We start from the raw sequence: 68,874 nt of genomic DNA, 5'->3' as shown, positions 1-68,874 counted from the left end.
AGTGAATTTTGAAAACATCTTTTTTTTTTTTTTGAACAGGCCTCACCGTCCTCCATGAGGACGCCCCACCCGGTGACGTAGCAGCTGGTCCCTGTTGTGAAGCTGTGCGAGGGTGCAGGGATGCATACAGGCTGCACCAAGTCGCTGAAGAAGACGGGAGCGCTGAGCTCGAGCAGGGCGATGTCACTGTCAGAGGTAAACTGGTCGTACTTCGGGTGCAGGAATATTCGTCGGATTGGTCTGGTGGTTGCTCCGTTGCTCCCAGTTGTCATGACGCCCACTCCCATGTACGCCCTCCATGCACGAGCGTCCGAGTATCTGCAGACACAACGTGCATGGGACACACAGCATGTGCACAAATCTGTGGACAATCAGGTGACTTTCGGGTATCTTTCTCACTTGATGGCGTCCGAGTCCTGGAAGCAGTGAGCTGCAGAGATAAGCCAGCGGCTGGACACCAGCGTGGCTCCACAGACGTGTCCGTAGCGATCCATCCGGAGGCTGACCTGCCACGGCCACGACCCCGCCCCGGCATCAGAGCCGCCAACTATCTTAAAGCGCTTCCTGGGTCTGGTGCCACAGCCTGACACGGACAGACGTACAAGGACAGGGAGGATCGACCGCACTCTAGTCACAACTGAGACGAGTTAACGAGTGTGAGGGATTCATGAGCGAGAGAAGCTACCGCATCGCAGCTCATCGGAGCCGTCAAAGCAGTCTTTGACGCCGTCGCACTCTGGGTTCACCTTGGCGAGACACTTCCCATTCACGCATTTGTACGAGGACGATGTGCAACCTTTAACATCTGAAGAGAACGAGAGACGAAACGAGGCAGAGTAAAATAAAACGCACCGACATTAGAGAAACGTTCCGTCGGTGTCGCCCAGCGTTGCCCGACGCCGTGAATACCCACACGCTCTGGAGCAGTTGAACTCATCGCTGCGGTCTTTACAGTCGACGACACCGTCACACACCGAGGACTTCGGCAAGCAGACCTTGTTGGGACATACGTGATGGCATTTACCTCCTGAAAAACACAAAACCATTTCATCATCGCTGCAGTCCACGCAATCGCACAGACGCGTCGCCATGGTGACCAATCTTGCTCACCGCAGGCGCCCTCCTCGCTGCTGTCTGCGCAGCTGCTCTGGCTCACACACTGACTGCTTTGAGGCCTGCACTGGCCGTTCCCACACAACACTTCGCCCGGTCTGCAGGACGCTACATGGTTTTACACAAATGTGAAAATGGATAAGAGTAGAAACTGCATGGGTTGGGATTGCACAACCCTTTCGTGTCCCTTCTAGCAGACTTACAGCATTTAGCCTCATCCCGTCCATCTGAGCAGTCTTTCACGCCATCGCATACTTTCCTTAGAGGGATACAGCGTCCGTCTCCACAACGGAACTGGCGAGGGCAGGCTGGGATTGGACATGAAGGAGACTCGCATGCTTTGTACTTGTACATGTACTCTTTTTTTTTCACATTTCAGGCAGATCTGACAGACTGGAAGCATCGGACTTCACTTACTGCCCTCCGGAGAGAAGGCTCGGTAGATCAAGTAGAAGCCCTTGTGAGTGAGGGATTCGTCTGAACGGAAGCGGAGGGAGAGCGGAGATGAGAAGACTCGCTTCTTGCTGCTGCTCGAGACGGGATTACACAGCCTAGATGCGGACGAGCACGAAACAATGAGCTTTCACTTTTGACCGACACACGCGGGCTGAATAAAACATTCGATGTGCTCGTAACGCTGACCCTTGTTTTACGGGCACCTTGGATGCAACACAAGTTCATCTTCACAACTCACTTGACCCCTCCGATGTCCAGCCAGTCTTTCTCACAGCCATCCGATGAGGAATCCTGAATGTCCATCATCACGATCGTCATGGAGATCAAGTATCCTGGCAACGGTGCCTGATGAAGTAACCACAGATGTGGAATGCAGAGTGCAAATAATAATTATTCCACTGTTTCTCTCTCTCACACACACACAGCAGTGTGAGTATATAAAGTGACTCACCCGTATTGTCCAGGTGCAGTCTATGTTCGGGGGGTAATAGGAGGGGTAGTAAGGTGAGGTAATAGAGCCGTTCCAGGAGGAAATTGACCCTCCGCAACCTGCAGGGGGTGATAGTGTCACAGGTTATTGTTCAGAATACACAAAAAAACACCAGAGCAGCATTTCTCAATGAGGAATATATAATAAAAGATTCATATAACTTGGACAAAATTGCATTTATTATTGTGTGTTTGGGAGAGCATTAAAACCTGCTTTAGGGATGGCTTGGAAGTAAGCTTTGAAGACCGCTCCATCCCGCTGCCTGCTGAAGGAGAAGGTGACCAACATCACATTCCCAGAGGAGGTCAGCTTCATGACAGGGAATGAACCGGAAACAGGCTGCCCACACCATCTGAGACAGGCCGGGTGAGAACGTTTACACGGGGACGACATTACGCCCAAAAGGGGAAAATATCAAAACATAGAACTACCTGGCGATGATCTTGTTCTGTAACGGAAGCAAGAAGTCATAGGCGGAGAGCTTGTGGGCGGCGCAGCTTCCTGGGGTGGCGCCGTGCAAGTTGAGGATGACCAGGCGGACCACGTGACCCGATGGCACGCGGAGACGCCACTGGTAGTACGGCTTCTTGGGACTCACAAGGCTCAGGGTGCGGTTGTTGCCGTGTTTGGCGTAGAGATCAAAGGACATTGCTGGACACGGAGGAGAGATGGAATAATTACTAACAACTAGTTCCCTTCAGACACTTCCTTCCGACTCGAATGTTTCTCCCCCAGATCTTCATGACTCGTGGCGTAATCTCACCTTGGAAGCCAAGCTGCCACTTCCCACCATGGATGCTGTTTGGATTCTTACTCTTGTCAGATTTTTCGTCCGATTCAAAGTCGTCAGGGTCCAAACCTGAATACGCACAGAGCTCGTGTCAAACTAGTCACACAGGAGTACATGCATTTAAAGGCGCATAACAACTACATAATAATTCAAAAGAAAAAAAGAACGTTTCATTCTACTCATTTGCAGGTCTATTCATTTGGTAGAGGCAATTTAGGAATATAAAACTATTACAGGAATACTGAAACTATTTTCTGATTGTTCAGGTTCGAGTGAAAACAGAGTGGGAGGCGGCTCTTATGATGCACATTGCTGAAATTGCAGGGGCAAACGGTGCATGTGGGTGTTAATCGTGCATGCAGACAACAGCGGGAGCCTCTACCCAGAAGGTGCAGCACGCTGTCGTCTTTCTGCATGTAATACCACTGCTCGTTGCGGCCGTGCCGCAGCACCTTGTGGCCCACAGGGAGCCCGCGCTGCAGCCTCTCCGGGCTGGACCTCTGGATGGCCCCCGCAATGTCGCCCGGGGCGGAGAATTTACTCCAGTAGAAGGCGTTGAGCCCTTCTGCTCCTTCGCTGTCGCACAAAGGGGGTTTACAGTGTTGCTATTCTGCAGGGAACGCGCACAAACTGCTGCACACGTCTATTGAGCAGCAGGCGTTTCCGTCGGCGAAGCGTACCTGAAGGCGGTTATTCCGGAGTGCAGGTGGTAAGAGCTCCACGGGGAGGACTCGTAGAGTTCTGAGAACTGTTTTTGCAAAAAAGACAACAAACAAACAAAAACAAAGCGAGGGTTGACCACACTCGACTCACGACAGCACTGCGGGTGCGACATCATAGCGGTGCTAGTGAGGTCACTCGTCTCATGCAAGTAGCACATGAACACACCTGGTTGAGCAGGTAGCCTGAGTTCAACAAAAGCATTGTTCTCGTGTGCGTGTGTGTGTGTGTGTGTGCATGTATGTGTGCGTTGAGTAGCACAGAGCTCCATTGTGCCTACCTGCTGGCTGCAGAGGTCGGACCCACGGCGGTACGGGCTGCTGACCTCCAGTTCACCCACGCTTTATCGAACAGATGGCCGCACAGATACTAACAAGCTGGTCAGCTGACTAAAGGAGCATTGCTGCTCATTTTTGCGCGCTACAATGGAGGTGACCTTTATCTCCAAAACCAAAATCCCCCCCCTGTGATATTCTCAAACTATCTTTCATCCCATGCTGCCCGGCCGCCCCGTCCCTCGCTGGCAGCCCCAGCACCAACCCGAGGCGCTCTTCCTCTCCGGCGCACAGAGCGACTGATTGTGTGAAAGCTACACACAGACAACGTTTTTATTGAAGGCCTGCTCTTCCTCTCACTCTCGCTGCCTGGGTATAGCCGGGCTCACAAATGCCGGGCTTGTCCTCAGGCTTGAAAGGGCCCTGTCCCCCGGGGGGGGGGTCTCTGGATCCTGCACACACACTGTACTCGGCTCCTGTTTCTGCTTTACATTTAACACCACCGGGAGAGACGGAGAGAAGAGGCGTGCAGGAAAAACAGTGAGAAAAAGATAAAGGAGGATAAAGGTGAAGTAAATGAAGAGAGGAGAATAGAGGGGGGGGGGGGGGGGGGCAGCTTTAAAGAGACCAGTAGCCCGCTGTGAACCGAGTTGGAGCAGCAACGTCCACTTCAGCCCCCAGCAGGAGGGCGGGGCAGCCATAAAGTACCGTTCAGAGGGGAGGCAGCGATGAGCAAGGCATCCGTCCCACTTACGTAATGGTTCAAAGCCCGAGCCTGCAGGCGGAACTGAGGGGAGGTGGAGTCAGTCAGCTCTGACGTGAAGCTCAGGTTTGGGAACTCCACACTGCCACCGAGGTAGAACACTGAGGAGGGAGGAGCTGGAGGAGGAGGAGGAGGAGGAGGTAAACACAACAGAGGAGAGAAGAAACGTTCACGACAGCCAAAACACGTCCGGACTCACGCGATAAGAAATGCAGAGTCAGCACGATGGCGACGGTGAAGGGACAGAAGGGCAGGGCACCCAGCACCCATCTCCTCCAGAAGCCGCAGGCCGGAGCTCGCCCCCCCTCTGCTGTCTGCTCCCCCTGATCCTCGGGCTGGGTGGGCTCCTTCACCTCCACCTCTCCCTTGCCGAAACAGGAACACGACTCAAATATCAAACCAGCTTTTTTATGTTTATTCTCAAGTTACTCCCAATTGGATTTGTGTGTGTGTGTGTGTGTGTGTGCGCGTGCACGTGTGACCACAGCAGATGTGCAATCAAGAGAATGCAGCCCATCTAGTAAAACCAATGAGACATAACGGGAGAACAATGAGAGCAACGGCGAACACCTTTGAGCTGAAAGGCTCTCCTTTCAACTTCGAAGTGGTTGGCAGGATCCCCCTGGGGGGGGGGGGGGGGGGGGGGCTTTCCCACGGCCCGTCTCTGCGGTTTCAGCACTCAATCAAGTGGCTCATGCCGACCCCCCCCCCACCACCCTTGAGACGGATTTCACCATTAAGATGAATCACGGATGAGTTGGTTTATGGCTCCCGATTGTCGTGCATCCGTTTCTTGTATTGCTCGAATCCCCCACTGCGTTCAATAAACAGACCTGGAGCTGAACAGAATGAATCCGACGCGTCTTTTACGCGCGGCGGCGCCTTACCTTTGGCGCGGCGCGTCCCGAGTGGCCGCGGCCGGAGACGCAGAACACCTCACAGGTGGCGTTTTTGGGGAGACTCCTCATGGCACCGTCCCGGCTCAGCTCCGGAGAGGCGATATGCACCAATGCCTCGGGCATAGAAACGATGGAGAGAGAGAGGGAGGGGGGGAACCCCCCCCTCGCGTCCTTTGAAGAAAGCGCAGCAGAAACACGAGCCGAGGAGCGCTTCGGATGCTGCGAGCATTCACCTGAACTGGACGGCAGGTGTCACACGGAAGCCCCACAATGCAGCGCGGGGGACAATGAGACCACTATGTTATGGAACAAACCGCACAAACAGCCGTCCTTTGCAGAGATAAACCTCTGCGCCGCGAAAGGAGGGACAAAAAAAAGCTGTTTGATGGAAACGCGCTCGGGATATTAGCCTCAGGAGGTCGGCTGGGATGGGGCATCTAGAATGTGGGTGTCCCTCTGCTAAAGGCCGACGCGCGCGCGCGCGCACACACACACACACACACACACACACACACACAACGTGGTTGATCTTTTATTACATGGTGCAAGAAACAGAATATTTAAACATCAGTGGAGGTGCGTCAGCTGATGTGACTGTAGATCCAGGAGGTGAACTTGTTGACCCTGCTGTAGACCCCCGGCAGGTTTGGCCTGCCACAGCCCACCCCCCAGCTTACAATGCCAATCAGGAACCAGCGACCCCCTCCTGGTGCCCGACAGGACAGGGGACCTCCTGAATCACCCTGAAAAACAAACAAACAAACGTAAAGTAAAGTAACCTGCAGCGGATCACGCTGGATCCAGTCAGATAGGAGCCCACCCTGCACGCATCCTGCTCCCCACCGGGGACCCCGGCACACAGCATGCGTGGCGAGACGGGTCCGTAGCGCTTTTTACACTCCGTCTGACTCAGCGGGGACACCTCTGCTTTCTGCAGCACTGACGGCAGCACTTTGTCTGGACAGACGTGGACATGGAAATTACAACCGACATCCCCCCCCCCCCCCCCCGGGAATCGAAGTTATATCAAAATGTCAAATTCACAGAGTATACTGCGGATTTTTGCTCACCCTCCTCAGAGCGGTATCCCCACCCGGTGACCCAGCAGCTGTGGCTGTCGGTGACGGCGTGGGACGGGGGCGGCAGGCACACCGGCTGGACCAGCGGGCGGAGGGAGGGGGGCCAGGGCTTCTTTAGCTGCAGCAGGGCGACGTCATAGTCAAACGTGTACGCGTTGTAGTACTCGTGCACCACGATCCGCTGGATATCCGCCACGTGTTTGGCACCACCCTGCGTCAGCATGCCGAGATGTGCTCTCCAGGAACGAGGGTCAGACAGCCTGGAAAGTGAGAGTGGGGGGGTCAAAGGTTAGTCACACTGATGGTGTAACGGGTTGGCAGAGCGATCAATAGCAGGGAGAGAGAGAGAGATTCACCTCTCCTTGTTGAAGCAGTGCGCTGCCGAGATGAGCCAATCAGAGGAGAGGACGGACGCACCACAGTACAGGCTACCGGAGAAGTGGAGGCTGACCTGCCATGGCCACTCCCCTTCCACAGAGTTAACTCCACCCACAACGCGTCCAGATCCGGATGCAGATGTGTCCACCTTCTTTTCAAAGGAGGGACGGCCACAGGCTGATGAGCACACGACATGACATTTGTGTGTGTGTGTGTGTGTGTGTGCATGCAGTATCAGAAAATGATCAAAGACAAGGCCGTCCCATCACCTCGAGACCCCGTCATGATTAAACAGCCATCACAGAAACATATTACAGCTGAACCACCGGATTATAAATACAAGTTTCTCATGGAGGACACATGAAGCGTTTCACAGAGAAAGCGTTGATGCAGCAATAAAATAAAAACATCTTGAGTTTGTGACGCGTTCAGCTGGTAACATCTAAAACCTTTGTTCAGAGGCAAACATTTAAGGACTGGTTCAGTGGCCGGGGGTCAAGGACAGCCCCCGGACAAAGAGGCAGCAGCAAAATGTGTTCTAGCCAGGAAAAGTAAGTCAATAGCAGTTTGACTTATAGCAGTTTGACTTCTGCTTTTTGGCAGAAACAATACATTTTACTGAGAAGGCAGGAGTTAATTTTGTCCGATAATAAGCCAAGCAAATAAAATGATGGTTTATGTCAACGCAATCAAGAAGGTTTGAGGAAAGCGAAGAGTTTCCTGTCAAAAAGGGCTTCAAAGTGTTGAAATACAAATGAACGAATAGCACAGTTACGTTTTTCTTTTCACTGTGACCTAAAAACGTAAGTACAGTAACGCAGAACGCTCACCGCAGTCCGCCTCGTCGCTGCGGTCCCGGCAGTCATGAACATCATCGCACTTTGCATTCTTTTTCAGGATACAAGAGCCACTGTTGCACCGATACCTGATCGCAGAGCAGGACGCTTCTGGCAAAGGAAGGGAGCCGATCGAATATACTGGCGGCCAACCACAATGCCTAAACACGCAGACGTGTAGACATTTGTACCCCGAGTGCAGTTCATCTCATCCCGTCCATCGGGGCAGTCCGTCTCTCCGTTGCAAATAAACAGAGGATGCAGAGGACCGTTGCCGCCGCAGTCCTTTGTGGGCCTCGCTGTGAAAATAAGACACGTGTGATTGATCCTTCCGGCATGTAAAGGCTTGAAGCAACCTGCGAGATAACTCACAGCAAAAGAATTCATCACTCTCGTCCTGGCAGTCGTCCAGTCCGTCACAGCGGCGGCTTTTCTCCACGCACAGTCCTGTGGAACACAGGAAGTGGCTCTCCGGACAGGCTGAGCACACGTTAGCAGGGGAAGGATGAGTTTTACTGCATTCCGATCGCTTTCTAACCCATAAACCGACGAAAAGTCACCACAAAAAGTGTCTTCATTGATGCTTTGAGAAGTAAATTATTATCCAGCATTTTTTCTCCCTCATCAATCACACTGAAAGACAATAATGGTGCGTCCTGGGAGCTGAAGTGCGCCGCACTCTGGGCCCAGCCTGGCTTACGCTGGCTAATGCTGTAGCTGCCGTACGACGCTTGAAAAGGCTGAGCAGAAGTCCGCGAGGTGCAGCGGAACTCCACCTCCGGGCTGCGTCCAGCGATACGAAACACTGTGGGGTGTCCCACGTAGCTGCCGCAGAAACTGTGGAAGGAGAGCAGCCACGGCAGGTCATGCATGATGCCATGCGACCTTTGGGCATACATGCATGATGCCGTGCACACGTACATGACTTCATTGACCTTCCACCAGCCGTGGTCGCAGCTCTTCATGTCCTTTAGTTTCAATTCATAGTTCCGAAACCGCAGAGCAACTCCTAATTTACTATTTGAGGTCTGGAGTTAAAAAGAGAAAAGTCAATGAATAAAAACTGCCGTTTCAAATCAAGTGTTTCTTTGTTTTTTTTTTTACCTTGAATTTCCAGGTGCATGAGGACTGTGGGGGTAGGAGACTGGGGTGGAAGGGGCTATAGATCTCAGCCATGATGTCAGGCTGTAACTGGGTCTCAATTTGAGACATGCACTCTGTGAAGGACAGAGACACACCTCAGGATCGTCACCCCAAGACAGCACTGAAAGTCACTAGCAGGTCTCGGGGGCTGGGACTCAAATCCCAAGGGTAGGAAGACTGAGGATAAAATGGGAGGGTCATGTAATGTGACCCCCCCCCCCCCCATGTGAAATCAAAGATAGATTATTCTTCCAGGCCTCTTTGTTCCCCCCAGAAGGAATAATCCCGTCAAAGACATTAAATCTTGGTGTATTTATATTCATTTTATGACATCCAGCTATAAATCCTGACATACAAAATCCTTTTAGTGCGTCATACTTTCCTCAGCAATGGCCTCAAAGTGTCCTCTGAAGCTCTTGTTGCCGTTTGTCATTTTGAAGGCGAGCAGCATGACGTTGGAGGTGGACACCAGGGAGAAGGAGTTGGACACCGGCTCACACAGCCTGCAGCAGAGATGCGTAGCACCAGTAGCGAAGTCCAGAGGAGTGGGCCGAAGCCGCAGACTCACCTGTACAGAACGCGGCCTCTCATGGGCAGCAGGGCGTCGTACACGGTCAGCGCGTCGCCAACGCAGCCGCTGGGCTCGACGAGGAAGGAGCCGACGGTCAGGCGGATCAGAGAGCCGGCGACGGCGGAGAGCTTTACGTGGCACCGCACGCCAGCCCACGATGAGAAGACCTCTAAAGGGACCCTCGCTCCGGGGAAGTTGGCGTAGAATTTATCTGCGCACTCCGACCCTGAAAGGAGAAGGGGAACAAACTCGCATCGGGAAACAAATGGCACAACTTTCATTCCAACTCACGTCAGGATTATTGCGCACCTGCTCCCGAGGTATAATCCAACCGTTGAACAGCTGCGGGAAGACAATCCAACGTCAGCGCAGATTAATTCACCTGGGATGTCGCACGCCAAGCATTCTGACGCACCATTGATGAAGATAGAGTCGATGTCCACTGGGAGGCCCAGGAGGTAGCCCACAGAGGACCGGTTCTTCAGGGTGGTGTGGACCGAGTCCCTGAACACGGCTCCTATACACTCTTCACACAACGCTGCGCTCTTCAGCCGGGGGACGACAAAAACCATCCAGAAATGCACCAGCACGCCACCTTTGCTGTTACTGCGTGACAGAAGCACATCCGGCGTGTCTGGACCGAGTTTGCTGCTTAAACGTGATCAGCTGAGGACGAACGGGCTGCACCTGAGGTCTGAGATGACAGCTTGCTGGTAGAGTTTGGCCAGGGAGGACATCTTGTAGACGTCGCTCACCTGTACCAGACAGTTTTAGACTTCCTCAGACGGCGCCGACACCAGAGTAAATGACAGGATCGCTCCGATACACACCACATGCCGTATTTTATTTGCCATGGAGACAAATTCATTGGACTCCTCCTGGCGGTACTCCGGGATAAACTCCATATTGGCAACCCGGAACATTCCGGCAAAATAAGCTCCGCTGTTGCTTTCCCTGCGAACTGAGAGAGAGAAATAAAAACAAGAAGCAGATTTATACGTTGCAGCTTTTGATTTCGTTTTTGAGTAAAGTGTGAGAGTCCTCTTACAGATGAAGACCCACAGCAGCGACCACATGACGACCACCACCACAAACACCACAGCAGCGATGATGACGGCAAGGTGAGGGGTGTCCAGCAGACGGGCCCGAAGCTTCTCGAGTCCTTTGGGCTTCCGTCTGGTCTTCCTGTACTTCCTGCAAATCTTCTGCAGGGTGTGATCGACCGTGGCCACGTTCACGGACACATCTGCAATCTACCGGGCAGGGGGAAGGCGACGCATGCAGTGGTGGTCGTATAAATACGACTCGCCCTTTTCAAGTTGTCATTTTAATCTGCATGGACTCCAACAGGGATGCGGCTAATGATGTATAAACGATGCGAGGAAGCACAGACTGTCAGCATTAGCTGGTTTGTGCAACAGACTGCATGTGCTCTGCAAAGTGGACAAACGTTTGAACTACAGCTCGGCGAAAGTGTCGCCGTGTTCCAGGCAGGAGACGAGTCTCTGCTGCCGATGATGCTCATGAAGGGATACACCAGACGGCAACGCCATCCGATGCAAGGCACTCTCATTGGGTTACCCGACGCACATGTATTATTAATCCAGAGCCATCCCATACGGTGAGAACGGCTTCAACCATCACGAGCTAACAGGATGTAGATTGCCCATAGGAAAAGCTATTCGTTAGCGCAACCAGAAAAAAACATGCAACTTAAGATATTTAAATGTCCCCAAAAATCTTCCAAGGCTCAATTTGTAGCTTGATTGAAATGGGACAAGCATTTTTTTTTAGTACCACTGTAGCCATAGCAACACCATATTGTCTGTTTTTGTACTCACACTGGCAGCATCGTCTCCGCCCGTCTGCTCGTTCTCCATGACACAGACATCCCTTCGAGCCCTTTATCGTCTAGTTCCGGATCTCAGGTTCAAATGGATCCCCCTCTCCTTCAGAACTAGAGCCACGCTGAAGGCAGCAGCAGCAGCAGATAGAACCCCGGCTGAGCCGCATGGCACACTGAGCACAGTGGACAGGTGTGTGAAACCAGATCCGTCAGAACAAGGTGAGCAGTGGCCAATCGGGGAGATCGCCGATGGAAACTTACCCTCCTGCTGCTATGGATAACGTTTCATTCACCTCAATCAAATTGATTCCGCTGCATTCAAGTGGCAACAACGACTTAAGATGCAAACACTTTATAAAGGACGGCAGTTCTTTTAGGCACGTTTGTACAAGACTTTTATTTACAGCGTTAACAGGGAAGGTGAATGTGTTGACAGACTTGCATCAATAAAAAGGGTCCATCCACTGGGAAATACTAAAACCACGTCTGCCAATGTAAAAGGACAAAAACGCATCGTCATAATATCCATAAATACGTCTTTCAGTTGGCATTAATGGGACAAAGGGGTGGGGAGGGCAGCGTCTTTAACGCATCGTCAAAAATGGACAGACAGTCTTTTCACAATGACGCTACGCCATCGGCGCCAGACTTCAGCAGGAAACGGAAATTTTAAGACACATTAAGAAGCGAGGCACAATAAAGTTGATTCATTCACAAGCAGGGGAATAAAGAACGTGTTCTTTGAGTGTTCAGGACGGACCGAGTGCTCTAAACATGCACGGGGGAAAGAAAAAAAAAAAGCAGGAAGTGAAAGCGTCATTTCCTGAAAAAGGCGCTGCGGGTGATGTTGTACAACAGGTGGTGAGGTTTTCGCTTTGGGGGCTCAGCCAGTGAAAAGACTTGCTGTTGAGGCACGCTGGTTGGAATGGTGATGTGACGCTGGTGCAGTGGGTGAAGGTTTTGGTGGTGCGGTGCGACAGATCCAGAATAACCAATGGCTAAAAAGGTGAATAAGTAAAGCAGAAAAACAAACAAACAAACATCCAAGTTAGAATTAAGCATTAAAACAAGGAACAAAATCGCCACGGAGCGAGGCTCGTTAGTAGGAAGCAACATGACGCCTTACTTTTGCTCTTGCCGTGTTTGGCTCTTCTGGCATTAATAATAGCCTGTTTTCTTTGTTCTTCACTGATGTCCATTCCTGATAAACAAAGACACCTTCAGATCAAAATATTTCCAGCCGCTCCCTTCAGGGCGGCTGAGTCATCGCAGTCTGCCCTACAGTAAAGGTTACGCAGCACAATTGAACATGACTCACCCATCTCTTGGTCTTCCTTGACTCGGCGTCTCTCCTTGGCGAACGCCTGCAGCCATCGCTGCTTGTCCTGCGCCTTCCTGCAGCACAGCACGCACACGAATTCCAGCGTGGAGGCGTTACGCAGGCGCAGAGCGTTCCTCAGGGTCAGGCCCAGGTCGAGGTCCCGCCCGTCGGGTACGTCCACCACCTCGGCCTGATCCGTATCCAGCCGCCCGCGGTAGTGGAGCAGGTCTCGGCGCAGGACGTCTTTTTTACAATCGATCAGCTGGTGGTCAAAGAGGAAGAAGCTGCGCTGCTGCATTTTGCCGTGCCGGATAATTCGAGTCAGCTCGCCGGAGTGAATGAGCTCAGAGCTGCGCTCCAGCACGTTGGATCCCTGCAAGCGACACGGTTACATGCAGATTCACACAGAATGTCATCCACGCGAGGGCGGCGAAACACCCGGCTACTTGTGTAAGTCGCGAAAATCAAAAGTAACATTTTCATCACCTCCCAGTGGAGGATGGCCACCTGCCAATGAGCAATGGTGTCGAGACTCTCCAGCCGTCTCTTCCTCTCATTTATCAGACTGGCCACATTCTTCATAGCCTCGTACGCTTTGCTTACTCCACTGTGGTCGCTGAAATAAAAACACGATCGGAACACGGCTCACCTCGGGCACAAAACTGACACGGTAATAAAAAGTGAGCAATCAAACCGCCATTGTTGTAAAGTCATACTATGAAATGCTAAAATTAGCGGCATCAGTTAAGAGTCATCATTCCCAGAAGACTACCTGTGGTCCTTGGGGGTGTACTTTAGCAGTTCTCCCAGCTGCAACGGGTATTTACAGATCTTCTGGACTGGTGTGAGCAGGAAACCTGCAATGGAAATGTCGATCATCTGCTGGAGGAGCCGGCAGGCCTCGAAGAAATGCTTGTATTTGCCCAACTTCATGAGACGCTGCAGCTCAGCACATGCCGCAGGATGAGTGTTACAGTAGTCCGAGTAGATGGAAAAGCCCTCGCCCTTAGCAAGAAAGAAACAAAGCAGACATGTAGAGCTGTGGAATCAGGGAAATAAACAGTCATCAGATTAAATGGGGAACAGTTTTGTGAGCGGCCCTACCTGCATTAGAAAGCAGGAGCCGATTTCACTGAGGTGAGGTTGGATTTTGTTGTGCTTCTTTTCCAGGTCTCTGAGAAACTGCCTCTGAAACCTGTAGATGTCTTCGATGTTGCTGAAGATGGTCGTCAGCTGCAGCTCGGCGAACATGTCCGGGTGTTTACGGCACTGACGGATGTAACCCTGAAAATCAGCGCGAAAGCAGTTCACATAGCGACCGACAGGGGGCGCTGGATGACCAAGCCACTAACTAACTGCTGCAGTGAACAGAAAGAGATGCAGCAGGCGTAGACGAGGGCCATACGTCACAGATGTCCTTCAGGTGCTTGATGTAGATGCGTTCAGTGTTCATGATCTCCTGAACCACATTGCTCCTCATCTGCTCCCTGTGCCGAGTGTTGTGCGTGTCCCGGGGGTTTGGATCCTGGTCCACCACGCTCTCCACACTATCCGTACTCGAGTCCTCCTGGTTCACTCGCACCTGAAATACGCCCATCACACACACACACACCTCCTGATCAACATTCAAATCTTCTTTGTTGATGGTGGATCTGGATCAATCATTCAAGAGGTTCGAGATTGTTCTTGGTATCTTTACACAGCAGCCGTGAAAAGTAAAAGTCAATCAGAGTTTGTGCGTATTTTTAACAGATTTTTTAATCCATAAATGGAGATTTGAATGTTAAAATGTAATCTTTTTCCCTGACCTGATTCTGGATCAGATCAAGAACGCATTTTTCATGGTGGTGCATATCAGACCTCTTTGTGACTGATTTTTGGTGAGTGAATTGAATGCATATTTTACTAGTTTTTTTTGTTTTTTTTAGTAAATAGGAAGATAAGGATTTCTTTTTGTATCCAGACGGGTATCCGAATCACTCTTAAAATTTATTCCGTAATCCTGCTAACACTCAGACAGATAACCCCCCTTGGCGGAGGTACGTGTTCTACCACCAACAAATGTAAGCTACATACGACGTTAAGCCAGCCCGTTGGGACACATCGATTCTTCACAGCAGACCTCCATCAGCCAATCAACCAACCTCCCCACGGTTACCACAGCCTGCCTAATTAAGACTCAGCTGTCAATCAGCTCCGGTCACCACAGAAACCGGCTGAACCTCTGAGGTTCGGGCCCTTCCGTGCACGCCGCCTAGAAGGCCGGTTTGGATCTAAGCCAGAGTCTTTACAGTTGCGCTGGAGAGCAAACAGGTTAGGAGTCCACTTACCCTCACAAAGCTGGAGGGGAACCAGGCCTCCCGGTCGGCCCCCCTGCCCCACCACCAGTCCTTATGCGAGGCGTCCAGGACACGGATGACGTCCCCAGCTTTGAATGCTAGCTCCTGCTCCTCCATGGTCACATGGTCCCAGAGAGCCTCCGCGTACACCGTGTGGCCAGAGCGTATCCACTGAGCAGCAGACAGAGGAGGTAGAGGTACAATTACACGCGGTCTGATCCCACGTCTAGCATCTACGGTAACGCCCGACCCCGCAGCGGCGGCCGATCCTGCTGAACCGCAGCCGAACATCACGGGGGTTTTCCACGGCGCACGTTTAGAACGCGCCGCGCCGCTAATTCCGCACACATTCTTCGACGTTTGAGTTTGTCAGTGAGGCCAGCTTCTCCTCGTCAGCCTCACCTCGTTGAGCACGGAGAGCTCCACCCCTGGCTGGAGGTAGGGCGTGGCGTCGGTGAGCTCATCGAAGCTACCCTCCTCCTCTTCCTCCTCGTCCTCGTCCTCCTCACTCACGCTGTATTCAAGTGTCACTGAACAGGCGGACATTCCGTCTGCAATACGTACAAAGAAGTGAAAACTATCAGGCAAGACTTAAACAACGCAGAGATGCACAGCCGGCTCCAACGTTTTCCTCCAACGAGCTGAATGGACGTTCTCAGCCTCTTTCCCACAGACCTTAATTATGGGATCAAAAACAATCCCGGTGCTCACCGCTAAGCACCCTGTGGAGCTTACGCCGTCCGACCCGGTCCAGTCCAATGGGGGTGCTCTGAGAGAGGGTGGTAGGGCGAAACCTGGCGGACACGCCTTTATAGGGCGGGACCCGGTGGGACGGGATGGGAGGCCGGGTAAGGGGCTGCCGAGCAAAGAGGAAATGGGTTTTAGTTGGGATTTTCTTACTCTCTCTGGCCTTCACCAGCAGACTTGCGTTTGAAACAGAGAACAGGAAATGAGTAACAGACGGACGCAACAAAAATCACCTGGCCCGACACAAAATACACAAACACACAGCGGAAGTAGCGCTGCACGAACACCGATCTGCAGCATTCAAAAGATTTAAGCTAGTGAATACCTGCAGAATAAAGCTTTGTGCGTTTACCGCCGCCCACGAGAGCAGCAATGTCACAACTATCATCTTTTTGTTTTGTTTTTATGTTGGAGTTGAGTTTGAACATCATGATCACGAAAATCAAAAGCAAACGTTTGAACCACGCACTTCCTTGTTTGGACTTCCTCCATTGGTGGACAGGTCAAGCTCAATTTAACACTTAATGACACAAAATGTTATTTCTAGATTAGCCGTTTCACTTCCGGCAGGCTCAGAGTGTAACTAAGGGCTTACACAAGGAAGGCAGTCGTCCTTCTCCTCGGCGTCGGACGAGAACACGTCCACGCCTCCAATCACCGACACCGGCCGCTGCTTCCTGCTCTGAATCTCCTCATTCACGCGTTTCTCGCCGCTCTCTCCAGTCCCATTGGCGTCATCGCCACAGCGTTCGTGATGCAATGACGCCGTCCTTTCTTCAGCACGCAGTTCTGCAACTTCCTCAGGAATGGAGCGCCTCCTAGACGCTAGCTGTCCATAGTCAGAGGTCGGCCGAGGTCTCGAGCGCCCACTCCTTCGTCTGGGCTTGATGGACGATATTTCTGTGGAAGAAGGTGGGGCTGCATCTGTGGGCGATGCGAGTGACTCCGAGAGGCGGTCCGGGGAGATCGGGGGGCTGCTGCTGGTCGTTCCCGAGACGTCTTCCGTTTCCAGAAGTGCTTCTTTCCCTTGTGGGTCTGACGTCACCTAGGGATCAGAGGAAAACGAGTTCAATAAGGACAATTGCATTTCCCTCGGTTTCACTCGCCGGCAAAGTACTGAGACGAAGAACATAATGTCTGCTGGGAAGCAACTCTCGCTAATCAGAAGCGGAGGAAAATGGTACGGCAAGTCATAAAAGCTGCCGGCGCCCGTCCTGGTTCGATCTCAAGGCAGAACCAGACGGATCAGAGGGAATTTATTTCAACGAACCTTATCGGGACCCTCCTGTGAAAATGTGAATGAGTTCAAGTTCTCAGGGTCATCGCCTGCTCATACTCAACGCAAACGCCTGCTATGCTTATCAAGTTTAAACAAGAACTGCAATAGAAACTGCCCAAACGTCCCACAATTAAATGTTATCATACTGCAAGGCACTCTACATCAGCAGGAACTGTATGCTCAACGGTCAAATATTGGCTAACAGTTACTCATTTTGACATTTCTATTTGTCAGTTAGCGAGCCAGGGATGTAAAAAACTCACCTCTTGGTTTTCTGGGTCTGGCTCCCGGCAGACACACTGGAAAGGCACACAGTGGAATAGCACCATTGTGAAATAAACAACAACAACAGACTTGCCCCCCCCCGGTCCTCGAGGACAAATCCCAAAAAACAAATTCCCCCCAGGCCAGTAAAAGGCACCTGATTTCTAAAGTAAACAAATGTAAATATTCCAGTTCGTATTCTGCTCTGAAACGACACGCATAGCGTCTACCTGGCGGCGCCGCCAGCTGTCCCAGGCCCAGTGTCCATGGCGATGGACTTTGGATCAACTGGGATTCGGACGTGAGGAGGGAGACGTACTCACCCCCCCCCCCCCGCCACAGTCACAAATCATAAATACCTAATCATTAACTATATCCCCTCCTTTCACTGAGCAGCAGTGAACAGCTGGCCTGATCATGTGACCTTGTTGCAGCAGAAGTCAGCAAATCAAACGTTGACAGGAAGAGGACAGTTACGGTGACACGTCCATCTTTACGTGAGGCTGACGGGGACACCCTCTGAATCTGTTTTTTTTTTTTTTTCTTGGCATACGAGCTTCATACTGACAAGTATAACACTATTTACCACCCTGTCTTGGAATTACGCAAAATCTAAATTAATAATAATTAAAAAAAAATCACCCCTCAGAGGAGTGATCCTTCACTTCAAGGGTCAATGTCATCTGAGAACATCGGTATCACGTCTCCTTTATCGTTCAGCACTTCCTTGTTCTTTGAGACTGAAAGGTAAGTCACAGATAAAGGCGCTACGAACGTCCCGTTTGCTTTTTGTTTTCTACGTTTCTGTGCATTTACAAATCTAAACAGGTAAAGGTCGCACCGACTACAAACAGAAGCGAGCCAGTTTCATGATTTCACATCAGACATTCTACTCCCTTACCTCGCTAGGAGGCACGGTGACCTCGGGACGCTGCTGTTCTCGGTTGAGCGGTGATGAGTCACCCTCTGCTGTACACGTCGAGGCCACAGTCAGTGAATTATAATGACCAGAGTTACTAGGCACAATCGGTTCTTTACTTTCCGGGGGCTCCAGAGAAACCGGGCTAACGAGGACCTGGTGCTGCTGCGGGACGGCATCGCACTCGGGCTGCGGATGAATCTGAGGGGTGTGCCCGACAGACAGGACCCGAGCTCTGACGGGAGACGGCCGGCGCTGGCGCTCGCCGGTTGTTAGGCAAGGCAGGCGGCGGGAGTAGTCGTCATGGAGGCGGCTCAGGGGTGACATGAGAGACGGGCAGGTGGGGCTCGGCGAGGGACTGCGCCTGTGGCGGACAGTCAGGTCATTCATGCTGCCTACTAGCTTTAGCATGGGCCCTTTGGTCGTCGCAGGGCCCTTCCTGCGGCCCCTGAGTTCCACCGAAGAGGCGCTGGACGTTCGCTGAATGCTTGGCGTCCCGTTGGACATGCCAGGCCTCTGGGGGTCTTCCTTAGGCAAAGGCGATTCCGGAGACGCCGGTTTGCGTCTGAAAGGTGCTTTAAATATATGAAGATTTTCTGCACTTTTGCTCAGTCGGCTTATTAACGTGACGTTTGTGTTGTCATTCGAGTTCTCCGTTGGTGCATTTGCCTTTGATGTCCGTTCGGTTTTCTGACCGCTCGCATCTTCATTTGTGCTTCGTTCTGGTCGCCTTCCGTTCCCCATATCGAATAAAGAAATGCGCCCCGCTCCGTATGCTCTCCTGATACTTCTGGAGAATGGGGTGTTGCGTGCGAGACCGTCTCGGTCCTCATCTCCGTCCTCATTTTCCTCATCATAGTCCTCAATGGCTGATTCACCTTGGCTCACCGGATTCCCGTTAGAAACGGCGTCCAATGCAGGCTGGAAATGATTTGTTGAATCATCGAGACCAAAGTCCACGTTGGCTGCATTGGTGCCACTAGCCGGGTCCTGATTCGATGAAGGGACACGTTCTCCGTCGCTGGGGACGGCCCCTCTGCTCTGTATACCCTGAAGCACAGAGGAGCGGAGTTTTTTGAAAGAGCCCACAACTCCCAGCCCGGGCAATCCGGACCAGGATGGCGGGCCGCCGTCGATTCCACTGCCGTGGGTCGACGCGTTGGTCACGGTGGCTGGGCTTTCAGCAGGTAGAAGGTCCTTCTTTGAGTGAGAAAAGAGTCTGATGATTCTCGAGGTGTACGGCTTGCCCTCAGGTTGGCCTATAACGGGGATGGAGGAGTTCGTTCCATTCAGTCCGTTTTCACCTGGACCTGCGGTCACCAGCTGCAGATACGAAACCGCACTTCTGTCCGCACAACTGTGGAATGGGTATATGTCGCTGAGAGGTCTGCTTTGAATCAGAGGGTCCGCTTTGGGGTTCTGGAGGTAAGGGAGCGGGTCTCCGCTGGTGGATAAGACCCCGTCCTTCTGTTCAACCTGCAAGAACAACAGAGAGCGATTCATTATATACATTTGTCCTTCGTGTCGTCCAAGGAGAGCTGAGGCCCAGGTTGGGGTGGTGCTATGTTCCCCTTTAGAGTGTGTGTGTGTGTGTGTGTGTGTAGTAGCAGCTAATGCATCTGAGCCTTTGATGTGAGGCTTTGTGAGCATGACTAAGCAATGAAATGTGCTAATCCCTTGTGATTAATGTATTAAATTGCCTTGTTTTCTCCGGATTACATAGACGACGAGGCGATAGCGATGGGAGAGTTGTGTGGTTTTCAAAGCAGTCACATTGTCCAACCCTTTATTCAAACAAACAGAGGACTTCTCTGGAAATGCATTCGTCAAATGTCATTCACCATCCAGTACGTTTGGCTTGTCGTTTGAAAATATATAGAACCAGACGTCATAATCCTTCTATAGCTGGAAACTGCTTCACAAATATTCTAGACATTTCGGGCTTGCATTGGAAGGACTTTTATAAATGAGACGCACTCATTTATAAACCTTTTGATTTGGATGTTCTTCTGGAAAAGATCAGATATCTCTGCTTTGGTCTGGACCAAGATAATTGAACTACAAGTGTGAAGGCTCCCCTTGTGGAAAAACGTTTTGGCAGGATTACCTGCTCCGAACCCAAACATACGGAATTATTTTACACTTCGGAGACAGCGTTGCTTCCGCTGACGTGCAGGGATCCTTGAACTCTCCCGTTCCTCCCTCCTTACCCCCCCCATTGACTTCATCAGCAGATGGGCTCAGTACAAAGTCGCCATGGAAACGGCTGTCGCTTCAAGCAGCCTGCTCCATCAAACCCAACACTCATGTGAACAGAGCCGTCGCTGCCCAGCACCGCTGCTGACAGACAGTAACCATCACCCGTGAACAATGCGCTGCTTTCAGTGCTGCTCCGATTTGCCTACTTGGACCTTCGGTCCTCTTCATCCACTGAACAGCGAGTTGAAGAAGAAGAAGAAAAAGAACTGGATTCACTTCTTCCATACATTTTTCAAGCATAACGACAGACAATAGGAAAGGAATGTCTATAGCTCGAGCAGCCTGTTCCTGTCGTCATGTCATTCTGCCGACCGTGCTATACTTCAACACCTTCCTGCTTTCTCTGTAAACTTGGCGCCGACTATCAGAGACCAGTTGGTGTCTGCTAATACTTGGCAGTCAGAACCGGGCTGATCCCAGCACGACACGACGGCATCCCGCAAAAAGACAGCAGGCACAAAACATTAACAGTTTAAATGTGACCTAATCTATACTTCAAGACACAAACGTGTTATTTTATGAAGGTGTAGATTCTCATTTATTGTTATATTTAGCAAGCTTTATCGTGTTTTTATTGACAAGGCAGCAATAATGCAGGTGACAGAAATGCTTGATTGATTGTGTCTGAAAACATTTAATTTGTTCAAGATAAATGGTTTCAATTTCCTTTATATTTTGGTGGAAGAATCTGATATTTATACATATATATACACACACCGGTATATATATATATCTATATATACATACACACATGCTACTCGTCCGTGAATACAGGATCGCTTTTACTATTCTGAACTTTCACATGTCATTTTTGCTCTGCTTACAACAAGATCACGGCTGTTGTTCGACTTCCCCGTGCTGAACTGAGGATGGGAGCGGCACTCTAGGGCCCCGGTCCAGGTTAATGAAGAGCTCAGGGAGGACACCCCCCCACCATACACACACACACACACACACAACCAGCTGGGCCAGCCTCAGATTAGATTCCCAGAGACAAGGATGAACATGCACCCAAATACATAAACATGTACATAAGGGCTTAAGGCACGCACTCCAAAAACACATTAGAAACGATAGAATACTCTCATAGTCCACTGAGCCAAGGCGCTTAAACACTCACATGCTTGTATGTACAGAGCTAAACGAAGCAAAAAAGCATTGAAAACATTTTCATCTCGTCCTGTTTTCCCAGGCAGTTTTGTGGCGAGGCATAAATGCATAGTGCTAAGTGACCTCCTTGTTCACTCTGCAGAGGTATGTCCTGCCCGAGGCAAGGATCAAACTCATTAGGTCAAAATAAACGCAGCATTAATTTGAGAGACCAACAGACGGGGAGTATCATGGGAGAGTAAGATTTACTGTTCATTCTCCATTCTGTGAGACAGACGCAACCACCCTGGGGCAAAATCCTCATTCCTTTGCAAGTTGTCATCTTCCTGGTTGTCTATCTGTCACAGTTAATAAGAGCTCAAAGGAACTTTTTCCAAGTCGTCCCAAAACAACACCGCACAGAGTATCAAAGAGCGTTGTTTGTTGGCTGAACTTCCACTCACTTTCTGAGCGAAGATGAAATACATCAGCAATGAAATCGACTTTGCAGGGAACCGCGTGGGAGTGTGTGTGTATAGCCATTTCTCTTCCACCTCAGTAATAATCTGATTACCGGAGCTTTACCGGTCTGTGTTTAGGACCGGTTTCATATATACACCCGACAGCCTAATCAGTCAGACAGCCAGGCTTTTCAGCACTGACAGAGAGTGACATCCAAAGCTTTTAGATAGCAGGACACAACTTTGATTGCGTTGCTTTTATTTTAAAGGGTGAAATTTAAGAGTAAAAGGTCAACTTCCACCACCATTAATCCGAAGAAATACGTCCCCCTCCTAGGCGGTTGCACGATTTTGAAAAGTAAGATTATAATTTCCCGTTTAGATTCTCATTTTGGACCGTGGCCAAGTTACTTCATGTGGCAGGGGGGGGGGATGTGGATTAGGAGAAGCTACACGCCTTTCTATAGAGTATGGGCAGTACAATAACAAGCAAAACCAAGGAGTGCCACCTCTATCTAACAGACAGCAGGAAATGTAAGCAGCAAATAAGACGCACGCCTTAGTGATAAACAACCACTGGGCCTTGCTGTCAAAGTTTAAAGTGAAAGTACTAAAATAGACAAAAGGTTGCGCCATCGAAATTCAGAAGCCACGAAAAACAGAAAACTCATCAGTAGCATGAATCAAACGATACAACACGGGGATCTGAGGCAATGGTTTGAGTTCCCGTGGGTTAGTAAGTTGTTGAAAGTCCCCCCCCCCCCCACCCCCCCACCAATAATGAACAGAATATTTCCCTGACACAAATATTCCAATCGACTGAACAGCAGTTTCAAGTTCTCTGCCACATACGCTTGAGTGCATTAAGAGGGAATGAATTCTCAATAAACTCATGCCACAAGCCATGTATCCAACTGTGAATGAAACACAGCATATTGTATAGAATGATGTTAGATTTCACACATCCTCGATAAAGCAGGGGGGGGGGGGGGGGGGGGGGGGGGCAGATTTAAATAAAAGGTTAAGCGACTACGCTGCAGTGAGAACTACAGAATGAGCGCAGCAAAGTTAGAATACGGAAAGAATGAAGCATAATCTGGAAACAAGGAGATTACTCAGAGTACTTTCCGAACCGTTTATTTATTTCTGCATTAATTAACTTTCTTTGGCATTAAGCTCCTTGTAGCTGGTGCCCCCCCCCCCCCCTGTCCCTCCTTAACCAGCGCCCTGCACAGCCTGGCATCTTCCTCCATCACCATAACAACCAGGGCTGTAATGCACCACAATAACCCCCCCCCCCCCCCCCCCCCCCCCCCACCCCCCTCTGGTCCCATTTCAACCACGAGCACGAGAATGAAAATCAATGCAGCTGTAATGTGATCCGGGACTAATATAAATTATTTATAGGTGTTATTTTATTACCTGAGCAAAGGCTGTTAAACGAGGGAGGGACCCGACACTTGTTCTTACCCGGCTCATAGTCGCTGGCGTCCTCTCGCCCTATCCGTCCTCTCATCGACGGGGCCGCTGCTTCAGATGTTCAGCCATCGCGAGGTCGCCGGAGCTCCTCGGCCTGCTGCCCCGCACAAGAACCGCAAAGCGCGTCGCTAACTCCGGACGCCACTAGCAACATGTTGACCCGAACGGCAGGCAGGGCTCCTTGGGCTAGCAGCTTCAAGCTAGCTCACGAGATCATTGGGAAAACTTAGAAACTGCGACACCTTTGCGGTTCGAAGTGTCGCTTTGGTCAAGCGGAGAAACGCACTTATCGATGAGCTCCGTCCAAAAAGAACACGGACTCAATGATTCCTTCAAAAACGATCGATTACTTCGCCGAAGGGTCCTCGTAAAGGAGGTCTTTCTTAGAGGAACGACCTGGCGAGCATCATCGATGCACTTGTTGCTGTGTGTGTGCAAGGAGGCGGGGCTTCTGCCGTCTTAGATTGCGATTACTGGTCGAGCGCATTGTGACCAACCGTCTGAGAACCAATGACAAATCGTATTGAGACTCCGTGACGACGAAGCCACGCCCACAGTGGAACGAGCCTCTTGAAGACGGAAACGCAGGACGACACTTCCTACCTTTCCTCAAACAATAAAGACTTTGTTTTCCTCCTGTCGTGAAGTAACATCAGACACAATGTCCTGCGTGAATGCCCATCCCCACATTCCAGTTCCACATTTAGTGAATAATGCAGAATTGTGTTAATGTGTGTAGCAAACATCTTACTAGTGATTAATATGCCTTTATTTTTATTGTTTTAATTTACAAACTGTTGTTCACATGCCGGTTGAATTACATATTCAAGATTTAACCACTTAATGCACATACAGGGTTTACAAAAATGTAAAATTCCACACCACAGAGAAAAGAATGCACCATTAATGTTTTAAATATATATATATATATATTATGTTAGAGGGCTATTATTATTATTTACTGTTAACCAGTAAGGATAGCTTTAAACTATTCAACATATCAAGATGAAATTACCTAGGTTTGGTGTACATCCATTATTATAACATACAATTTAAAATATTTTAGAAGCCTGTCATTTAATTAATTCACAAATTGGTGGTCAAATAAATGCAGTGGAGTAAAACTTGGGTTTCTCTCTGAAGTTTAATGGTTTATATCAAGTAGCATGTAAAGTGTGAATATATTACATGTTGTGCTTAAATAGTCGTGAATAAAATTACATAGTTACGTTTTAATAATAATAGTAATAATAATGAATTGGTTTTATATGGCACTTTTCTTTCTATACAGAAACTCAAAGGGCTCTTACATTGTACATTATTAATTCACTCCATAATTTTAGCAAAGGCACAAAGTATTACATCATCAAACTAAATTTAGATGGAACATGACCTTTCCTTACTTTTTATTCTTTTTATTTGAGAGTATTTTCACACCAGCACTTAAGGAAATCTCGCCAAATTCAAGACACAAAGATTAAGAATCCGGAGAAGGTAGTGTCATCATCATCATCAGCAAATAGCCCATTGAACAATTCTCCCCCGACTACCTGCAGCCACACCTTGTCCCCCACATCCAGGTGCAGTACAACTCCCCCTGCGGCCTGATCCTCACTACTCTGGTAGTTATCTGTGGTGTGGATCATTTTGACACCATTCTTCAGGAGAGCCACCTTCACATTTCGGGAGAAGACGGTGATGTGGTAGGTGAAGAAATAGGCTCCTGCTGTGGAGCATGTGAACCTTCCTGTCTGTGGATCGTAATGATTCTGTTGATTGTAAATGATTTTGTCAAAGCGGATTGGGGTATTGGCTGCTGGGAGTTTAGTTTGTGCAGTCAGTCCGACAGAGAAGGCACTTTTAGAGGTAACAAATGCCTCTCCCTGGTCACCCTTCTCACCGTTCGCTCCTGGAGTCCCTCTTTCACCACGATACCCAATGTTACCTTTGTGGCCTGGAACGCCAATTTCCCCCTTGGGCCCTGGTCTGCCAGGGGGTCCCAGTGGTCCTTGAATGCCTCTATCCCCTCGAAGGCCTGTTTCCCCTTTCTGACCCTTCATACCAGGAGGCCCAAAATCACCTCTCGGTCCTTGGGGTCCAGGCAGCCCAAGTTCTCCCTGATTTCCTTTTGGGCCAATCGCCCCTTGGACTCCTTGGGGCCCCATTTTTCCAGGAAGCCCCTGTTCTCCATTTTCTCCCCTTTTTCCTTTGAGCCCTGCTGGGCCAACTGCACCTGAAAATGACAAGAAGACGATAAATTCCTTGTCATTTTATGCTCAGCGTTTGCTATTTAGTATATTTATATTCCAGAAATTCAGACAAGGTGAAATGTTTGTGCAAATTAAATAAATACAAGTTCATTTTTTGAAATAAATGTTTTACTACAGGCTACTTTCCAGATGCGTCTGTTTTTCCATACCAGGTTCTCCTTTGTCCCCCCTGTGGCGGTCATTTTCTGGTCGTCCAACAGGACCCACTTCACCTTTTCAATGGTTAATTCACAAACGACTGTCATTATAATAAGTTAAAGCTTAGTAAGTTGGAGAAAAGGAAACAGAGTATTCAAATTGTCTCTTCTGAACTCACCTTGATCCCCTTTGTCACCCTTGAATCCATCTCTACCATCTCTACCAGGTGCACCGTTGTGTCCAGGGTCTCCCGGGATTCCAGGATATCCGCAAACACAGCCTTTATTTGTGTTTTCGTCCTGTGCAACACACCTCACCATCAACAGCAGGAGCACCAGAGTGGCTGCACACCTCCTAGTCAACATTGTGCTTGATGCAATTGTCAAAAATATTCTACTACACAAAAACGTTTAGACTGAAAGCCAAGACACCGACCAAAGAAAATTTAAGCTGAACAAGAACTTTGGACAAGAGCATCCTCAAAGCCGTTTCATTGGTCCGACTGACTTTTGGTTTACTTATTGAGTCCATCAGTTCCACATCACTTGTCACCCTTCAGATGATTCTCTAGTCGAGTTGAGGCTAATAAAAAGCTTGGAGTTTAACAGACTGTGTGTGAGGGCCGGACATGCGAACAGCACGTTTTTACTGAGTACCGGTAATTAAATATTATATAAGGAGTGCATGCCTTCAAGAAAGATTGCCGATTTATTTATGTTTTAAAGCACTGCCCTGTAATGAACTCAATTTCATCACTGGATGATCACAGCAAGAAAGAATGTGATGTCTAGCCCCATATGCACAACGCCACACCTCCTTTTGTCGTATGCGCTCTGTAAGATGACAACAGCCAGGAACAATCGACCCCATAAATCTCATTCATTGACATAAGATGTGATCTTTTGTGACTGGAAGTCCAACCCAGCCTCTCCAGAATGCTTTCAATGTGTCTGCTTATCTTAAAAGATAGCGAACCAATCAAAGCATCGACTACATTTAGAGTCGAGATTTGCTTGCTGGATTCCTACAGACCTTATAAAAGCCGTGCAAAGGAATAGAACCACAGCTACCCAAACAGCACTACATTATATATATACATATATATGTTTAAACATTAAATGGCCATTTGTTACACTCTTTAATAAGCACACATTCAGCCATTAAACAGCACTACTGAACCAGCTACAGGTTTAATTTTCAAGGTCACTTAGTAAGGAAGGGTTTAATGGTACGCAGGCCTGAAACGAGACTATCTGGTAGAGGATCCATCATCCTGGTGATTATGCTGCGCTGCTCCCCCTTTATTAGATTGTGTACAGTGAGGAGAGACAGGAGGGTTTGGTGCAAGGGAGTGGCTGGATCATTACACCAAGAGACGAACAAAACACAGAGCATACAGCATGTACGGCTGACGTCCCAGCTATGGCAACGCCATAACAGACTGACACAAAACACACGGTTTACTTACTTTATTTTTTCAAGAATTCTTTGCATAAGCCTCCAGGATATAAATATATTTATAAAATATAAACATGAAAGTGCACATTAAAAGCGATGTCCTTCCCTAGCACCAGACCTGGACACTTCACTGTCATACATGTTGGCTACTGCACATTTACAAAGAAATAAGAAGAACACGGCTGAGAATTAAAAAAGAACAGGAGATATTGTCAATTATGCTCCATTATGTTTGAGGCTAAACATTTACACAATAAAAGATAACTTTAAAAAAAAATGGCCAAATAATTATATACATAAATACAAATAATAATATACAATATGCTATCACAGTATTTCAGATGTTGAAATGTGTACAACACCGATGGCTTGTTTTGTGTGGCGATTTTAATGTTACATTCTTTAAAAATCTAAACTGACTTTGGGTCCCACATGAATCAGTTTGACACGATATGGAGGGAACTTGAACAATGAAAGCTCCAGAGGGGAACCCACGTGCACCAAAGGGGAGAGAGGAGCAGGAGGACAAGCTCGGAGAGGGAAATCTACAGCATCTGACATCATTTTAAGACACAGCACGCCATTTCTGAGCAGCAGCAGCAGTTCCAGGGAATTTGAGGTTAACATGGCGGGCGCTACAAAGTTTATGAGCATTACAACTTTTGTGACATTAGTAGAAAATAAAATCTGGAAGCGTGGGGGGGGGGGGGTTGCTAGTCGGTGTTCTACATGATCTGACGATGCATGCCGTAGCCCGTCATTCCGGACTGAGAAGCTCCACGGTTGCTGCCCATCTGCAGGCCAATCAGACTCTGTCCTTGGCGGAGCTGCTCTTGACTGAAGTCTCGCTGATACCCCTGGGCTTTCCTTTATATGGCCAACAGTCACAATGTTAGCGGAACGTGAGGCATCACAGGCCTGCAGTTTAGAAAATGTCACGCTTTTATGTTACAGTGAAGTTTCTCTTTACCTGTGAAACCAGTCTTGGTCACCTCTGTATTGACCATCGTCCTTAGTGAGAGCCAGACTCCCCAGAGCCATAAGAGTTCTCTGGACTGTCGCCATGTCCTTCCCTAAAGCCGGAGCAAAAAGGATATTTTCATCATGATATATAGTCTAAAAAAACAACCTTAGAATAATGAAATATATATATATATATACAAAAATAGGTAAAAGAACCTTCCCAGAGATCACAGTTTGAAATATGTCAGTGGTTGTGACTCCATAAGCTTCAGCTGCTTGCAGGAACTGAGAGATCTTCTCCATTTGTTTAAAGGCCATCTGGGTCTCCGGTATCTTCTTGATAGGCTCCTTCCCCCCGGATAAAGGCTGTTGATAAGCCTGCAGAGAAGCTGTGGCAAAGGGAGTCAGGAATTCTGGCTTGATCATGCCCGAAGGACAGTAGAGGATCCTATCTGTCATTCTCCTTTGTATATGCTAATGCTAATCTTTTTTCTTCTGATGCCGAATAATTTGGATACCAGGGACTTGGATATTGATTTATACCAAGTACTGAAAAACTAGTGTTTAATAACTTGCCCTCTTGGAAGAGTAAGAGATCATTCATTCACTACATAAAATGTAATATATGCACTAGAATGATTTTTTTTATTAATATACACTCCAAAGTGTCACGCCACATGAGATGAAGAAAACATATGCATTTGAATAGTGCTGCAAAAAACAGCATGCATCGTGAATCGTGTTGTTCTCTGATAATGGCACAGGAAGGACTTCGCATCTCTGCCTGGTCGAAGATGGATTTATCTGAATCTATCAAAAGAGCCGGCTGGAATGTCATGCAAAAAGCCGTTTCAGCAATGTGCAAGAGTGCATTCACGATTGGTTGCTAATTAGCTCTGACAGTATAGTGCATTTCCAGAGGGACTCATTGCAAGCTTGTAAAACTATGACTGCAACATTTACTGTTGCTAAATTAGATGATTTTTTTTCCATCTCTTATTTTTCATTTTTTTCTGCACTGGGCAGCTCCTTCAGATGGCAGTGAATGCAGAACTGTTCAGACCATCAATATCCGCTAAACCTTTCAACGTGAATCTGGCTGCTTATTCGAGCCTTTTTCTCATAGGCCCTTTCCTCTGACAGTGCTGGTATATGTACTGTAAATAATTGAATAGTGACTTCTATTTTGGGTACAGGTGCAGCGGACACTCACTGTTCCATCCCTCAACCATTTCTGGAAGTTCTCTCTGCCCGCCTGAGGCTTCTCCAGGTTTCCTCCACACTGTGCGACTATCCAGTCCACCAGACGCTGCTCCAGGTCCGGGTCGTATTTCTGGTCAATCTTCTCCTGCACCTCTCGGCTCAGGCCATAGCTGGGCCCTCTGTTCGCCATGACAGCTCTCTAGTGTACGTATAGGGAATTTAAAAGCCCTGAAGAGATTCAAATTAGGTTGAAATTAGGCTACTCTGCATATAATGACAAAAAACACCATATTCTAGCATGCATGTAATATATGACTGATTACAGTATTTTATATCCTGACTGAATGTGGGTGTCTGCATTACTACAATTGATTACTACGATTTAGTGCCTCCACACTTCATTTCTCCACAGCTCAGCATTCCACTCATGCACATCTCTGGAGGACTTACACGAGAAGGGTGTGGTCCCGGACAAACGTCCCGACCAGGGACACATCGCTGCTGCTCATAATCAAGACCGTTTTACGGGCACATTGTGCAGCCAATGCGCGCTGGTTTACGCGACGCGTGGATTTCTCTCAAGCGTGACCTCCACTATATATAGGCAGGAATCACATGACGTCATTGAAATAATGCAATTTATTTTTTAGAAAGTTTGCCCTCGTACAAATCATTCATTTTGACATTCAACAATAGTTCCGGGTTTATTTAAATGAAAACCACGTGTCTCCTGTGCCGCATGTTCTCTTAACCGTCCCGTCGCATCCGCAGCTATAATTATGCGCTTTTTTTGTTGTTGTTGTTGAACATCACATTGTTACGCATTCTGCAGCTCTTTAACACGCCAATTGAACAAATCTCGCGGGAAAAAAAAACAAGACTGCACCTGCATAGACATTACACAATATAACATGCAGTTTCATCGAGTGAACGGCTCTTACTTACCAAAGAGGAGAGCGCGCCGCCGCGTCACTGTGTTTCAGCTGGCCTGAGGATGCTGAACCGCTGAGACATCCATGAAGCGCAGCAGAGCACAGGCGCGTCGGGCCAGCCTGCATGCAGTTAGACCGGGAGGGGAGGGGCGGCGGGGGGGGGGGGGGGGGGGGGGGGTCAAGGGCTTTATATATATGCCACTCCTCCAGAAAGGGTCCCTGAAGACACGACACAGGGGTCACCACCATAGTGCATGGTCAGCTGCACCAGAACAATAACCAACAGCAAGCCGGTGAATCAGTGAGCACGGTGACGTCACACTTTAATTATTGACGGAGATTTTAAACCAATACGTGACAGGAACCGACTCAAACGTCGATTCATTACCTCCCAGACTCAGAGGGAGGTCAGCGTCCGTCTGTCTGTCTGTCTGTCTGCAACAAAACTCAAAAGGTTACGGAAGGATCTTGGTGACATTTTCAGGAGATGTTAGGAATGCTGCCATGGAGCAGATGATTGCATTTTGATGACGATCCAGAAGAGATCCTGGATTCTGGATCACTTTGACATTTTCATTGACATTGGAGCTCAGTTGATTATTGACCGATGTTTATGTAATTCGACACAGTCATGTAGGTTGGATTTCAGCCGGGCCGGATCCGGACTGCAGATATTATCATGATTTTAGAGATAGAGATTTGTAACAAGCGTATATTACTGTAACTGTATATCAGTTTTGTAGAGCCACGCCTTCTCCATGCTTTGTAATTAAACAAATGCTTTATGCTCCAGCATGTTTTAGTTCTGACACAAAAGACAGCTCATAGCTCAGCCATGAGTTAAAGGTCAGCGCTTGCAGCAAAGCGGACCCGAGAGGCAAGTGGTTGGTTTCGCCCCATTGAGCAGAGTGCAGCTAGTGGCCAATGACATGTTAATAATAAACAGCCCACTGGCTCCATTCGGGAGGTTGCTCCAGGCTAAAGGCCAGCAGCGATGGGGAGTCACGTAACAGAATGTTCCGCCTGAATATAATGAACCTCACACGGCTGGAGCCAACACTTCCTAACCGACGATGCAGGAATGTGATCGTCTCTGCCGACATGCTAGTAAATTTAATTCCTGCCAAAGGTTTTAATATTTATTCCATCTGGGCATAAATGGGCTCTGATTGTGAAGTTTTATTTCTAGCTTCAGCTGGCAAGGAGTTTTGACACTTTAAAATGCGCAGCCTCAATAAGAAACATGCAACACTTCTATTTGTTATAAGTTAAAGTAATATACCGCTTATTTTCCTACAATTATGATTATTTTTCTTTTTAACAGTCGCCGCTTGCCGGGTAATATTAGAACAAACAGAAACCTGCACTCAATTTGTGCAGAGGTTTTATTGACAAAAAAGGTGAAAAGGGATTTTTAAAAAAGGCACAGGAAAACTATTCGCCTAAGCAAAGGAGGAGGGGGGGAAACAGCCAAACAAGTACGATGGATACAGCAGCGACTGCAGACCTACTGAAGGCCATTAACACTCAACATAGTAACATGAAAAACACACAAATGCAACCTGAAGATATAACGAAACAACTAAAAGTGCTCCCTTTCAATGTGGCTTTCACTGTGGTGGCATGTTGAAAGGAAAGATGAAGTACGTGGAGAACGACGGTGGATAAAGGGTCATGCTTGGCAGACCAAGATGCCAGTGTTTGGTGCATTTCTTGAGGATTGACTTCAGAGTAAACAGTCCTCTCCGTATCTCAGCAACGCCTCGAGCTCCGCCCCCGATTCCTCGCTCAGACCGAAGTGGTCAACTTGTCTATAAGATCGTCAATAGTGTAGACCATGAGCTTGATGTCGTCCTTCTCCGACATGCGATGCTGGCCGTGCCGCCGAAGGATGACATCCACGTCGGCGCTCAGGACGCGCTCCGCCACCTGCATGGAGATGTGCCACGGGACGTCTTCGTCTTTCAGCCCGTGAATGAGCCGCACGGGGCAGGTGATTGGGAGGGGACTCTGGAGCACACGGTGGTTTTCTGCCTCTCGCAGGAAGTCCATGCTGAACTTGTAATGGCCCTCCTCCGAGTGTTTGGTGGGAAGCGTCCACTCCCCCTTCTCCTCAAACTCTTTGCGTGTCTGCGGAATCAAACATGGACGATTACTAGTAAAAAAAAACCCCAACAAAATGTATGTACAATTTTTTTTAAAGTCACCATAATACATGTTCCTACCTCTAAAGGAAGCGCGTTGAACAATGTGACAATGTGGTCAGCAGCAGTGGAGATGCCCACAAGTGCTGCAGTCTTCTCTGGTCTTGCGATGGCTGCCAACAACATGAGCCAACCACCTATACTGGAACCCACCAGTATCTACAGGCAAGCAAAACCAGCATAAACACACTTTAAAAAACGTATTTATTATATATATAAAAATATTAAACCCCATTAAGAACTCTTGATAAAGACCCATGCAGCATTATCATTCACAAAGGTGAAAACCAATGGGATCATCCAAGCTGCTAAACAGCGACATCTTCTGGAGAAACGGTGGAAAATACAATGAAAAGCATTGAAAGGTGAAGATTTTATTCATTCCATGACTGATTCTGCTGCTTGAACCGGTTGTTCAAGCAGCAGAATCCTACTTTTAGTAATTGAGTAAAAATTAGGCTATAAATGTGTTTGTAAGCCTGATAATGACAATAATATAAAATAAAACCATTTAAACATCTCTCCTCTCACAAATTAGTTTTATTACCTCCGATGAGGTTATATTCTTGCCGGCGTTGGTTGGTTGGTTTGTTTGTTTGTTTGTCTATTAGGAAGATATCTCAGAAAGTTACAGACAGATCTTGATGAAATTTTCAGGAAATGTTGGGAACCAGGAACAGATAATCAAATTTGGGTGATCAACGTCACCCTGGATCACTTTGAAATGTTCAGTAACATTGCAGTCAATGGAGCATAAAGATTTGTTCCCGAATATCTTGGACGATTATTGCTGGATGTTTATGGAATTTCACAGAGTCATGTAGGGTGGGTACCGCTATCTTATAATCGAATTTCATCGACATTCCTAATTAGCAAGGTCTTCCCTGACTTCACTGATTATGAAACAGAGGTCACTTTGCAAAGGGCCACGACCCAGAATATATATTTACCTGCGGGCCCTCCGCTAACTCATCCAAAACAAACAGGACATCTTTTTTCCAGGTACCAATAGTTCCTTCTGATAGCACCCCCTCCGAGGCCCCGTGTCCCGTGTAGTCAAACCTGAGGACACACAGAACTGGCCATGGTTATGGGTATCAGAGGGTAAACAAGGGAAACCATGGAGGGGCCAGGGTCCAAAGCTCGTTTTATTGAGACACCCTAACATAGTAAATACATTACACACAACAGAGAACAAGAGTACTGCATGAGAGTTCTGCCAGTGTAGAAACATTTAAACCGGCACAACTCATCACCCTGACGGGACACCGAGCTTTCCCAGCTTTCCTGTGCTCCATACTAGCCACACGTCTGCCCCTCTCAAGCTATACACGTCACACCTGGTGTTTCTATGAACTTAAAAGAACTTAAAGGGGTTGAAGTTTGTACCCCAGACCGGAAGGGGAAATCTTCACTGAGCCACTGCCGCCCCGTATAAAGTTCATTTGAGCATTTATGCACTAGAACCAGGTCTTTTTTTGGGGGGACAGTCCCAAACAAATAAAAACCTCAATCATAGTTCACGGATGGCATTAAAAAAAAACATCTTAAAAGACTATAATCATACTTCCCTTTGCATTTATTCTCTTATCCAATTAAATCTTTGCTCCATGTAGCTGTGGTTTGTACTTTTGGCCATCGATTCCACATGCTGGGTTTAATGCGTTTATAGTTAAAACAAGCAATTCGGACTTTTAAAAGACCAAGACTCCGTACACCCAGGGCATGAGGGATGCATTTGATCTGACCTAGTCCCCATCATGGAGAAGACTACGACTGAAGCAGGTCCTTCGTGCACACCTCTGTTTGCCGTTGCGTTAGGGAGACTCACCGAAGACACGAGTGGCCCAGCGACTTGCAGAACTCCTCCAGCGACTCGGCTTTCTGCCCGTTCATGTTGGAGCCATATCCTGGCAGGAAGACCACCCCAGGGCTCTTCCCCTTCACTCTCCTGTAGGCCAGCTTCGGGAGGTCTGGCCGTGAAGCGTACTGAACTGTGGACTTGTGTCTCCTGTCCCCTGGTTGACAAGGTACAATGTCTTATTGATTTGCTAAAAATATATATATATATATTCTGCAAATGATTTAATGTAAGCTATATGAACTATAATAAATAAACACATCGGTGAACACAGACGCATTTCCAAGACGGTAACACCGTGAACCACACCCCCCCACTCGGGCTTTAAATACGTTTAAATGAAACTCAAACGTATTTAAATTTGTTGTGCAGGAAGTTCAGACTCGAACAAACCTCCCGAAAGATTTGACGACAGAGTTGCGGGTCCTCCATTACTGAATGCAGACGAAAGCCCTCTGCGGCAGGACCTCAACGCGACGGCTGCCATGCTGTGTTGCGCTGCCTGCGACCCTCTGGAAGTATCGCGAGATTAGCGAGACAATCGTTCGTGAACAACAATTTGACAACTACAGCGCAGGAAAAAAAAAAACAACTTTATTAACATAACATTATGTTAATAAAACAACTACAGCGCAGTTCGAATCCCGGAAGTAACGGCGTAAAATACCATTTAAGTTAAAAATACTGCTGTCAGAGTAAAAAAAAAAAATTAGAAATACTTATATGTGTTAACTCCAGCCTACTTTTATTTATTTGTTCTTTGCATTAAAAATAATCTCTGAATCATTTAATGAAGCGTGTCCTGCTCTCTTCTGCTTTTTCACGTGATTGCGTCACTATGGACACTCATAGTGCTGGTTAACCCCCCCCCCCCCCCCCAAGGAAAAATACCCCTCAAAAGTGAAAATAAATACATTACTTTTGCTTTCGCTGTCACGACTATGCATGACCCTACCTGGAGCAGCCTAATTTAGTTAAATGAAAGTATTGATTGTGGTAAATTTATCTTCTCGTAGGAGCAGTAGATTAATTGGCTCCTTTAGTAAAGTATATTGTAGTCTAACGTGATAATAAATTATTAATAACGATGCATCAATGTGAAGGTATATTTTATTAGTGGCGTCGCTGAGGTTAATTAGAGGAATTCGATTAAGTATTCAAATCTAATACATGAATAATAATTTATGATTAATCGTCTGTGTAATTATAATATAGCAAACAAAGAGAGAGAGAGAGGAGAATAAAATGACAGCAGCAGCGGGGGGGGGGGGGGTTGTTTGTGACTGTCATGTTGGGTGTTTGTAACATGACTCAGAGCGTCACAGGCGGAAGGTCACGGAGCAGCGGAACGGAACGGAACGGAACCGAACGGAAGCGGGAGCGGAGAGGAGCCGATCCGCCATTGTGGGACACGGTGAAGGGGATATTCCAGTGAAGGAACCAGTCACTTTCGGGTCGACTGTTGAACACGATCTCCGGCAGGATCGGACACATTAATACGTGACGCCCCCCCCCCCCCCCCACCGCAGAGACACACACACACACACACAACCGAACCGACGTTCGCAGCGGACCAGCAGAACCGGATACGTCGTTGAGGTCTGACCACGGGAGGGGAAAAAAAAAAAAAAAACGTCGCCGTGTAGCCGCTACGGAGCCCCGGAGACGAGCCAGGAAAGCACCGGGACAGGAGAAGCGGGACACGCCGGAGGACAGTCTCACAAAACAGCCATCAGGTTCCCGGAGGAATGTCTGCGAGCACGGTCGATCAGGTTCGTGCGCTGACGGCGGAAATGTGCGACGAAATCATTTATGAGGCGAAATGTAAACTTTGCCGACAGCAGTTCGGTCTTGTTCGATACGGGGGGGCTTAAAAAAACAACAAGTATGTTCTGTGAGCTAGCTGCTAGCTGCTAGCTGCTGCACCGTAGGCCCGACCGTATTGCCGAACAACAAGCTGGAGCGGGTTGCTAATGCGGCAGCGTTCCACTGGATGCTAAAGCGGCTGACTGGGTCAACAAAACGAAGCTACCTGCCAAAGATAGCGCCAGGCTTTAGCCTGGTGGGGGGGGGGGGGTTAATGCAATTCCTTCATTTGACAGCTGTCTAATCCAGTCTTTCCCCCCCCTCTGCTACTCATTATTCCAGAGACTTAAAGGACAAGGAAATAAAGGTAAGGCTTTTAAACCACTGGGGATCTAAAGGGTGCACAAACCCCTTTGAGCTAACATGCTAGCAGAGTGCTTTGAAGTCCTAGCCTTCCACGCCGTTCGTTGCCTATCACGGATTGCTGCTTCCTGTGTTCACATCGCCCTGTTTGGAGTGACGTGCGTATTACTTGATGCTCTTATCTTTCCGTCCTTAGTGCAAAACGGATCAATGCATCAAAAGGATGGTGTGAATGATGATGATTTTGAGCCTTACCTAAGCGGCCAGACAAATCAGGTAACTTGCAGTATTTGTACGCTATAGTAGTCTGTACGTCTACTGTTAATTGTGGCTTCGAGCAAATAGCTTCATATTATAGATAAATTAGACCCTTTTTTTGAAGTGCCACACACTCACGAGTCGAGTCACCCCAGTTTTGGTAATGATTTTCCCACCTATGGAGTGTGTGTGTGTGTGTGTGTGCACGTGGCACCACACCCACCGGCTGCCAGCGACTGATTGGCAGCATTTACAGCATCTAAGATGGGGAAGAGGCTGTGACTGATATTATAAATAGACTTCAGCAAGCGAAGAGACCGACAGTCTCTATGTACTGATAAAGACACGGATAAGCACATTGATCACTGCAGCTAGCACAGAAACGTGGCTCCGTGATCGATCCGTGATCGATCCGTTTGTGATCAACGGATCGACCGTATCGCCTTCACCGAGTACACCTACGACGATGCTGCTGCACGCATACTTCTCCAATTTGGGATGAAATATTTGCTCAGATTTGTCCACACGCAACTAGAATATCCATAGGTGGTCTTCCCCATGACGTGACGTCCCAGTCCGCAAGGCTTTTATACACCTTCAGGCTTCGTTACGCCTCCCCAGTGTTGAAATCTCACACATGTAAAAGTCAGGGACTCTGATTCTTGACCATTTTCACTGTTGAGTCCGATTGGCTTTAAGAATGCAATATGTTGTTTTGCTCCTTTACTAAATGTAGTCATTTTTTAACCACTTAATTCCACGGATTAGCCATTTGCCAGTACGAAAGTGTCCTCAGTGCAGAAACAACACAACCGGACAAATATTATTCTTCACATGATTTCATTGTGATTAATGGTTTTTTGTTTTTTTTAATGGCACTGCCTGTCCTTTAGTGTATTAACTTACTATCTCCCTATGTCACACAGAGTAACAGCTATCCACCAATGTCTGACCCCTACATGCCTAGCTACTATGCTCCATCAATTGGTTTCCCTTACTCTCTGGGAGAGGCTGCTTGGTCCACCGGAGGAGACCCACCTATGCCGTACCTCACTGCGTATGGACAGATGAGCAATGGCGAGCCACATTTCATCCCTGAAGGTGTGTTCAGCCAGCCAGGTGCGCTGGGCAACACTCCTCCCTTCCTGGGCCAGCACGGCTTCAACTTTTTCCCCGGAAATGCAGACTTTTCCACCTGGGGTACCAGTGTCTCTCAGGGACAGTCCACGCAGAGCTCAGTCTATAGTAACAGCTATGGCTACGCCCCCAGCTCGCTGGGCCGGGCCATCACAGACGGACAGGCGGGCTTTGGAAGTGAGACCCAGCTTAGTAAAGTCCCGGTGCTAAACAGCATTGAGCAGGGTATGGCGGGGTTAAAACTGGGTACAGACATGGTAGCAGCTGTCACCAAAACCGTGGGCGCCCCTCTGGGGGGTACGGTAGGCATGAGCAGCATGGCAGCCAATAGTCTCCCTCCGTCTGTCAGCTCATCCATACCTAAACACGCCTCCTGGGCAGCCATTGCCAAAAAACCGGCCAAGCCACAGCCCAAGGTAAAACCTAAAGCCAACATGGGGTTGGGGGGAGGCGTTGCCATCCCGCCACCGCCGATAAAGCACAATATGAACATTGGTACTTGGGATGATAAGGGCTCTCTGAACAAGCCTCCATTAGCTCAGACTATGATGCCTCCACAACCTCTGGTGCAACCGCCTCTCCTTGCACATCACCAGCCCTTACTGCAGAACCCGTTACCCCCCCAGCACCAGCACCAACACCACCAACACCAACCACAACACCAACATCAGCCCTTTCAGCTCCAATCTCTCCAGTCCCCTCAGCACCACCATCATCTGACACATGGCCCGGCTCACTTGCATCTCTCCTCTCAACCTGGGCCCCCACAACCCCTTCACCAACATTTACCCCAGCAGCCGGGTCCACCACCCAATCGTTGGGTGGCTCCCAGGAACCGAGGTGAGGGCTTTGGTCTGGGAGGGGGAGTCCCACTGAGTGCCTGCCCCGGCACTGGCGAAGTGCACCCCGTGCTGGAGAAACTCCGAGCCCTCAACAACTACAACCCCAAAGACTTTGACTGGGGCTTGAAAAATGGACGCGTTTTCATTATTAAAAGCTATTCGGAAGATGACATTCACCGTTCAATCAAGTACTCTATCTGGTGTAGTACAGAACATGGCAACAAGCGCCTGGACGGTGCCTACCGCTCACTGGGCAACAAGGGGCCCCTGTACTTGTTGTTCAGTGTTAACGGCAGTGGGCACTTCTGCGGCGTGGCCGAGATGCGCTCACCGGTGGACTACAATGCCTTTACAGGCGTCTGGTCTCAGGACAAGTGGAAGGGCAAGTTCGAGGTGAAGTGGGCTTTCATCAAAGACGTGCCCAACAACCAGCTGCGACACATCCGGCTGGAGAACAATGACAACAAGCCAGTGACCAACTCCAGGGACACTCAGGAAGTGCCTTTGGAGAAGGCCAAGCAAGTGCTTAAAATTATCGCCACTTACAAGCATACCACATCAATCTTTGATGACTTTGCACATTATGAAAATCGCCAGGAAGAGGAGGAGGCTATGAGGAAGGTGAGATGAACACTCCTTTAAGTAGCTTGCTTGTGTGTGTGTGTGAGACTCCGTTGCCCTTTAGAGGAAGGCTCGCTCTCGCTGACTCTTTAATCAGCTGATCTTTTTCCACCTGCTCGTAGATAGAGGTTGTAACTTCCTGCGGTCGAATGACCAATTGAGCATAAATGGGAATTCCCCGAGGCCTCTCAGCAGATTGCCGTGCCACCATTAGCCATGAACAGGTGCAGGAAATGCCGAATCCTCGCCAGCCATCTTGTGCCGTGGAGATCGCTGATGATCTGCTCAAGTGGAGTTGGATGCACGGAGGTTTCCTGAAATAGCCTACATTCCTGGCATTCCGTCCCCCAGACAAAGGCAGATGTAATCTCTGCTCTCCCTTTGAACGCCGAGCCCCCGCGCGCTCCACAGGCTCCTCATGCTTTATTAGTCTCTAACAACATAAGCCCTCAGCCTGCAAACTGGCTGCGGCGTACCTCAGAGACGGAGCAGCTTGCATCTGAAAGGCTGACTTCCCCGGCACAATCGGTGATAACAATCAGTCATGATTGTCTTGGTTCTAAAATCTCATGCGGAGTCAGCCTGCGCCCTCTGAAGGGACTTATAGACGTGTTGCAGTGGTAATAACTGTGTTGTAAGCGGTAATAACTGTTGGATGCCGAGAGGGGAGTGAATAACATGCCGTTCTGCTGCACCCGTTCTTAAACGCACTGATGTGTTGATCTAATTGTGGTCAGGAGCCCCCCCCCCCCACTCCCGCATTGTTTCTCCCACTGCCTGCTGCTGGTGGTTCATCGACGCTGCATTGACTCCTGACCTTTTTAATATGCGCTGGGTTACGTTCTCATTAATATTTCAAGTCAGTGTTTTCAGCTGTGTGAAAACAAGCTGTCAGTAGAAAGTCTGCTTGATCCTGCGTTATGCTGCGCTGCGCCCCCCCCCCCATGACAGGATCGGTCCAGCCGAGGCCTCACCCTCCTCTGCCTGACAAGGTTAATTGTTCCCCGTTGTTAAGCCTGTCCTCTCTAGACTTTGGAAATGGTCAAACCAGCACAGTTCTTTGCTCCATGACGCCTTCCAATACTTAAGATTGGGATCAAACTGATCAGGATTTAATCGGGTTTATCTACCCATCAATCAGACCTATTTTTGGCAGGAGGTTGTATGAAAGAAAATCTGAGGACTAAATAAACCACAGCCTACTTTGCACGGCACTGTTGGGTCACAGAGCCGGTCCCAGGCCTCTGACATGGACACCCCCCCTGTCCCCAGAAAAGACTCTGCGCTCCTGATTAATGAGTATTTTTGTAAGTAGTGTAAGGAGTATTTTATGTGGAAGTTATTTTGGCGTCTCTCCGAGCTGAATGTAGTGTCTGCAGTACAAACAGGTGGATGTTGTAGTTGTTACTCAAGTCAATTCTCCGTTTTGTCACGTCTGATCTGTGTCACCTATTTTAACACCATCATGGTGATATTTGGTTTTTGGTAAAAAAACAACAATTTACCTTTTAACTAATACAACTATCCTCAGATCAGTTTCAGCTATACTTCAGCTGAAACTGTGCTGAGCCTGGCTGTAATAATGTATAAACCTCCACCGTTATCACAACATGATAAGACAAGATAGAAGTTTATCAGTGACGCTAAACAATGCCTCACAATAAAGGAACTAAACAGAAGAAAACAGAAAAGTAAATCTAGATATAAAACAACAGAATGTAGGGAATCAGGGGGATAGAGCTCAACCTACCTTAAGAAATACTTAAACATGGCTTTAATTTTATCAGTATACTTTTACATCTTAAGTTAAATTGTACTTATACTGGAATATAATGTTCAAGAAAATATACCAAACAGGAAACTCATTTGTGTGAGCTAAGCTTGAAATATCTGTGTGGAGTCGAGAGGCATTCTACGCTGCCCCCCCCCCCCCCCCCCCCCAGGGGGGACATTTTGTCTGAGCCATTCCCATCTTCTCAGACATTAAACGTCTCTGTGTCTGACGATGAGGTGAACGTTGACTGGACATCGTGAATCAAAGACCGGGTGCGGAGATGCATCTGTGATTTAAGCTGCTCTTCCTGTTCCTGATGACGTGTCGCTGATTATATCTTTTCTATTTCTCTTTTCTTTGCAGGATCGCAATAGAAATAAACAATAACCTTCGAGGAAAGCTCTCGGCGTAGAACGGCAACACTAATGACGTAGGACCTTAAATAGAAATTTTGCCTAACCACGAGGAGGGACGGCTTCTCGGAATCCTTCTGCCGACGACGACCACGTATCGGAACGCTTGAAAATGACAGTAGATGGAACTCATTTGCATTCGTTCATTGGTGCACCAAACGCCATGTTCCTGTCCCGTGAGAAAACGAGCGTAACCCCACTTTGAGAACTGTCTATGAAGCACTTTCAGTCCCTCTAATCAGCCTGTACCGGTACCCTTAACTCGCTAACTCTGTGCTTTTCTTTGATTTTGTTTATGAGGAAATTAACTGACTAACCAAAGTAGTCAGAGGAATTTCACCAGGCTCGTTTGTAATTTTTTTTTTTGTAACGCCTCAAACGTCTGGGATGATGTTGCTGCTCTTCATCACCTCCTGAAGAGAAGTAAAGATTACACGTGCTAATGAATATTTGACTGGAATGTGTGTTCACTCCCATCTGAGCTCTTCAGACAGAAGCTCGTCCCCGTGATTGACAGGTGGGATGAAATAATTGGGAAGCCATCACAATCATGCCAATCATATGGTGCATCCTACCCCGACCTGTTCCCTTTTCTGCCCCCCCCCCCCCCCCTTCTGCGTACTGAAATATTGCAATTATGCAGCCGGCTGGCAATCACCAGCCAGCGCGCATGTCATTTTTTTATTTTTTTGTTCTTTCTTGTGATTCTGTCTTTCTGAAATGCATTTGTCTGAGGAGAAACCTGCTGCTCTGGTAGAACTAGCTGTGGCCTCCGTGGGCCCTGCGGTGAGTGATGTTGATGTACTCAGGCTCAATCAGACTGTCCTCAACACCTCTTGGCACTTTTGGGAGAACCCCCCCCCCCCATAACTGCAAGGCTGTGACAGCTTTCTCCTCTAGGTAACTCACTAGCTGAATAAAACGACCCATGTTTAGAGCAAACCTCACTCAAGTGTTTTTACTCATGTATATCGGAAGGTGTGCGTCGCTTTGATGGCTGCGTCACGCGCATTCACATGTTGCATAACCTGAAGGAGGGCATCTCTTTTTCGCATATGTGCCTCCAAAAACAAAAAATAAAATACTGTTTAGTAGGTGTAATTCCAGAGTCGTGGGTTTGACAGGAGAATTTATGACGGCAAAAGTGTTTGTCGAATAAGATTTGAAGATGAGACCCGCTGGCCTAAAGTGGGTTATTTAACATCACGATATAATCAGCCCAGTTTCCACAGCGGGAGCTTCTCAATATCAGTCTGAGGCAATGGGAGCTCTAATACTGGTAAAGAGGATCACGAAATAGAGATCATTTCATACAAAGTGGTTGTATAATTTGAAATAACCAATAAAGATAAAATATATACACACATTTGTACATTTACTTGTGTATTGGAAGTTATATATATATATATATGTAACTGGAAATACAAATGGTGATTTATTTATCACTGACATTGATGAATGAATGAAATGTGCCCAAGCCTGAAATAGTGCAATAATTTCTGTCAGTCCTCCATATAGAAAGTTTGTAGTAGTTTAATAGATGCCTTCCAGGTTAGGCTTACACAAAATATAATAATCTCATAAAGCTTTTGATGACATTTATTTTTTTTATTTGGCAGTGTGTATCTGTGTGTATTTGTCACAAAAGCAAAATCAGAAAAAAGAGCAAAGTTTGTATATCTGAAGTTTGTACTTCTTCCTCTGTAGATGCATCTTGTGACCATTAGGGTGGATTTAACCCGGGTATAGCAGTAGTGAAACTAGCTCCACCTCCTCCCCCAGTTTCTACGGTAACGAGATGCTGAGAGACCAATACTTCACAATCTGACACCGTGCGGCTGCATAATGAGGCATTCACATTTGATTTACATTCAGCTGGTGATACTTCTGTACTGTTGGAATCACTTATGTTTATCTTTATTGATGTGAGCCAAATAAACGTTTGTGAGTATTTTATCCTTCAGTTGAAATTTGGGATGTGCTCCACTTTGTATTATTATTATTTTTTAGAATATGCTCACTGGATTTTGGACACCGAGCCCCACTGGGAGCTCCACTGCAGAAGCACCACCTCCCCTCCCAATTCAATGCTACTGTACATTTACTTAATTAGGATGCTGGATGCCACAGTTTTACTTTCACTGGTGCATTTTAGCTTTGAAAACCACTTTTAACAGGACAATGGTTCAGTGAGTGCTTATAGGAACATCCAGGAAAACGTGACATTATTCACCTTCCTGCTACAAACCCATCGTTCTTCTGTTTCCCATCTCAGCTTAGACTGTCTCCTCCTTGAGCTGCATCCCATCATTAACCTTGGGAAGCCACGCGGAGCGCCGGAGCCTTTGTGGTCGGCCTTTTATGCACTTCTCAGTGTCTGAGAACAGGAGGATATGTAATCTGTTCTGACATGGATAAATATTTCTTCATGTTACGCAGTGAATGCGTTTCAGTGCTCATCAAAAGGCGAGGAGTGAAAAGAGAAGGAGGGGGGGGGGGGGCATGAACATGGTTGGTGACAAAGTAGTTTGGAAGTCAATCCAAAATGGCCCGTTGAGCAATTTATGACAAATTATGACTTATAAAAGGTTACACACACAAAAAAAACAAACAGGTAGCAGTGTGTTTAAAAAATATATATATTTTGAAAGTGCTGATGAAGCTCATGAGGTTGTTGTTATTCACTGGGATGAATAGAAGTATTCTAAGAATTAATATGCAAAATAAAATTGCATTGCTCCAAAAGTCTTACATTTATAATATATTTGTTTTGTTTTGGTGTGTTCTTTTGTTAAATCCAACCCTCTGTTAATGTCGATATTTCTTCCTGAAACAGAGCTTTTATTTTGCTCTACGTCCACCAGAGGGCGCCACCACATCATGTTCCTTCAAACGACCCCCCCCCCCCCCCCAAAGACTCACCACAAAGGCTTTTCTCTAAGCAGCAAAGCCCTCCAACTCCTGCAGACACAATTAAAACAGCATGAGAAGCACTTGTTGTGCCTTCACGGCTTCTCGGAGCAATGAATGCCAGCTCCCAAAGCTGTGCAGTGAAAAGTGGAGGAGAGAGAGAGAGCGAGAGAGAGAGAGGGGATGTGGGATAATAGCGGACTAAAATCCCCCTTTGTGTTTGTCAAGGGGGAATAACGAGCTCTAATTATAACACTGGGAGGCTCTGGATTGTAACTTTCCTCCGCTGTGTGTTCATTTGTGCATTTTCACAGGCAACCCTTGAAAAGAACCAAAAGCAGAGAGTTTAATATTTACCCCCCCCTCCCCACAAAGCCCTCACAATTACTATAGTTTCCTGTAATGGGTCGAAAATGTACAACCTCTCAAATATGTAAATCACTGATTTAATTAGAGTCCTCTGATGTGAATTTGTTTTTAGACCCGATCATTGAAGTGATGAAAAGTGCAGCAATGATAGATGCCCTGGCTTTTAAATCATTACTATTAAACTGGATAAACATGAGCCCACTCACATCTCCCCGTGGCCGCTGGCGTCGGTTTTCCCCCCGACTTAGGGATCAAACTAACTGGTTAATGGCTTTAATGTTACAGGCGGTTAATTGCACTCCATCCATGGCGGTCAAAGCTGTTCCAAGAAAGTGCCAAAACTTTTTTTCTTTTCTTTAAATATCCTTCCGAAGAGGGATTCAGCTGAGTGAAGATGAGAGAGGAGCATCCTCTGCTTAGTGAGCTGAAATGCCTTTGAAGTTTCAAGTCCGGGCTGAAGTCTCATCAACACATGGCTCAAGGCAAGGTGAGGGCGAGTCTGGGGGTTGGCACTTCCCCCTTTTTGAAGGAGCTTCCTCTCCGGGGCCATGGCGTGTCACTTCTCACAGGATGGCGGTCCTATTGATGACAGCGTTGATCAGAGGAACCATGAAATTACCCTGATGTCTGTCTGCTTTGCTGATAAAACGGCACTCTCGCCAAATCAAAGTGCAAATTGCAAATGCTTGGACAACAATGTAACGGGATGCAAACGCTATATTTAGACGTTAGACGGTAACGGGCAGGTGATTTAGTGCTCATTTGAAAACGTTGGGCTTTGACAGACGGTAATGTCTAAGTTTTCTCCCTGCTCTTTTCACGAGGTGTCTCTGTTGCCATGGTTATATCATTATCTGAGAATAAAGAGGCTGAGCATTTTGCCCAACACAATGGTATAATGTAGATCTAAGCTGATTGCTCGGCACACGATGAAAGAGAAATAAAAGATCTCCAAATGATTACTTCCTTAACCGTGTCTGTAATTCTCTATGCGGGTGAATGTTCAATAGGGTGAATGACTGAGCGGACTATATTAGGACTGTGATTGATTGTCATGTTTTGTTAAGTCCTGTCTTTCTGAGGAAGAGACGGGAGGCGGAGCTAGAAGTGGTGGAGATGAGGATGCTGAGGTTCTCCTTGGGAGTGGACCAGGTTGGATGGGATTAGAAATGAGACACTAAGAGGGACAGTGACGGTTAGACGTTTTGGAGACAAGGTCAGAGAGGACAGACTTCGATGGTTTGGACATGTCCAGAGGAGAGACAGGGACTACATCGCTCGAAGGATGCTGAGGATGTTTTTTGTATTACCTCAGAATCAGATGAGGGCTGGAACAATATCAAGCTAAACCTTGAGTGAAATCTGTGGATTTGCCCCCTTCAAGAGAAGTTGAATCTGAGTTTCCGGCTCACATTGAACGTGTGACCATGCTGGTTCAGAAAAGCAGCCTGCAGCATGAAATACAAATCTACTGCGTGGCACAAAAGGAAATACTTAAAATGCACAGTACACAATTCATACTGAACCCTGGTGTGAATGTTGTTAAAAGGCAACAAATATCTTATGTTTTTCCACCTTCAATTTATTTAAAACTCTATTTCAAAAAAGGCGAAAAAACAACAACAATCAAGTTAGTGCATTAGACAGGAAATATGAAGAGGCAGAGTTAATACTCAGATCTAATGTTTCCTGGCAACAAGAGGAACCGATCAAATCAACTCCACAATGTGGATGCAAATCCTTGAGCAAGAACATTTTCTTTTTTCTTGCATCTCGCTAATAAGCAGGGATGAGAATCGGGTTTTAGCGTAAAGAGGACCGGCATTTCCTTCAGTCCTTCAGAGATAAGAAACATATAGAAGAAAGGGGAAAAAAACGCCTTCAGAAATCCTATTTTATTATTCTCTCTCTCTGGGCGCACGTGGCTAATGGTGAGAAAAACAAAAGCAATATAGAGAGTAAACCCAAATGCAACCTCGCTTGGTGCGGATTCCCAAGATTGAGCACATATTGGCTGCCGTTATTAATGTTCCGTTACGGAGTATTGCCAATCCACTCTTCAAACGTATGGACAAGTGACAGCAGCATGAAGGATGAAAGTACAAAGAGTAAATGAGCACGAGAGATCTATAGGACTGTCATTATTTCCTGTCTATATGTTAATTGTGCTGCTCTGCCCTAGCTGTGGTCAGGCTGCTCATTGAATTCAAAGGTTAGGATACGTCCAGCTCTGGGATGGTGTGCTCCAACCAAGGGTTTTGGATCATGGGGGGGGGGTTCGCGGAATGGAAAGTTCTGAAATGTAATGCATTTGAAATGACGTGGAAAGGTGGAATGAAAGATGACATGGCTGCTGGGGCCGGAAGTTGTAATGCGATGCAGGCTGCCTTTGCTCCCATGACTTCCTCTTCCACCCCCCCTGTTTAGGTCTGATGGAGATTAAGGGCCATTAAAGGACGTCTGCTGCATGTGCAGTTTCTATTGATCACATTGACTCAACCTGCTGTAGCCAATGATCCGATTACAAGTGTTGCACCCCATCCTTAGCCCCACCCCCCTCATGCATCTTCTCTCCTCCTTGCTTCCTCCTTCTCTTATTCCTCTCGCCCACCCTTCATGGTTCAAGGTGCGCTGCGGGGGGGGGGGGTTATGCCGCCTCTGCTGATGTCAGCACTGGGGCATGCCCACAAGGCTACGAGCCCCCCTAGAAAAGCCTCTGAATATCTGCTTGCGTGTCTTTCTGTATTTTGGTCTTTCGGCCTGGCTGCCTGCTCATGCATCGTATCCATTGCTCGCCTCTGTGCGCTCGCCGTCTCCAGTCATCTCCAAACGCAGCAGGGTCACCACAAAGCTCATTACTATAGGAGAGGGACGAATCGACCAGGTTTCAAGGAGCTAAATCAGTTGAGATAGAGTGAGGAGGTGCCCCGCCTTGCTGAACATAACCCCTCCCATCGGAAGCGTGGTCAAACAGCCCCGTGGGAGCTTCTTGCAATACCGCAGCGTTTATTTAGCATTGACTGAAGCTCAAAGGAATCTTCTTAGTTTCCAATGTACAGCAAGTACCCCGCTATGTTGCTGTTTCGGGGGATATTCCCACAGAACTGGCAACCTTTACCTCTTAGAAGCTCCTAAACTCCTAAAACTATCTGAATATTCAGATATAATGTGATTGAGATTCCAGAAAATCAGGATTCCAGAATTCAGATTTGAAAGAGACTTCTCTATATACCCTTTGGCGAAAGTGACACTGCATCACCAATTCAGCTACGTGGGTCAGAATTGCAGTAGCAGAGAGGCAACGACAGACAGCACAATGCGTGTGTTGCCCCTCTGAGGTTCAGAGGGCATACGTGAGTGAAGTAATCAGCCTGCTGGTGATAAAGACTGTGATAAAGAATAGAGAGAGACACTGTAGTTAGCTGCGTTTACTTCACAGAACAGGATATAGTTCTTCCTCTACAGGTGCCTTCGCTACTCTCTACCAGTGCGCGCTATGCGCCATCTACTGGACGGCGTAGGAATTACATGCAACTCCAAAGAGCTTGTATGGGAACCAAATGAATTAATACGTGAAAATAACGATATTCACAGAAAATAAAATTGTAGGGTTGTCTGTTTTTAATAAATCTTATCAAATAATATTTTAACCCATGCCCTGCCATTTCCAAGCCTCTACACTCTTCCCAACTAAAAATAAATGTCTCCAGACATTTCCTATTTCTGGGTGACTTAGTTTACAAGAGTGTACCAGTTATAAGCATACGGTTGGGATTGGAGGGAATATGGGTACGGCATCAAGTTATAAGTTGTTGGTACAGATGTGGGGAGTAAGAGAGTTCTTACATCCGCAGTCCATGGTTGGTATGAAGGTTGTCCCAGAGTGTCATAAGTAAGTCTCTCCGCCGGTTGTACTCGCCTCTGTGACCTTCTCAGTTCATTCTGTTGGCCATTATTTCCAATCCTTTCCTCCATTTGTCCTTGTTCCTCCTGCAGCAACGCTAGTTCATCCATTTGCTCCTCAACAACCTGCTGTGTGGGCACAGTTTCCTGTCCTACTGGTGGGCAAAATTCTCTAGCTGTGACATTGAGTCTGTGCTGGTTTTGAGGATCTTGCACGTGTATGACAGGTACTGATTGCTGCGAGCTTTGGTTTGATACATTTTGCTGAGGGTTTATGAGTCTGTAAGCAGGAATGTGACTCCGGAGGTTGTAACGATAAGTGTGTTCTTCTTCATCCTCCGAGTTATCACTGTCAGTTTTGTCATCGTCTCGACTTCTCTCAGTTCTTTGATCACTTCTCTGTTTTGTCTTTTTGACGATGGGCAGTTCTTCTAAAGGCAAATCATTTACTGGCAGTAAAAGATTTCTGTGTAACACTCGCACTGCCTTACTGCCTCTCTCTCCTTGTACTTTATAAACTGGTCCATCAGCTACTCTCTCGACTACGCGATGTACTTCAGACTCCCAGTAGGCGCGCAATTTCCCTGGACCTCCTCTTTCCGAGAGGTTCCTAACCAGAACCCTGTCGCCTGGTTGCAGTGCGACACCTTTTATGCGTTTGTCGTAATGCTTTTTGCCTTTGCCTGAAGACTTTTTACTGTTCTCTGCAGCGATTTTGTAAGCCGCACGCATTCTATCAGCCCATTTTTTTGCATAGATCTGATGATTGTGTTTTTCGGTCTCTTTTGTTTCGTTGAAAAGTAGGTCTATTGGCAACCGAGGTGTTCGGCCATACAAGAGGAAAAATGGTGAGTATCCTGTCGACTCATGCCTTGTGCAATTGTAGGCATGGATGATTTGCGGAAGATGTTCTTTCCATTCACTTTTTTTTTCCTCCTGTAGAGTACGAAGCATTTGGAGTAGCGTACGATTCAGGCGCTCCACTGGGTTGCACTGTGGATGGTAGGGTGTAGTTCGTGAGTGAGCGATTCCTGACAGTTGTTGCAATCTTTGGAAAAGACTGTTCTCGAACTCGCGTCCCTGATCATGATGCAACTTTTCTGGATACCCGAAACGTGGTATAAAATCTTGAAATATCTTTTCGGCAGCCGTTTTGCCTGACTTATTTCTCGTAGGGTATGCCTGCGCGAAGCGAGTAAAATGGTCCTCAAGTACTAGAATGTACTCATACCCTCCTTTGCTTGGTTCAAGGTGTAAGTAATCAATGGAAACTAGCTCAAAGGGAGCACTGGTTGTGATGGATCCCATAGGAGCTCTCTGGGGAACGTTTGGACGTTTTTGTTTGATGCACAGACATTTCTTTGTGACGTAGTCTTCAATTTCTTGTTGCATATATGGCCAGTAAAAACGTTCCCGGGCCAGATGAATCACCTTGTCACAACCAACATGACCCATATCATTGTGTAAGCTCTTTAACACCATTGGTTTTAACTGTTCGGGAAGGACAAGTTGTTTGTTATGCTCCGTTTTTCTGTACAATAGTCCATTGTCAACATCCAACTTGTTCCACTCATACAGTAGTCTCCTTACTTGCTTACTCATTTTCCGTTTGTCTTTCTCGTTAGGTGTCCATCCATTGAGCTTAAGCGTGGTCACCTCTTTGATTGACTCATCTTCATGTTGAGCAGTTTTAATGTCTTTGGGCGTCATGCTCAAAACACCTCCTGTTGGATCATTGTTTTCACTTGAACTCATTTGCAATGCAGCTACCCAAGGCACATCATTCTTCTGAACTGCCTTGCTGCCCTGCCACATTGCAGACACGACTTCTGGGGAAACTGTCTCTGTGTACTTACCCATTTGCTGTTGGAAATCTAATGGGTATCTGGACAACATGTCCGCATCGGCGTTCCTTTTCCCAGGCCTATACTTGATATCAAAATGGAAGTCAGCTAACTCCCCAACCCACCTATGACCCACTGCATTTAACCTGGCTGAACTGAGGACATAGGTTAAGGGATTGTTATCTGTATAGACGGTAAAGGTCGGAGCATAGTACAGATAATCACGGAATTTATCGCAGATGGCCCATTTGAGGGCTAGGAACTCGAGTTTACCAGAATGTAAGTGATAATTTTTCTCAGCAAGTGTAAGAGTTCGGGAGCCATAACCGATCACTTTGAGTTTGTTGTCTTGTTTCTGATATAAAACTGCTCCCAAGCCTTGGTTGGACGCATCTGTATGCAAGACGAATGGTAGATCAAAGTTAGGATAGGCTAGAATGGGCGGGTTGGTCAGTATGTCCACAAAGTTTGACACAATTTCCTGATGCTCACTTGTCCAGATTATTGGTGTGCGTGAAGGAAGTTGGTTTTTGTCTCCCTTCTTTGTTCGTCCTTTACTTCTTTTTGATGCTGGTTTGGTTTCATTGTTTGTGTCCTTAGAGCTCTGGAGGAGTTCAAACAAGGGCCTTGCCAGTCGTGAGAAGTCTTGTATAAACGATCTGTAATAACTGAGGAATCCTAGCAATGTTCTGAGGTCTCCAACTGTGCTGGGCTTCTTCTCTTTCAGAGCACTCACAGCATCCAAATCTTTAGGGTCCATTTGTACCCCTTCGCTAGACACTAGCCTACCAAGGTAACGCACTTGCTGTTTAAACAGTTCACACTTGGCTGGGCGAAGTTTTATCCCATGTTGTCGCATTTTACAAAGAACTTGTCCAAGATGTTCTATGTGCTCCTCAAAGGTTTTAGAGTAGCAAAGTACATCGTCTAAGTAGGGCACACAACACTCATCTCGAATCCCTTCTAACACTCCTTCCATGCACCTTTGGAATGCGGCTGGTGCGTTTGTTAAACCGAATGGGACACGCACCCACTCGTACAAACCCCAGGGTGTGCTAAAAGCAGTTAAGTGCCTTGACTCCTCACTAACAAAACCCTGATGATATGCGCTGCCCTGGTCCAAGATGGAAAACCAAGAATTTCCTCCAAGACCGTCCAAGAGATCCTGTATCCGTGGCAACGGATGTCTGTCGGGTACTGTTTTCCGGTTCAGCTCGCGAAAATCAACACACAAGCGCAAAGTATTGTCCTTTTTACGCACACACACCACTGGTGACGAATGAGCTGACACCGATTTTCGAATCCACCCCCTGTTTAAAAGGTTCTGCACATACTCCTTTACCTCTCTGTAGAGCGGTCTTGGGATGGAGTTGTAGCTCTTTTGCACTGGTGTGTTGTCTGTGGTGTTGATTTTTAGCTGTAGTCCAGGAATGCATCCAATATCCCCTTCTTCACGGGCAAAAACATCAGAGTGTTCGTAGAGCATTTGGCGAGCAACTTCTTGATCACTTTCTGAGAGATGTTTTACATCAACATTTGGGTGCCATCTCAGGTGTGAAGGAGCTGCACTCAAAATCTCTTTTTCCTCCCTTTGACTGTCACCTGACACTTGAGCTGTACAACAGAATGACGTTTGTTTGACATTTTCAGGACAACTGCTTATAGGTTTATATTCAACAACCTCTTCAATAAGTCCTAACCCAGTCTTTGGATGTAAGAAAATGTCATGTTTGGTTGAGTTTTGGATTGGGATTTTAACTGTCTTCGTAGCACCAGGGGCTACATCAATGAGAGCTGGAAATAACTCCAATCCATCAGGTAAGTTAGTTCCCACACATGGTTCAAACAGCATTTCACCTCCACCCGAAAATGATCTGACATGACATTTTACCATCCCAATTTGGTTACTACGAACGGTGAGTCCTTTTCTTCCAACTTTCAGGGTTGAACTTTCCGGTTCTTTTTCAGTTGACTTGGTGTGAACAGCTGAGATGAGTGACTCGACGTTACATTTCTGGACCCTCAGCGTCTCTGCCAACAAGTCCACTAAACTGATATTGTCGCTTTTGTCACTGTTTCCCATTATGATCTCTTGAATGACATTAAAGCCTAGCAGTGGCGTGCTTACACTTCGTTGGCTGACAAGCATTGGAACATACAAGGATACAGAGCCATGTTGTGAACTTGTGATCTCCAGTAAAACTTCTATCCAGCCTTCAAAAGGAACATCCGTCCCATTTGCTGCAGTGACTTTGAGTGGATGATCAGAAAGTAAACTCTCAAGTGGCTGTATTTTCACATTTGGTAATGTTTCTTGTACCCATGACTTTTCTACAATGCTAACTTGTGCGCCACTGTCCAATAACATCTGTAGTTTTTCTCCATTTAACAGACAACTTATCATACACCTACCGCCTATTAACTGTGCCACACGCTTTTTGTTGGTCGCGTTATGTGTTTTCTGGGACTTAGCAGTAGATGTTGTTTGTTCTGGTTTCAGTCTCAGAGTGTCGTGGGACTCTGCTGATGTTCCAGTCACTGGTGGTCCCTTCCCAGCGACCTCCTGGAGTTTCCCGACACACTGCCTTTCTGAAGGCAACCTATAGCTCTATGCCCCTCTTTTCCACATCTAAAACAATGCGTGCAGTGTTCAATCTCTTGAGCAACACACTGTTGGCACTTTCCCTTAACCAGTGTAGGGGCAGGTACTGTGGGACGGAGGGTATGAGTATTTCCAGTTACTGCATTGACCATTGGGTTCAGAGCCTTTTCTAAACTTTTAGTCAGAGAGGAAACCTGTGCTGTCAGCTCTTGTATAGCAACACGATTAGCTTGGACTTCAGTTTGCATTTTGTCAGAACTTTTGTCATTTTCTACCTGAGCTGCATTAGCATTAACGTATCTTGACTTAAGACTTTGTCCCAGTCGACTCTGTCTCTCTGTATCTTCACTAACAGCTTTTGTTATTAACTCCAAAATGAAGTCATCGGTGACACTTATGTCTGAGATGTGAGGTTTAAGATCTTGTCTCACATATGAACATTTTTCATTCATACCCTGATATAGTGAATTAAGGCACACCCCATGTACCAACTGGTTATCATAGTGCAACCCACTGCTGTTTTTAGATGCAATCAGTACACGCTGTTTTAGACACATTAGTCTATACATAAACTGGTGCGGTGTTTCTTTGTCATTTTGCCGAGCATTGCTCAGTTCCTGAAATAATTCAGCACTTTTCTTCTCACGTAGCTGTGTCTTTAAGAGCCGTTTTAACTCGGCTACAGTAAGTGTATCTTTGGTGACAAGCATGTCTTTAAAGGTACCAGGCTTGATTATTCTTAACACCGTTCTAATAATCTCAGCCTCTGTGATCCCTTCATCAAGTCCTTCATCAATCTGTTTGCACAACATGTTGTAACTTAGATCAGAATCAAAATCAGAGATTTGACCACCATGAATCTTGTACTCTCTGCGCGGTAACAGTGACTTAATTTCAGACATCTTCACTAGACCTATAACTGGTTCAGCAACTACTGATGGCGATGAGAACTTCACCGTGGCTTCTGTGGATGCAGCAGCCTCACTGGTCGCAGGTGCAACAACCTCCTCGAGGTCCGGCGAAGACTCTGCATCTCCTCCCTCAGCTGCCATGGGCGATTGTAGTTCTCTGATGAGGTCGCGGAAAGCGAGCAGGCAAGACATCCCCTGGTCCTCAAGGCTCTTCAGTTGTGGACTTCTCAGAAAGTCAACAATGAAGTCAAAGAGTTCCACTTCGGTCGATTCTGCACCTGGCACATCTTCTTCCACCTCTTCTTTGAATGACTCTGCCAACTTGTAGAGAATGTCTCTTTTGTGGGCACTGGTCAGCTGGTGAAGCTCTTGCTGGATTTCCCATCTCAGGTCACGTAGCACAGCCATCTCTGTTTATCTGGATTCTGTCGCTGTTATCATCGGCTCAGGAATAGGTGATCAGCTTCCCTTGGTTATTCAATGATTAGTGCCAGACAGCCAGTGGCACTAATCCCGGACGAGCCCCCAAAATTGTTGCCCCTCTGAGGTTCAGAGGGCATACGTGAGTGAAGTAATCAGCCTGCTGGTGATAAAGACTGTGATAAAGAATAGAGAGAGACACTGTAGTTAGCTGCGTTTACTTCACAGAACAGGATATAGTTCTTCCTCTACAGGTGCCTTCGCTACTCTCTACCAGTGCGCGCTATGCGCCATCTACTGGACGGCGTAGGAATTACATGCAACTCCAAAGAGCTTGTATGGGAACCAAATGAATTAATACGTGAAAATAACGCTATTCACAGAAAATAAAATTGTAGGGTTGTCTGTTTTTAATAAATCTTATCAAATAATATTTTAACCCATGCCCTGCCATTTCCAAGCCTCTACACGTGCGCCTCTCAGTTCTTAGATGCTGCCTCAAATCAACTGAGAGTGCAATAAAGGGAAGGACGACGACTGCTGCAGGAAGGGCTAGTTGCATCAGTCCAGTCTGAATCCACCAGTGGGGAAAGGATCATCCTGAATTTCAGCATTGAAACGATCCTCATCTCCACTTTGACTTTTAAAATACCTCCAGGCATGATTTGATCTGGATTTGTTTGGGTTCCAGAATCTGCATCTCAAACCTGTAACATCAGGCTCACATCCGCTCAGTTTGAAATAACCAACTTTGAGATTCTACTTGTTGGAATAATACAAGTCCAGAGCTGCATCTTGAAAACATTGGGTCCAGCTGATAGATCCAGAAGGTTTAAATCTCTAGCACTGCCAGCAGCTCATTTAGTCATTTAAGGGAAACTATTTCAAGAACTGCTGAAGAATTTTTTACATTAAACATGCAGCAAATCTTAATAAGTTTAATGAATCCTTAACTTTCAATCAGGCACCGCCAAAGTGCATCCATTAGCTTGATAAAAGATCAAAGATCTGCTAAATTGGTTCAGATTTTCTAGCATGTTATGCTAAGTTTACAAGCTAAGGATTTTACTGTACTCCCTTTACTTCGCTGTTCTTGTCACGATTGGGCCCGTTGAGATTTCCTGACTGATTTGCATTTCCTTTCCGACTGTCGTGAAAACTTTCTGAACGCTCCGAGGGCAAGCCGACACTGTTTAAGCATGTTGTTACATTTTAAACTAAAGCCATACATGCTGTCAGACGTGAGTTGCGTGCTGGAAGCTGTTCTCTGTCCTGATTCTATCAATCAGCTGCCCCAGTGAGGGATTCACGGGACCGGAAACATTCACAGCGAGAATAAATAAAACAGCCGTCCTAGCAGGAATCACTTATTACAATGCATATCATATATTTATTAAGCGTAGCGAGATATTTATATTGATTTTATCCAGTGATTTCAATGATTTCAATGATTTTCCATGACATTCAGTTGAATCCAAGAATATAAATAAAAAAGGAGCCTGCCTCTCTTATTCAGAAGCAGAAAAGACTTGAGAATAGGATCATATGGGTGGTGTGGGGGCTCTAAATAGCTTTATTCCCCAGATGAAAGGCTTGCTGTGATGTGTGCCCAATGAGTGTGCAGCATCACAATGCGAGAGTCAGACCGCTGAGAGCAGGAAAGGTTTGATGGAAAACACAATTAAAAACAGACATTCATCTATTGACGCCTCCAATGAGCAGCCTCGTCCTTCTGTCCTTCCGAACCCGAACCCGAATGAAACCGAAGACGTGTGGACATCCGAGCTTTGATATTGAGCAACGGCACTGACCTTCGCCGCTACCACGATTACATCATAGGGCAGCTTTCCGCTCTCATCCATATTAATGCGGGTTCTAAAGGCATCACCCACACCTTTGATTCCACGGGACCCGAGCATTTCTCCTGCATGACAAGTGTATCTGGACACAAGGCTTGTGTAATGGATTTATCCTTCAGGAGAGATGCAGGCTTGCAAGCAGAACCAGATCAAAGATGCTCACACTTATTCATCTGCGCGGGAACGATTCTGCGTGTTTTGTACGAGAGACAGAGAAAACAAGCTTGAAAAGATGTGCAAGTCAGTCATCCCGCCTCTACTTGACGCTCGGCGCACAGAGTTAGCTCTTTTGTGACGTTATTGTCCTCATTAGGTCTTTTTGATTTGAAGAATAGGCCGTTTTATTTTGGAGTCGGATACAGTCAGACTGAAAGAGAGTGTCCATCACCCTGGAAACAGTTGCGTGTTCTGTTAGCGGTGGTCGGACGAGAATGTCTGCAGCGCTTTCATCACATTTCAGCTCTGCACTATTAGGATGGCAGAAGATACAATTGGGCTGAATATGAGCCTGTAAGGGCTGAAATGAATTACAGAGGAGACCCAGCATGCATTTCTATTCCCATGCCCCACAGTGCAGCACGGTGTTCCTGTGCAGAGACTCCCACTGCCAGGAGAGGGCCGCATTGTTATAACAGAGATCCCGGCACCACCGGCGTGTTCCATTGTCTGGCATGTAACTTATGAGCAGAGACGGTCTATGAATTTGTTGAAATAAAGATAATATACAGAGTCTTCACTTTTTAATAATCATTATATCAGAGTTGAAATAATTTCCAAATATAAGACTTTGATATTATAAGATAATTCCTCACATACCTACAAAGGCATGATTTGCAATGTGTGTTTTTTTTTAAAAGTCTAATTTAAAAAAGCTAATTTGATTTCATGCATTGACACGATTGGAGAGTAGAATGCATTTTCTGAAGACTGGGTAAATTAGCAATCAACTTTTTATTTATTAAAAAGCCAAACTGCTGCATTTGCCATCATGAAGCGGCTTAAATTTCTTAGCGCTTTGCTCACCAGGGAGCCAACAGAGGACTAACCATTATATGAATTGGCTCCATTTGCTGCTGCTGCTGCACTGACTGTGTCGTTCTTAGGCATAAAAACATTTTGAAAATAGAATGATTTTTTTATTATTATTATTATTTGGCATTTAGAAGCTGGGTGTTGTAAGTGAACCGTAGCAGAGATCACATATATCTGAGCACGATTGACATTCAATTGGAATGTTATAATACTCAAACAGGCTGAATGATGATGGTGTCTATTAGTTACATCTGATCATTGCACCAGGATTCTCTATTAAGTCTCCATAATGAGTAAATTAGTGATTCTCCATCTGTGGCGTTGCAAACTTGCTGTTGCACGTGCCAACTGCATCAACAGACCCCTGCTGGGTGTGTTGGTGGAGAATAAACATACATGGATTATTATTTCACACGTTACAGCAGCTACAGTACAATGAACAAAAGGCTGCATTATAGCAAGAATATAGAATATATATATATATATATCGCATTTCACACATTTGATGAGAAAATTCTGTCACGGTTAGAATTACTTTCGAATATCATGCCAGAAGAAAAGACGTCTTTCTCGCTGTACTATTGATCTGATGGCCACACATCCCCGCCTCCACCCACTCCTCCCTCCTGCCCTCCCCCCCCCCGTGGCGTCATTTCTCCCTGTGTCATGCAGAGCAGTGCAACATATATCTCAGATTTATTGCACATTCATGATTGATTTACCCTGCATCTTGGTTCAGGCTTCAAGACACAGCTTCTGTTTGGCATCACGTCAGCTTTTAAAAAAAAGAAAAAGAAATAATAAAACATCTCTCCTGACTTTGAGATGATATTTAGGAGAAGCTGTCAAAAAAAAAAAAAAAGAACTGTCTAAAAATGCCTCAATTGAAGATGGCCTAGATTCGACTCCATGCGCGGAAGCTTCAGTGTGTTTTAATCTAGAGCGGACGCTTCCTGCTAAAATAATCTTTCATCCGTCCAATATGTGAACCTGAAATAATCACACAGCGTTTTAATCAGTTTTAAATATACATTTGAATGAATATGTAAGCAGTTGAAAATAGACTGCCAGTAATTACAGAAAAATTGCAACCCATAATTATGGCCTCAGTCATTAACACGTTATCTGGCTGGAATAAAGCAATCAATATCACATTTTACATTTAATTTCTCGGTTGGAGAAAGAAAAGACATCTTTTTGCTTCCCAGTCTGTGTTTGTCAATATACATACGCATGAGAAATTTACATAAACACATAAACACACAGGTACGCAGACGGGCTTGATATGAATTTGCATACACTTGTGCGCGTGCATGTACAGGCGCAACCCTTCACACATCATCTGCAGCCATCTGCTCAAAATGATAGGTAATTAACTCAGGGCCGCCTTTGTCTCTCTGGCTGATCGGCTGACGTGCAGGACGTCTTCAGGAGGGATATCTGTGAATCAAGGACTTGAAAAGAGTGAGAGGGAGTCAGGAGAAGGACAAGGAAAAGAACCGGGTGATGTGTTTGTGAATGATGCTGAATAAAACCGGAGCGGTAGCAGATAGAACCATTAGAGTGATGGAAGGGAAAAAATAGAGATGATGGAAAGAGGACATGGTGAAGGGAAGCACACACACACACACACACACACACACACGCATTTTATGTGTGTGTGTCAGCTTCACCCAGACATCGTAATAATAATTTTAAATACAGAGATTATTTTGCAAGTAGTGAATGTACTTTAATGACAGCAGATAAGTGGAGAAACTATAAAAAAAAAATCAAAATCAAATTAGATGTGATGTGCAAACTTGAAATCCTGATACTGAAATGAGCGTTTTTTTACGGCATGTTGTACTCTGAAGCGTCTTTGCAGTGGAATTCCTTTGCTCAATCCACTCAAACCCTTCTGGTCCGAAGGGTAGGAATGTCAGCCCATCGCAGCCACCCAGATATCCAGGTCTGTCTCTGTTGCAGCAGATCGGCATCGCCTGCAGTAATTAGTGTGAGCGAGGCTCTGCATCTAAACTACGAGGGCTTGAGGTGCCAGACAATGGAGCCAGAGCGGCAGCAGTCGCTGCGGCGTTTCCCATTAGATGGGATAATTAGAGTGTGCGTGTTGACGCGATTCCAGGTAAGAGGTGGCAGAGAGCATGGGAGAGAACATTTGTCTCGACATGCTCACCTTCCTCTCTTTTGAATAGTGAGAGGATTGGTGCTGGTTTTGGCGACGGAGGAAGGAGATACCACGAAGCTCATGAGTGATGATTCGGGGGCAGCCAACATAGCCTCCAACCCTAGTGTCCCTCTCACAGACGCCCTCCTGACACATTTCCACTGGGGAGCGGGACACAAACACGGCAATGCCCCATTCCAGTAAACAAACAAACAAACAAACAAAGTGTTCCTGTAGTAATTGCAATGATTAGGAGAAACCCACGTGTTACAGCCCCGTGTGACCGTTTGGCTGCTGTCTGAATGCAGACGCATCACATCGACCCACGGCTGAGGTTGGAACTATGAAGGCAGCAAAGCCTCTGCAGGTCACAGAAAGCATCTTGATCCTGGCTTTCAGAAATCATTTTCAGGCAGCTGTCTGGAAAAACCGATGTTTTAACCGCGACAGCGATCGCAGGGCAAACATTTGAACAATCTCAGGAGTGGGAGGTTCAGAACTTTACTCACGATTGCTACCAACTTCTCTGAAAATCCTTTCCTATAAATCACGTGTGGTCTTTATAAAGAATTTGAGCTCCCACATATAAAAATTATTTCTCACAATATCTACTAATAGGTAATATTTTGTTTGTTTTATTCTTACACCTTTGATAACGTGTGATGATAGCTAGTGAAGAGTGAGCCTACCTCGCTTTTGATGCTGTGCTCAGATTGATGTATTTGTCATTTAGTTTGGTTATAATTTACCAGAAAACATGTTTTAAGTTAAGTGTGCTGTTTAATTCCTAATTTCACTCATTGACTAGTTTTAACTGCTACAGCAGATCCACCGGCGTGGAGGACATTAAAGCATTTCTGCACAGAACCGTGTTTACACCCGTCATTCTAGACTATAAAAACAACTTTCATGCTATTTTAACTGTAATTTCTTTAATATTTGGTAACTTTGTTTTAAACGCCTGTAAAAGAATGCAAGCTTGACAGTTTAATTAATATTAATTTGAACAACTTCACAATTCTAAATATGCAGTGCAACTTCTTTATTTATTTATTCTATACATACTTATAAGAATAAATCCCATGAAAACAACGCTTGTTTAAAAAGCTATATTTGATCCCAATTATTCAAAACGGCGCTGTAACACATCAACATTAGTAATAGGTCAAAGTTATAACACATTAACTAAACCATTAAACCCCGGCATCCAAGTCAAAGTTCACTTGACTCAATATCCTCTGTGATCTAAAGCAAATATGTATGTTTGCTCCTGAATTAAATGCAGGCAGTGAAATCAGAGAGAGCAGAAGTAAAATATTTATGCCTGTTTTTCACAGAAATGCCACGGCTGGTGAAACTGGCTTAGTCACACACACACACACACACACACACACACACACACACACACACACACACACACACACACACACACACACACCTACACGCGGAGCTGAAGGTGTTAGAAGAAAATCAATGGTAGCAATGCAGCGCGAGGTCCTCTGGGTGAGGTAAACACAGTTTGCTATATATTCTGCCTCAGGAAGGTTGCAAAGAGGGACTGTGTGCAGTAAGTACATGAACAGCAGCACACAAAAGGGGGGGTCCCGGCATTAACTTGACATAACAGAGAAATTATTAATAGTAATGCATTTTATAGAGGAGGGGAAAAAGCATTGATTCACGGTGTGATTGGTTTAAAATATCGCTCGTTTGTATTCACATGACCTCCACCCCCCCCCCCCCCCCATTCCAGAGCAGCTGTCCAACTGCCAGGCTACAAAATGAAAAACACACCCTGATCTAAGGGAATCTGCACCCAAACTCCTTCCTTTGTGTTACTGAAGAAGACCAAGCCAGCTTGACTCTGATTATACTCCGGTCGATATGCCTCACCTCTCCTACTATTACATCAAATGCCTTTGACGATCGATCCGACCAATCAGAGCAGCCACTGCAGCTGGAAATGCAGAGTGCATTGCTGTCCATTGTTTACACTGGTGCCGCCTGGTGTATGTAATAGGTGAGTTTCTGCTCAGGACAGGCGTGGACGTTGATTGACTGAGATGCTCCTCTGTGATTTTGCTGTCTGGTGTGTGTCACAGATAATTCTACCGTTTTGTTTTGCTCCTAGTGTTTGCAGGACCGTTTGGTTCAGCCGAGATTTCATGCAGTTTTCCCCACAAGGTCTGTGCATTGAAATAAGCTGCAGGATCAGAAATAAGTAATTTTACTTGTCACGCAACCGTTTAAGTTTAAATCTGTGAGTTGCATGATGCAGAAACTCGAATTGATGCCACGAACGGCAGGACAAGAGAGAGAAAAGTCGAGCGCTAATGCAAGTCAGTTCGTTTTGCTCGCCAGGAGCACTTTGTTTTTGTGCGTGGAGGCTGTGAGGCTGAAAGACTTGCAGTGATTTTTTATTTCAATTGCATGCCGAAAGGTAAATAAATACCTCTCAACCATTTTACAATGAGAGGAATGAATGCAAACAGTCACCTATAACTCTACAATTATTAAAGACACACTCTCTGCCTCTCGCAGGCCCATATAACGATTGCAGGAGGCACCGCTCTATTATTTGCAAAAATGGAACGGTTGATATGTGATTGTTGTCTGTCTCTGGTAAAAGCTATTTGTTCCTCCTTAAGATGCTGTCAGCTTGCTACGCCTTTTTCTCCCGAGCACTGGAAGTTCCACACTTAGTATACACCAATAATCGTGCTATTACACAGGCCTCGTGCAAAAAAAAAAAAGCAACTAGTCTGATGACAGGAGTATATTCATCGTGGCTTGGCATTGCACACAGCCATTATGGACAGATTTACAATGACTTCCAAGGACTTGTGCCTATGGCCTATAGTGGCTATACACATAGAGATACCCCGGCTTAAGCTCGCACAGATCTGCTGCAGAGGGATGGGATGTATCAGCAGGGGCCAGATGATGGCAGTCTTCTCTCTGTACCAGAGGGCCGGATGCCCCGACTGCTCCACGCTCCGACTGCGTGATGCAGCCGGCCTCATTTGAATGATTTAAATCAGTCGAGGTCCACCGCCACACATTTTAGAGGCTTGACTGACTTCATCCTTGTTGATAGAGATCACTGCCCTCAGCCCTGGACATCGGCAGACTACAGAAGCGGGAGAGACCTCTCTGGCGGACACGATTGGATACAGCGCTCCGCTCTGATTTTACTTTTGATCCCGCCGCTCTGACTCTGGCCCGGGGGACAGATGAGTGGATTGGAGCGGCAGACACAGAGCAGAGAGCCGCGCACTCTTCCATCTTAGCCTTTCATCTAGCTCCAGATGAAAATAGAATGTAGACTCATTCAGCTCTGCATTGCATGCATCCAGAGGAGCACGAGGCGTGGCTACGCTCTTCAGTCAGTCAGGAAATACAGCAGATTATTGCAGCTTGTACATGTTTATGCACTCGTAACCTTTACAGCAACGATCCTGCCTATGCCAATTACCAGGTGAGGAGAGTATAGGGACAGCACACACACACACACACACGAGGAGGGGTTAACTTTCAGTACGACAGAAATACCCACAGAGATATGTCGCAAGCAGCTGCCCAGTGTTTTGCAGAAAGGAAAAGCTGATTTAAAGTAGGTAGAACACACAAGTGTCCTTGTTCTGCAGCAGGGCACAGCCAGGTGTGTGGGTGGAGTGGGATGGAGGAAGGTGGTGGTGGTGGTGGGGGATTCAGGAGCCTACATAATCCTATCACACTCAGCAAGCCTTACATATAATCAAACAACCCACATGTACAAACCTAACAGGACCAACAGGTCATTATTGCAATATCTCATTTAGTCTTTGCACCTGACTCATTACTGAAGAAAGAACTAAGCCCACACACAGGCAGACGCACACTCTGCCCTACATGTGTGACTAGTCATAACACTGCAGAGGCAATGATTTCTCCCCAGCGGCCCCCTCCACGTGGTTGGGCACGCTCAGTTAATTCCCTCAGTTGACCCGCAGCCTGATGCTCTATTGATTAGCAGGATGGCAGAATGCATGTGTGTTTGAGTGTGTGTGTGTGTGTGTCTCTAATCATGAGTTGGTCAGCCACCACTGGGGGGCACGGTGAGGCTCGAAGCGCGGCGACAGAGGGCATTGTGGCGAGGCAAGGTCAAATGAAGGACGCCGGTGAGTGCTGCAGAGCAGGGAGCCGGAGCGAGGGCTGCGCTGCAGAGGGAGAGCAGAAAATAGCACAGCTGAGGGACACGGGGGAGACGGGGAGGGATGGAGCACATAAATAACGGCGCTAAGATTTTGCCATCCTATTGTCTCGGGCACCTTTGCTTCAAAGGTAGCAGCACACGTCGACGAGTAAAGCTAAATCCGTGTGGCCTGAACGCCTTTCAGGAGCAGCGCAACAGGGATTTGGAGCATGCTCTGATGCAGCCTGCAGGGATGCCAACACTCCGTCAACAGGAGTTAACGTAACAAACCTTCCACGAGTTGCAGAGCAATAGTTCTGTTGCATTCAGTTTCATGTCAAATCAGCTATCAGCGGAGGAAATGATCACTTTAAGATTTATAATGTGCAATAGTGGGCATGGTGTGTATACGTGTGTGTTTTAACGTGCAGGTGTGTGTGTGTGTAGTATCTCTTAAAACTTTTTTTTTCTTCATCGTCACATTAATTAGGAGTGTAAAAATGCAAAAGGTCCTGTCAACAAGTCTGCTTCAAAGTATCAACCACAAAAGAGCTGATGCACAGTTTATCTTTTAATAATAATAATAACCTCTTTTTATGTATCGTCATAGGAACCATTCATTCTCTTCATCCATTTTCCTTTGCAGGGGTGGCGGGGTGGACACGTTGCTGGTTGCTGGTCATCAGCTGACCTGTATTACATGTTATTGGGCTGTGGGAGGAAGCCGAAGCACCCAGAGGGAACTCACCCGGATACAGGGAGGACACGCAGACTCCATACAGAGAGACCCAAGGTCCGGCATCAAACCCAAAACAGTCGCTTCACCCTATAATCATATCATTATTATTATTATCATTATAGACTGCCCTAACTGAAAAATGTGGACCCAAACCCATTTCCTAGTTTAAATTATCCTAATGTATATTTAATAAGCTAATGACATATGTAAATTATTTTATTTGCAAAGTAGCTAGAGTGGAGTAAAAATGAGATTATTTCCCCTCCAATCGTTTTGTGGAATGAAATAGCAGAAAATTAAAATGAGTTGAATACCTCGAAATGTAGCATCAAAGTACGTCCAGCCTTACTCATAAACCTTTTTGTTTTTACAATGTTATCATGTGATTTTGGACCAATGCTGTTTAATTTATGATCAATAGCTCTGTAATAGGGAGGGTTGGGTCCAGAATTGCCGTCACTGTTTGAGACCTGTTGTGTTAGAAGACTTCTGTCCTCTGTGGACAGTCCTTTTAACGGCTCCGTTGGAGTCTCCGTCTCTGTTGACCGCAGCGTTTGTCAGTTTAAATTGTAAAATCTGTCAAGAAACCAGTGAGTGAGCAGCAAAAACTTTAATCGTCAAAATGAAAATATATTCCTCATTCTACATAAGAACCAGCCATGACGTAGTTGTAAAATGTCAAATGCCATTTCTTGTCTCGCATTAGAGAAATTAAAACTGTCTTGGAGGCAAAACATTGTGAATCTAAAGTTGGACTCATCGGTTTCCATAGTAACATTGATATTTATGGTAATCGGACCATTGTGAGCAATCTGTTCTAGTCACATTAAGTAAATATGTATAGAGGCTTGTTATGTGGTGTCTGCTGGGAAAATGCAGAAACATATTTTTGGCAGAAAGCAGAAGAAAAATGAAGTTATAATAAAGATGGAGCCTTCTTCATCCTAATAATCACTTTGTTTAACTTATTAATGTATTTTTGTTTCTGGCTATAAAAAAAGTACAAATTGACACATAGATGCTTTAATCCAGGTTATGTGCAATGTGTAATTATAAATAATCATCGCTATCATTCTCTAGATGGAAAAAAGTACTAATACAATAAAAAAGTTTTACCTCACAAACTTTATTGATTTATGCAAATAGGGTATGTTTTATTTAAATCTGAAGCCAGAGACACTTTTCAAAAGGAGTGCCATCAGGAGATGACATATCCACCCGTCCCCCGCAAAATCAAACTGAGCATATTTGCATGAATATAGGCTCATTCAGTTTAACAGTCAGAAGTAAGCATCGTCTTGCTAATCAAAACTACATTTCACATCATTTCTGGCATGGACGCAGAAGAAATAACACAGTTTATAGAACGTGCTTTCAAATATAAAATAGTTTCAAATCACTGAAAATAGCCCATGTTGAATTTATTTATCTGAAAAGATAAAAAATAAAACATCACACCTGCTGTGCGCTTGATGTGTCAATAAAGAATAGTGAATCTTTAATGAAACACACAACGGTCAAAAAAACATTAACAGACGAATAACCGGACAAAATGATAGCTATATCCCAAAAATGTATACAGAGGAATAAAAAAGATGGGAAGAGGCAATAAACACTGAGCACTGTGGACATTCTACACGTAAAAAAAAAAATCAATAGTGTGAAAGGCTCAGCTGTGCACAAACAAAGACGAGGGAACACATTTTGTATAAAATATATTATAAGGCCTTTTTAAAACTGTCCCGTTTATTTGAAGTAAAGGCGGTGTAGTTTTGAGGTACATGGATATTTTGTTGTTCTTTTCTGTTTTTGTTTACAAATTTACCCGACAGTTGTAGCAAATGACACTTGACAGTTCCAGCTACTCTGGAAGCCAGACTTTGAAACAAAATGTCAAAGGTGGACAACATAGCGTCAGGGAGAGGCGTGACCTGTCACCCTCATCCTGTATGCCCTGACCCCCCCCCCCGGGTCAGGCAGGTAGCATCCACAGCAAGTCGCTGGATTCTTGGTCACATCGCCGCAGAGGACTGTGGGGACGCCAAGACATGAGCTCCAGCCGCTGCCTGACAGCAAAAACATAGCCAGGGTGTAAAGATTAACCTTTGACTTAGCATTCTGTCGGATGTTCCACGGGAGCAAAGTCAAAGAGTTACAGTTTTATGAACGGCTGCAGATATAGACTGAGCGCGCCGTAATCAATGCGGGTCACCCTGCCTTTCAGCTCACGCGACACTATTGTTGACGCAGTTTCTTTTTAAAGGGCTTCGTCACGGAGATCGCACTCCCCTTCACTCTCACTGCTAATAATATCGATCGCCCTTCATCATACGACTTCGATGTAAATGGCCCACTGCCTCTTTTCCATTGATCAAGCCGAAAGATGAGGGAAACGTTAGCACAGTCACAGTGAAGCCATTGATTTGTGAAGTGATAGATAAAAAAAAGCCATTTATTGTTTTGGAGTACTCTTGATAATTAACTGATATTGATTGGTGTGAGTGAATCTGAGAGGCCAGGAGGAAACGGCGATCGGACATTCAGGCCGCTCTCGCGTTTCACAGCGTCCTAAAAGAACTCCAAAGCTCCTCTTTATTCAAGAAGCAAAAGGAGATAGATATGCTGATACCTTGTGTAATTGAAGGCTATTACCATAAAGTACTCCAACTTGTGTATTATTCATATCGAAAGGGACAGGTTGGAGCTACAACATGTATCATGATGTGGAGCGGGAGAATGCCGACCCTTGATTTGGATTAAACGTGTGAAGAGGTTGGGTGAGAGCTCCTCTCTCATCTGCATCTAGAAGTTCAAGCAATTTAAATCTGGAATGAGCAAGTTCAATATTTGATGTTTCCACTATCGCAGTTAAGAGTAGGCTATGAGGTCTACCGGTGCTTTGCTATAATGGCGGCTGCGCCCGCCTACCACGCATTATCTGTGAATGCATGGCGCTAGCAGGCGAGTCATTTCAATGAAGAGGGCTTGCAAGAAGAGCCATTAGTTTCATTTAAGATGAGAGAATAATGCTGCTCTCGTTGCAGGAAGTCCTCCTTTTGGCTTTGGATATATTGAGCCTGACACAGACTGCATGTGCCCCACCTGGCTGGTTTAGTTAAAAGCCTTTTCTCACCTCTTTGGGGCAAAGGGCTTCACGCACAGAGATTTCTTTTATTTTTTATTTTTAGCTCCAAACCAATCTGCTCAAATCACACAGAAGACACAAAAGAAAGAAGCTCTATCTTTTAATTTCTCTATGATTGTCACTTCCTTTCTGGCACGCCAGAGCTTTTCCAGATCACTAATCCATTTACTTGACTCTCTGAAGCCGAAGGTTTGCTACGCAAAAGGGGACCTCTCGGCTTTGTGAGCCACAGGAACCGGGGGCACACCTCTTAGTTCTATTTATTTCTCTGGGAAATAGCAAGGAGCTCGAACCTTGCTCTTGCTGACCCTCAGTGCTCTGCAATCACACTGTGCAAAAGAACCCTGTAATTACCAGAACATCTCCCATTCATCGGAGGACGGGATGAAAATGCCTGCGAGTATATGATTGGTTTCTGGATCCTCGATGGCATGATTACTAGCAAAGGGCTAAATTTATTTTCCCTTTAAATACAAATGAAAAAAAATCCAGTCAAAGAAGAAAACACTTAAAATAGATGTAAAAAATAAATAAAATAACTGCGAGCCAGAGACGAGGAGAGGTAATTACCATTTCAGTTCAGGAGTTTGACATTTTGGGAAATACGCTTGTTCACCTTGATGCCAAGAAATAAATGAGGAGATTGATACAGTTCTCTGTTAGCATGAAGGCTGGCAGCAAGCAGGAGCAGCTTGGCGTGATTTATACATCAGTAAATAAATCCGCCTCTTATTCCATTCAAAAACGTTTGTTGCGGCTTCACGCGGCTATTTCTTGAGGAGGCACAAAGACCCTCTCGGGGTTAAGTGGGAAACAGAGGAGACCCAGTAAAGAAAAGAAAAGAAGAAGTTCGACAGATTAATGAGAAATGAGAATTTAGCGATGCAGGGTGGCTAAGCTAATAGCATAATTCAGAATTATAGGCACAAAACAGTGCATGTTATTACTGGAGGGGGGGGGGGGGGAATGTCTAATTCTTCTCGTTAAAAAGTTTAAAAAAAAGAAAAGAAAAAGAGAATTAGGAAGTTTGAATAGATGCT

At 46.4% G+C, this 68,874-nt stretch overlaps 6 protein-coding genes across 7 annotated transcripts in view; 1 reads left to right on the top strand and 5 right to left on the bottom strand.

The window, feature by feature from the left end:
* LOC137904074 (transmembrane protease serine 9-like) overlaps positions 1–10,604 on the bottom strand; it is an 11,523-nt gene extending 919 nt beyond the window's left edge. Inside the window, exons 1-34 of the mRNA XM_068748239.1 lie at positions 10,562–10,604; positions 10,344–10,474; positions 10,201–10,268; positions 9,929–10,119; positions 9,823–9,855; positions 9,511–9,739; positions 9,321–9,445; positions 8,904–9,016; positions 8,721–8,827; positions 8,500–8,636; positions 8,172–8,279; positions 7,991–8,098; positions 7,794–7,910; positions 6,942–7,140; positions 6,577–6,845; positions 6,327–6,463; positions 6,093–6,249; positions 5,740–5,744; positions 5,495–5,620; positions 4,807–4,972; positions 4,599–4,723; positions 3,530–3,597; positions 3,232–3,425; positions 2,823–2,918; positions 2,491–2,710; positions 2,269–2,411; positions 2,021–2,118; positions 1,808–1,914; positions 1,531–1,664; positions 1,111–1,221; positions 914–1,027; positions 686–796; positions 400–583; positions 38–318 (exon numbers count right to left, since the gene is read on the bottom strand). Of these exons, the coding sequence (XP_068604340.1) occupies positions 38–318; positions 400–583; positions 686–796; positions 914–1,027; positions 1,111–1,221; positions 1,531–1,664; positions 1,808–1,914; positions 2,021–2,118; positions 2,269–2,411; positions 2,491–2,710; positions 2,823–2,918; positions 3,232–3,425; positions 3,530–3,597; positions 4,599–4,723; positions 4,807–4,972; positions 5,495–5,620; positions 5,740–5,744; positions 6,093–6,249; positions 6,327–6,463; positions 6,577–6,845; positions 6,942–7,140; positions 7,794–7,910; positions 7,991–8,098; positions 8,172–8,279; positions 8,500–8,636; positions 8,721–8,827; positions 8,904–9,016; positions 9,321–9,445; positions 9,511–9,739; positions 9,823–9,855; positions 9,929–10,119; positions 10,201–10,268; positions 10,344–10,474; positions 10,562–10,589 (4,540 nt within the window). The 5' untranslated portion in view covers positions 10,590–10,604. The remainder of the gene's footprint in view (positions 1–37; positions 319–399; positions 584–685; positions 797–913; positions 1,028–1,110; positions 1,222–1,530; positions 1,665–1,807; positions 1,915–2,020; positions 2,119–2,268; positions 2,412–2,490; positions 2,711–2,822; positions 2,919–3,231; positions 3,426–3,529; positions 3,598–4,598; positions 4,724–4,806; positions 4,973–5,494; positions 5,621–5,739; positions 5,745–6,092; positions 6,250–6,326; positions 6,464–6,576; positions 6,846–6,941; positions 7,141–7,793; positions 7,911–7,990; positions 8,099–8,171; positions 8,280–8,499; positions 8,637–8,720; positions 8,828–8,903; positions 9,017–9,320; positions 9,446–9,510; positions 9,740–9,822; positions 9,856–9,928; positions 10,120–10,200; positions 10,269–10,343; positions 10,475–10,561) is intronic.
* Positions 10,605–11,758: 1,154 nt separating this feature from the next.
* Positions 11,759–15,502, bottom strand: spata13 (spermatogenesis associated 13). Its single transcript, XM_068747807.1, has 9 exons — positions 15,422–15,502; positions 15,011–15,190; positions 14,086–14,262; positions 13,785–13,964; positions 13,453–13,685; positions 13,167–13,296; positions 12,678–13,053; positions 12,486–12,560; positions 11,759–12,357 (listed from the first exon to the last, which is right to left on the bottom strand). The coding sequence occupies exons 2-9, from the start codon at positions 15,134–15,136 to the stop codon at positions 12,176–12,178; spliced, it is 1,479 nt and encodes a 492-aa protein (XP_068603908.1). The 5' UTR covers positions 15,137–15,190; positions 15,422–15,502; the 3' UTR covers positions 11,759–12,175.
* Positions 15,503–24,979: 9,477 nt separating this feature from the next.
* Positions 24,980–26,289, bottom strand: c1qtnf9 (C1q and TNF related 9). Its single transcript, XM_068748054.1, has 3 exons — positions 26,103–26,289; positions 25,936–25,998; positions 24,980–25,749 (listed from the first exon to the last, which is right to left on the bottom strand). The coding sequence occupies exons 1-3, from the start codon at positions 26,287–26,289 to the stop codon at positions 24,980–24,982; spliced, it is 1,020 nt and encodes a 339-aa protein (XP_068604155.1).
* Positions 26,290–28,107: 1,818 nt separating this feature from the next.
* Positions 28,108–29,738, bottom strand: tagln3b (transgelin 3b). The gene is given in 6 exon segments (XM_068747717.1): positions 28,108–28,249; positions 28,353–28,455; positions 28,562–28,576; positions 28,579–28,701; positions 28,704–28,734; positions 29,559–29,738. Coding segments are annotated over 6 exon segments (594 nt in total).
* Positions 29,739–31,868: 2,130 nt separating this feature from the next.
* abhd10b (abhydrolase domain containing 10, depalmitoylase b) lies at positions 31,869–35,032 on the bottom strand. 2 transcript variants are annotated; one of them, XM_068748077.1, is made up of 5 exons: positions 34,939–35,032; positions 34,516–34,723; positions 33,635–33,746; positions 32,706–32,843; positions 31,869–32,610 (listed from the first exon to the last, which is right to left on the bottom strand). In XM_068748077.1, exons 1-5 carry the CDS (start codon positions 35,030–35,032, stop codon positions 32,269–32,271), a joined length of 894 nt encoding a protein of 297 aa, XP_068604178.1. In that variant the 3' UTR covers positions 31,869–32,268. The 2 variants fall into 2 exon arrangements, with proteins under 2 accessions (XP_068604178.1, XP_068604179.1); XM_068748078.1 differs by having other exon boundaries at positions 34,516–34,702.
* Positions 35,033–35,902: 870 nt separating this feature from the next.
* ythdf3 (YTH N6-methyladenosine RNA binding protein F3) lies at positions 35,903–43,723 on the top strand. The gene is made up of 6 exons (XM_068747715.1): positions 35,903–36,317; positions 36,694–36,718; positions 36,911–36,990; positions 37,899–38,675; positions 38,805–39,572; positions 41,710–43,723. Exons 1-6 carry the CDS (start codon positions 36,294–36,296, stop codon positions 41,731–41,733), a joined length of 1,698 nt encoding a protein of 565 aa, XP_068603816.1. The 5' UTR covers positions 35,903–36,293; the 3' UTR covers positions 41,734–43,723.
* Positions 43,724–68,874: the final 25,151 nt, after the last annotated feature.

Source organism: Brachionichthys hirsutus, chromosome 14 (assembly GCF_040956055.1).
Source record: "Brachionichthys hirsutus isolate HB-005 chromosome 14, CSIRO-AGI_Bhir_v1, whole genome shotgun sequence".
Lineage (NCBI taxonomy): Eukaryota > Metazoa > Chordata > Actinopteri > Lophiiformes > Brachionichthyidae > Brachionichthys > Brachionichthys hirsutus.
The sequence above is the reverse complement of the archived record's forward strand: the minus strand, read 5'-3'. Positions and strand labels throughout refer to the sequence as shown.

Coding starts and splice junctions, on each gene's coding strand:
- c1qtnf9 (XM_068748054.1), bottom strand. CDS start 26,289: ATGTTGACTAGGAGGTGTGCAGCCACTCTGGTGCTCCTGCTGTTGATG. Junction 25,999..26,102: donor GGGTGACAAAGGGGATCAAG/GTGAGTTCAGAA, acceptor ACCATTGAAAAG/GTGAAGTGGGTCCTGTTGGA. Junction 25,750..25,935: donor GGGGGACAAAGGAGAACCTG/GTATGGAAAAAC, acceptor TGTCATTTTCAG/GTGCAGTTGGCCCAGCAGGG.
- ythdf3 (XM_068747715.1), top strand. CDS start 36,294: ATGTCTGCGAGCACGGTCGATCAG. Junction 36,318..36,693: donor CTGCGAGCACGGTCGATCAG/GTTCGTGCGCTG, acceptor TCATTATTCCAG/AGACTTAAAGGACAAGGAAA. Junction 36,991..37,898: donor TAAGCGGCCAGACAAATCAG/GTAACTTGCAGT, acceptor TATGTCACACAG/AGTAACAGCTATCCACCAAT.
- abhd10b (XM_068748077.1), bottom strand. CDS start 35,032: ATGGCAGCCGTCGCGTTGAGGTCCTGCCGCAGAGGGCTTTCGTCTGCA. Junction 34,724..34,938: donor GTCGTCAAATCTTTCGGGAG/GTTTGTTCGAGT, acceptor CAAATCAATAAG/ACATTGTACCTTGTCAACCA. Junction 32,844..33,634: donor AGTTAGCGGAGGGCCCGCAG/GTAAATATATAT, acceptor GCTTGCCTGTAG/ATACTGGTGGGTTCCAGTAT.
- spata13 (XM_068747807.1), bottom strand. CDS start 15,136: ATGGAGGAGCAGGAGCTAGCATTCAAAGCTGGGGACGTCATCCGTGTC. Junction 13,686..13,784: donor GCTCCTGCTTTCTAATGCAG/GTAGGGCCGCTC, acceptor TTTCTTGCTAAG/GGCGAGGGCTTTTCCATCTA. Junction 13,297..13,452: donor TACACCCCCAAGGACCACAG/GTAGTCTTCTGG, acceptor TTTTTATTTCAG/CGACCACAGTGGAGTAAGCA.